Below are 52,583 nucleotides of genomic sequence, written 5' to 3'. Positions count from 1 at the left end.
CAATAATAATAAAATATAAGTCTTGTGTATTTCCGCTGCTTGTAACCTAATTGTTTCTCAAATTTGTGTAAGTATAATTGTAGCATTTGAGTTTTGAGTGAGTTATTAAAATTGTGAACAGAGTCTTATATCCTATTTTTAGAGATTCATCTCACTCATATGATGATAAATTTTTTATATAATCATCATACTCTGTCATATAACGGTTACTATGTTTATAAAATTCTGTGGAATTTTAATTGTGAAAAGGAGATCTTGTGTTATAAAATTCTTAAATGAAAAATTTACATTCTCCTTAATTGTAAATGCAGAATATGTGGTTAACTACGAAACCCAATTTTTGATAATATCTGCCATTGATAAAATATGTATTTATGGGGTTTCATATTATCTTTGAGTTACCACTTGTGTTAATAATTCTGCTATGCTCATGTGCAAAATATGTGGTTGAGTTCATGAAACTCTATTGGCTAAAATTATATAACCACTTATGTTGATAATCTTGCACTGGTAAGTAAGTATCCCACTATTGAATATTACATTATTATAATATTTTGTATCAGTGATCACTAATGAGAATCCCTCTTACTCTTGTTTATATATATGTGGGATCAGTGGGAGTGTGTACACAACACTATATATTATGAGCTCAAATGAGAAATCTCACTCTTGTTTATATATATGTGAGATCAAGAGATATGTGTACACAATATTATTCTCGTCATTGCCATATACTCTTGTGCACACTATAAAATATGGCATAGCTTAAGAGACTTTAAACTTTAGTCTCATTCTATTATATTGAGATATATGTTAAAATTCTATCGATCTCAATGAGCATCATAATTGGATGCTTAAGTCAATTTTGTTGGAATATGCACAATAACTTCTTGGCATGCAAATATACATTGTGCTTCTGTTTTACCAACATTCTACATTTTATGAGGTCATAAATAGTAAGTACAATGTATAATATCAATACTCCTATCGAGTATGATATTGTGTTCTTGTGGTACTTATAATTTGAGATAATCATAAATGTTCTTTTGTTATTGACATTCTAGTGGCCACATTAATCCACATCCTTTTTTTTTTAAAAACTAAGTGTCTATGTTAATCCAATTTGGGGATTCTTGAATTTTCTATTTTGTTTTTATGGATTTTCATAGTCACATTTTTTATAAAACTTGGATTAATTGAATGTCGTAGAACATTTATTGATTTTGACTATATGTAATTACACTCTCTTAATAGGCTATCCCTATAAGTAATTACTATTCGTGTACCTATGTGGATATATGACTTCTGTAATATTGAAAACTCATTGGCAGAACCACTAACCACAGACTTATATATATGAGTATTGTAACTCGTAATGATTTGATTAAGTCTATGTTATTTTGGGTTAGTGGGAGTTTGTTACAGCATTTTTTAAAATGCTTGGGCTATTCTTTAGTGACATATCCTTTTTTAATTCAAACGTGTCACTATAGATTCATCATTTGTTAGAAAAGTGAGTCTTTGATCTGTATGATTTGTTTTCCCTATCGGATTCAATTTCTGCAGCATTAAAGCCTTCTCTTTTGAATGATTAGTGCTTTGACCATACATGTAATTTTAAATTTTAAATTCTTTATGACAAGTGAATTTTTTTATTCTTTCAGTAATTGAGTATTGTCATCCAAGTGGGAGATTGTTGGATTAATTATTTAATTAATCAATTATGGATTGACAATAATCAATTATTATAAGTCGGTGTCATAATATAAATTATGGTCTATTGTGTTAAGCACTAATTATATGATGAATTTGAGTGATTGGGCTTTTGTAACTAAATGGACCGTGATGGGTTGGACCATTTAGATAAGCCCAATGAGAGGTCCCTGCCCTCAGCCGTTTAGCTATTTAAACGTCATCCCATTAGACGGTTAATTATTCTGAATATTGGTGAAAAAAAACCTAGAGCTAGACGGAATGAGGGTAGTTACCCCTCTCATAGTTGTCGGCGTTATCTACGGTTATCCTTCATAAACCTAATTCAAAGGTACACAATCTCTTGTTCTTTCTTTGTTATTGATGATATGCTATAATTTGTATCTAATGATCTATGGCTAAAAATATAAAATTTTCATCACCAACTAGAAAAAATGTCGAGCATCGGAGTGTTAGGTATTGTCCCATCCAAAGATGGAGTTACCTTCCCATCCAAGGAACCTGCAATTGTAGAAGGCACCTTCCAGAAAGAGAAGGAAAATCAAGAAGCTGTAAGCTATAAGGAAAATCAAACTGGGATGTAGATGTATAAAGCTATAATACCTAAATCATCTAATGAATTTTACAACCAGATTACTAGCTAGCAAAAGGATGAATGTCGACAATGGATCTATATCTTAAGCAAATGGAAGATCCAAATCCATAATTAAGAGAAGGGAACTATACAAATTGTATATGTACTTATGACAAAAGCATTTTACAATTAATCAATTCTCTCTCCCAACATGCACTTATGCACATTAACCAAACCAATACCATTCTGAGTCCTGACGATAGCTTGAGGTGAAGCCCAGATTTGAGTCCTATGTGATAAATGGCATTTGTACAATCTGAATCCTGTTATTTTTAATTGATTGAGTAGCTTCAATCTACATTTCTGATCATTCATTTTTCTTGGGTTCTCCCCACCAAATCTTACGACTGTTGCGAATATGATAAAAAATAGTCTAGTGACAGAATTAAAGACAGTGTAGGAGAACAATGCTGGAAGTGGAAGAGCTTGTTATTTTTGCTCGTGTTTCTATTAGTAAGTACTAAGTAATAACAAGATGCTTTTAGAAATTCTAATAATGGAAGCTGCATTATGCAGCATTTCTTGGACTTAGATCATAGGACTTTGAGTGAAATGCTAGAAATTGATTAAGTTTTATCTTCGGACATGTAGCATATATACATTGCTTTTCTTCTTTACGGTAGATTTTCTGCATATTGTTTCATTAATATTACTCATTTGTTCTTGAGAAAATGAGAATATACATGAAAGTGTAAGTCTGTAATGGTAGTGGTGAAAGACAAATCACACACTGTTCGATCTTCTGATGGATCGTATTCCCTTATGCAGCTTCATGGAGTGGACGATAACGTAAGCAAGAGCAAGAAAATTTTGTCTAACATGTCTAAAAGGATGAACAGGAACAAGTGTATTATTAGTACCATTGGTTCTTGTTATCATCTTGACTCTGACTTCAAACTTTCAAAATAGACACCTCCTAAATCGCCAAGATGCAAGGCTTTATAAGAATTTATCTTTTTTTATTTTCTATTCCTTATTATTAACAAAAGGATGATATGTTTATGTTGTGCAGTGCTGGAAGCAAATTTGCAAATGTTTGCTTCTTTAAATATGTGTCTTGTGCTGGCTTTGTCATGTAAGTATTTCATTTATTTTATGTAATGATCATGAAGTTTATATGATACTAAAATGTAATGTGGTTATGTTGTAAAATTAGTCTAATCCATTGGATTATTTTGTTGTTCCTGATATGATGCATGTAAATCATCTGCCGACAATCATGTCTATAGTAACTTAACCTATCCTTTGGGAATACTGTAATTGGAAAACACCGCTCGAGTTTCGGTAGTTGACGCTTTCAAAAGACTGGTGTCGCGCTTTTTTAACTCCTAATTTGCAACTTCCTTGGGCTCCGTGTATGGTACCTTTCTGTTTTGAAATTTCCAAAAATCAGAACTAGTTTTAGTTGAGTTTAAATTCTGAGTTGAATTTCAACTTTTATTTTAGAGTTAAGTCACTTCCGTTTATAATGATCCTGCAAATTAACATTCTTTGTCAACACAGTATCAAATCCAAATCCAATTATCGATTACAACCATAATACCATTTATCATAAAGATTAAATCGGAGGTTGGTTGGCAACCACTAGCATTCCATCAAGGCCCCTTTTTTTTTTTTGGCTTTCGCACCGGTTTCCGACCCACCAAAGGTGGGCGACTAATCCGGCTCGTGCGTAGAGGCATGCGCACTGGTCTTTTTTGGCTTTCGCACCGGTTTCCGACCCACCAAAGGTGGGCGACTAATCCGGCTCGTGCGTAGAGGCATGCACACTGGTCAAGTGTTGTTCCCCCTGAGAATCGAACCTAGTATTCCCCGGGCAAGTCCTTGGAAGGAGCTCCTTGCCACTGGAGCCCAAGCCAACTTGGTTTCCATCAAGCCCTTTTTACTTAATATGAAATGAGAAAAAGAGTATAAATCTTATTAAAGTGTGCAGGAGGAGTACAATTGGTATTTATATACAAGGCTATTGCACCTTGTTTGTGAGTTTGGAGGGGAGGGAAAGGGAAGGCTTCGAGGGGTGGTTAATACGAGGGAAAATGAAAAAATCTTTCAAAAAATTAAGAGTTGTTTTTATAGAGAATGATAAATTAATGCATATGTCAATTTACTCTTGTAAACATTTTTCAACATTCTGATGGAAGCCTGTAAAGAGACTTTTCTTCTACGAAGAGAAGATGTACCCGTAGTGAGGATGATTTGAGAATCCTCTAAAATTTGGTGTTCTCTTCTCCCTTTATCTTTATTTCTTACAAATTTATTTGATATATGTCAATTGATTAAATAGGTTAATTGTTTTACATGCTTATTGATTGAAAATTGAAAAGTTAATTGAATGTTTAATCACTATACATAGATGACATTATCCTTTTGATTAAGCATATTAAATAATTTTGTATCTTGTGACATAATTTTAATTTCATGAGTTTATATTTAGTTTGATATTGTTATTGGTTTCGTGGATTACACTGTGTATCAATAGTTGATTGATTTATAACAATTCAAGCGTGAATTTATCGTTCAAAGTTGAATATTGCTTATCTTGTTATCATTCGTAGCTAGTGTTAAAACCAGGCTTGCCTAACCTTCCTCTTGGCCTTATCTAAAATAAATAAAAAACACGTTTTAATTTTTTTCAAATGGGAATGCTATTTACCACCCCCCCCCCCCCCAGCTTATCATTGCATTCACCAATCGTCCAACAATAAAAGTTTTTTGATAAATATAAATATTAAATTATCATATAATCTTACACTAGACGAGCGAAAGTGGGCCAATCATTCTTAAATACTTTCACTTCATTTTTATTATTTATTTCTTATATACATCATTCCAATCAAAACGCTTCACATCCTTGCAATCGAAGATGAACTATTAGATTCCATCAATTTTTCTCAACCCTATAGTAATTTAAATTAAACCATTTGCAATTTCTTAACATCAAAATCCTAGTAGTGCGACGATGGTAATATATTAGGTATGAGATAATATCTTCATTTATATCTCAAATCGGTGTTTTAAATCGCCAATTGCATGTTTTTATATTGGTTTATGAACCTTTGGAATCCAAAATCTCATTGTATCACACAATTACGCCATTTGCAATTTCTTTACCCCAAAACCCTAGGAGCTCGGTGATGATAAGAAATTAGGTATGAGATCGTTTTATCATCTATATTTCAGGTCTGTTTTAAATCGCCAATTTCATGTTTTTTCTATTGTTTTATGAAATTGAGTTTGTTGTTAAGTGCTAGAGTGTGAAAGCTAATAAATATTCCAAGGGGAGGAAAATCAACCTTTGGGATCTCGATGCAGCACACAATGACAATGAGTCCATTTGCAATTTCCTAACACCAAAACTCTAGGAGCACGACAATGGTAAGAATTAGGTATATATGAAACACTTTCTTCATAGAGATTTTTCTTGTAATTTATATATTGATGATTAAATTTTTAAAAAAATACAGTCAAATATGTTGTCTAGATTTTAAAAAATTGATGCACCTCAATGATCATGAATATGAAATTGTACATGCTTACCTATGATGTATTGATATATAAGTTATCAGTAAATTAATCTCACTACAATGATTTTCCAAATATTTTGTTTTTTGTACATTAAGATGTTACAATTTATGTCATAGTTGTCAAAGCAGAAACGCGGCGCGGCCACCCCAAAAATTGACGCAGCGCGGTATGCGGGCGCGACGCGGGCGCTATTACATGACGCGGACACTAATATATTTAATATTAAAATACCATACTATAAAAAAAAATACTTAAATACCTTAAATATTACTCAAAATTTATGAAGTATTCATAATTTGAAATAAAAGCCACAAGTCTTAGACATAATTGAATAAAAATCCTTACAGCGGTATATAATATAATACTAATACTAATAATTAATAATAATAAGGTTTTTTTTGAAACAACAACAACAACAACAATATTAATAATAATAATCTAAGTAAAAAGAACCGTGATAAAAAAAATAAAAAGACTGCAAAGAATGGATAAAATAAAATATTTTATTTTATTATTAATTTTATTATTTTTTATGGGAATTTTATTGATATTTTATTATTAATTTTATTATTTTTTATGGGAATTTTATTGTGTTTATGTGTGTGGATTTGTTAAATCACATTATAAGTTATTAATTTTTTAAAAGAATTATTAGTTAACAAAAACGAAAGCAAGTTGTAAAAGGAGTAGAAAAAAAGTGTGCAACAAACAAAACAAAAAACAAAACGTAAAAAGAAAAAACAAAAACCTCACAAAAAAATAAAAACACAAAACGACAAAAAAAATGAAAAAGAAAAAGGAAACATCATCCCATGTGCCTTTCACGTGTTGTATTTTAGGGATTTAGAACACAGTTGTTTAAGAAAACGGGTTATAGATCCGACCCGGAAACTGCATCTCTGCACAGCATGAACAGGCAAGAGCAGCAGCCGACGCGTAGATTTCACAGTTTTCACGGTCAGATTACGATTCCGACCAAAACACAGTCGTTTTGGCTTTCTCACTCTATCTTTTTGTGCTCCGACCCAAATAGCGGGCGATTTGACCCGCTATTGACCCGCGACGCCTCACAAAAACGCGGCCGCGAAACCCGCATTCCACAAATGCGCAACCCGGTGGCGTTGTGACGCGGCTGCTCGTTTTTGGCCGCTCCGCGCCGCTCCACGCTGGGAGCGGCCGCGTTTGACAACAAAGATTTATGTTTAGTTTGGACAGAAAAGATTCGTGTTGAAAATTGAGAAAGATTGACATATTATAAGGTTATTCCAAAGATTAACTATATGGCAATGAAGACGACATAATGGAATATCTTATGATATACAAATCTTTTTTGAAGATAATAAGTGTAATGATCTTTTAAATAATCATATTTACATTAATTTACTAAAACTTTATATATATAAATATATATATATATATATATATATATATATATATATATATATATATATATATATATATGGGGGCTGTTAACTTGCACCCACCTAAAAACACTAAGGTGCAAGTTAACAAGCTGCACCTACTAGTTATTTACCAAAACACCCATGTTTTTCTATTATAAACAAATATTATTTATGTTATTTACAAAAATGTCCTTTTAATTAAAATAAAGTTTAATAGAGACAAAAGGGTGTTTTAGTAAAGTACAAGTAGGTGCAGCTTGTTAACTTGCACCTTAGTGTTTTTAGGTGGGTGCAAGTTAACAGCCCCCACTGTTAACTTGCACCCACCTAAAAACATTAAGGTGCAAGTTAACAAGCTGCACCTACTAGTTATTTACCAAAACACCCATGTTTTTCTATTATAAACAAATATTATTTATGCTATTTACAAAAATGTCATTTTAATTAAAATAAAGTTTAATAGAGACAAAAAGGTGTTTTAGTAAAGTACAAGTAGGTGCAGCTTGTTAACTTGCACCTTAGTGTTTTTAGGTGGGTGCAAGTTAACAGCCCCCTATATATATATATATATATATATATATATATATATATATATATATATATATATATATATATATATATATATATAGGGGATGTATCAAGTGAGAGGAGTTTTAATATGAGAGGTGAGAGGGTTAAATCACAGCCCTTAGATTGATCTTTACCATGATATCTCATTTTTACAAATGCAGCGGAATTTTAATTATGATTTTTACAAATCATAATTTTTGATACCTACCTATAAAATTAAGCTAAAAAATTATTATAGAAAATCCAACGCGGAAGAAAAAAGGGTGTTTAATTGAGATGACCAAAACTATATATAAATGGGTTTCAACATGATAAAAAAAATCATGGATTCCCGATCTGGAATTGAAGAGAAAAAATACATGGCAGCTCATGATAACGAATTGAAGAAACAGGGGGTAAAGATGAACAGTCGATGAAGATTGAAGGGATAGAGGAAACGTTCTTTCAAAAGAAAAAAAGAAAGAGAAGAGCACGCGTATGCTTGTGTGTGCCGATCCTATTTTAGTGGAATTTGATCTGGACCGTGTATTTTGATCCAATGGTTGCTATTATATCCTCTCATCTCTCATTTTAGTTACTCCTCTCATTTGATATGCCCTCTATATATATATATATATATATATATATATATATATATATAACTGTCAAATATGTTTACATATTTTGATATCTACAAAATTATAATTAATAAGATATTGTTGGGTCACGGGCGGAGCCCAGGAGATCACCAACATTGGGTTCATAACAGCCATATAAGTGAGTTGGAAACCACATTTTAACCAAAAACCTTAAGGTATTAGGTTTATGGGTCCTCTCACTTATAAAGTACTCAACCATCAATTTTCTAAACAATGTAGGACGTCTAGCTGGAAATTTTTACACAACGATCTCCCACCTCAAGTGTAGTCCACCACTTCATCATGCCTATCCCTCAAGAAAAAATCATTTCATCCACAAACCCTTTCACTTGTACCGTTGTTAACACGTTCCATTTCAATGGGACTCGGCACCTGGACACCCTTAGTTGGGAAGACTTTCGACACAGAGTTTATCAAACCCTTCATCAATCCATGACTCTGATACCGCTGTTAGGTCATGACGGGAGCTTGGGGGATCACCCACATTAGGCTTAGAGGAACATCACAAGTGAGTTTATACACCATACTTTAACCCAAAACCTCAGGTATTTTGGGTTTATTTGTCCTCTTTTGTATATAGTGATCATTCTTCACTTTTCTAAGCAATGTTGAACTTCTAATTCACACTTGCTACACAACAGATATAAGCATGTAAGCAATAAAGTATTTTAAATAACAATACTTAATAAAGTACTAGGAATTCCATATAGGTGTAATATGGTAAGTGTTTGATTAGTGTATATTTTTAAGTAATCGTGCATCTGAGATTATGAACAATTTTCAATGCTTGAGAAGATTTCAGAAAAGTTTGATATGGTGAATTACTTGAATCAATTTATCTACATAATGCTAATATGTGAGTGTGAGCGCACGAGCGTGTGCTTATGTGTGTGTCTGTGTGAGTGAGGCAAAAGATGGTAATAACAAACCACAAACTTATTATGTTTTATTGTAACAAGTACTGGGCTATGTTCAATCCCCATAAACAATATTATTTTCCATGATGATACGTAAAATTTATAATGTTGGATAAGGAACTAACTATCATTTTGGGAGGCAAATAAAAAATTCTGATAAAGATGTAAAATGTAACATTTTTATCTAAAAAATACTAAACTATTTTATTAGATTGTTACTCACTTGATAATACTAGTCAATATTCTTTCTAGCATAGGTTCAAACATATTATAGTAATCAGTAACACAAAAAATATCATAAGTTTATCATTTGAAAAAAAGTTTGTTATCATCAAATTATAATGTAATAGTTCTTTTGCCTTACTATTTTTCTCCCTTTTTTATGATTGAATATTTTCATGAATAAAATAAAATTGTAAAAGAAGGAGTAATAAATAATAGTAATAAAATATTAAGTTACCGAGAATATGAATCATCTCTTTTCTATATCAATAATCTATTCATTCATAATCGATGAGACAACAACCAACATTTAAGAACAGAGAGAGTATTAGTTTTCTTCTTTCCCTATCTTCATATCTCTTTTATCTTTGTAGAATACAGTTTTTTCTATTTTTAATTTGATATTTGAATTGTTGGTTAATTCATAAAATATTTTAGGCTTAAATATGGAAATGGTCCCTGCAAATATCTGGCGTTTTGGTTTTAGTCCCTGTAAAAATATTTTTTTGGTTTTAGTCCCTGCAAATATAGAATATTTGGTGTTGGTCCTTGGTATTTTGTTTTAATCCTTGTAAAATCATTTCATATTGAAATTGTCCCTATAATATTCATTTTAGTCCTCATTTTGAGGGACTAAAATCAAATATTCTACATATTACAAGGACCAAATCCAATATGAATCAATTTTACATGGACTAAAACAAAATACCAAGGACCAAAACCAGATTTTTTATATTTGCAGGGACTAAAACCAAAAAAATATTTTTACAGAGACTAAAACCAAAATGTCAGATATTTGCAGGGACTATTTTCATATTTAAGCCATTATTTTATTTCATTAAAAAATTCATCTATGGTTATTTGTTAAAATTTTCAGATTAATGTTACTTTAAAATAATGATAAATTTTTATGGTAGTAAATTTTAAAAGGATTTTTAAAATATATTTTAATTGATCTTAGTGTAAATATATTTTAATTTTTATGGTAGTAATTTACACCGTTCTACTGAAAAATGTAGGCAAGTATACACGGTTAAAACAAGTAGTATAATAGTTGACCAAAAAAAAAAGTAGTATAATAAAATCGTTAACACGATAATTGTCGATGTCACCTTCAATATTATTAAAAAATCTACTACCATAACATTAATATTATTTTAAAGAAAAAAATCAGAATTTTTAAGAAGTATCCATAGTTGGATTTCACATTAAAAGAATTTCTTTTATGATTTAACAAACCTGTGAAAATCAAATCATAAATAGAAAAACCTGTTTTCTAGAAAGATCAAACAGATTTGTGAATTGTTGAAAAAGATAACTAATACAATGAACAATGACTAGATGCTTACTCAGCAAAAACTGTTTTCCAATTAGAAGTGACTATGATAGAAAAAAAATCATAGCATTTCCATAGACGGAAAAACTCCATCTTTAATGTTTACCTTTTCAGGCGTGTTTCTGACATACCCAATCGCCTAATGGATTAATTTTGAGTTTATCTTATTGGGTTAGAATGAGTATAAAAAGGACCCCTTACTCCCCTAATTGGATGCACAATTTCAAAGTTAGAACCAATTACTTTTGAAATTTTTTGGTTTTCTAGTATCGTGTGTGTTTCTTCATTCAGGTATAATTTTAAAGCCTAGTCTCTATTATTGTTATTAGTTGTTTTTAATTTTGAGTTTGAACGATTGTAATTTACTTTGTTTTTGTTTTTTTTACTGAGCGTGTAATGGATAAGTTTGTTTAAGGGGATAAAGTTAATTTTTTTTTGTTCTTTATGTTTGAATTGAGATTTTATTTTCGATTATTTTTTAGGGATGATTTTACTATTTGAAGAGATATTAAAACTCGGCAGATGGTTTTGAATGATTTTTTTTTTCGGGGTGTTGTAGATGATTGTTGGATTAATTGGATGCCAACAGTGTTGGGATGTCAGTAATTCTTAATGATGCATTTAAACTTTAAATTTCTGCTTAAAAAAATCACAAAGGCGTGTGGTTTTTTATAATTATTTATTTAAATTTGAGAAAAATATTGATACAATTTTTTTGGTTGGGATTGGTGAATGGTGCATGCAAGACCTTGTTTGTTTTAAATTTTGATTAAGTCAAGTACGATTTTCTTTTTCTAAAGAGTTATTATCTTTTATATTGTAAAATTCATTTACCATGAGTAGAGATGTCCCTGAGAAGAACATGTACAATTTCTCGAGTGTTGGATATGCATCATTTTTTTCCTGTTACTATTGTCAATTTAGCATAATTTCTTTATCGCGTTTCATTTTTTTGTTTTAATCATGTTTTAGGCATGGTTTTTATGCTTTTATTCGTTAACTTCAACAATTAGTAAATATCAGTTTTGTTGGTATGTATAATCCTTTCATGGATGCTAGATGGTGAAAATGATGATGGATTTCTTGAGAACCCATACTAGTTTTTCTTAAGAAACTTTGTCTACACAACTTTTTTTTATGAGTGAGTGGCAAATGCATTAAGCTTTTTGAGGACCATAGAAATATTTGTAGAAATAGATTTGTTTTGTTTGAAACTAGTGCCAACAAAGGCCACTTCAATATACTTTACGAGTCTGAGTTTACTTGGATTGTCTTATGTAGAATTGTAAAGCATGAATGTCCACATTTGGCATTCTAATAAATTTGTAGTAATGCAACAATATGATGTTGAGGCAACCTTTAAACTCAGCTTTGATAATGACAAAAAAAAAAAAAACAACTCTGCTTTAATATTATATTCCATTGTGATATGTTTGTACTGTTGGAATAATACCTTTGCAATTGTTAAAATTTACTTGTTTTGCCGTCAAGGGAATGCTCTTATTGACTTACAATTTATCTTTATTATTCTATGAACATTATATTATTATTGTGAGCATATGATGATTTCTACTATTTCAATATTCTTAAATATTTTAAACATCCAGGGACTGCCAAATATTTTCGTTGCTCAAGGTCTAGTAGTAAAAATGGAAGAGAAACCCTCAATGGCATTGGGCGGAGTTTCACTCAATCAAAAGCGAAAGAGGGATGCCCAATGTGTTGCACGTCGGATTGGAGTTTCGGCACCAACAAGTGTGGTTGATAAACAAATGACGTTGGCTAGAGATGTATGTAAACCAGATGATTCTTGTCCTGATATTTCCAAGTCATTGGTTAGTAATTATTTGAACTATAAGAAAAGTGGAATACCAAAATGTGTGATGTTCTATAAAAATGGTAGATGGATTGACTATCCAGAGGATGTTGTTGGCTTGGTTAAGAAAGATTTCAAAACTAAGAAGACATTTGTAGAGATAGAGTTAGATGGCCAGGAGGTTGTGCTAGACTTTTTGCATATGTATCATGTGGATCTAAAAACATGTTTGCAACAACCCATTGCATGGGTTGATGAGGAAGGGAATTACTTTTTCCCTAAAGTTTTAGTTGGTTCTACAGAAGAACCCCATAATATAAGGGAGCGGGAGGGTGAAGAAAGTCATCATACGAAAGATCCGAGAGAAGATGGATCCAGGTTGAGGAAGTATAGTCGAGAGTCTAATGCTGCAACTAAGAATGTAAAAGCTGACGGTCATGCTATCACTACCAAAATGGGAGTTGGATTTGTTTCTATAGCTAATAAGCAAGATTTAGATTATTATACTGAATCTTTATATGGAAAATTGGATGTGGATTCTGTACAGAAGATGTTTCTTAAAGGAATGGGTTCTTTTGGCATTAGCGAGTCTAATATTGTTGAGATTTATCGCAACTCGGGAAGATTAATGCAAACACGGCTGCAGTTATTCCAGAAGCAAGCTAATATCACAAATGCAGTTCGAGGGGATGCTAATGTTCGATATGCGTGGCTTGCTTGTTCTAAAAAGGAATTGTCAACAATGATGGAATATGGACTTAGTCATTATGAGCTATCTCCATCCAGATGCGTATATGGCTTTGGTGTTCATCTTGCAGCTGTTACCTACCCTTCTCTCTGGTTGGTTATTATATGATCAACATCAAACCTCTTTCATTTTTATTATTGTTGTTGTTGTTGTTGTTGTTATTATTATATCAAAGATTATTCTGTTGGATTTCTCAGAGGATTTAGTTTTCCCATGTTCACAGTTCACTTTATTGTGATGTCGACGAAAAGGGAATTAAGCATATGCTCCTATGTCGTGTCATAATTGGGAACATGGAGCTTCTTCATCCTGGCACTAATCAACTTCGTCCAAGTGGTTGCGAATACGATAATGGGGTGGATGATGTTCAATGCCCAAAGTGCTATGTGGTGTGGAACATGAATATGAACACACACATATATCCAGAATTTGTTGTTAGCTTCAAGCACCCTTTGGTTTTTGAAGGTAATGTAATGTAATGTAATGTTCCTTTAATATTTCTTTCAACAACGGAAAATTCTTCTTGATCACGACACATGATTTTTTTTTGTTTTGTAACAGGAAATTTTTGTTCAAATGAGTGTAAGAAAAAAGGCTGTCGACATTCTACAGTGGGCACTGTAAGCTTTTTTCTCGAGTTTTGCTTCTTATGTTTTTCTAGTTTTCTATGTAAAAGGCAATGTTATCACCAAATTTTTTAACTGTTTTTAAAATCTAACAATGATTTCTTTAGTTTACAGCTTTCCATTCTAATATTTCTTTTATCTTATGATTTTAACCCATTCATGTGCAACAATATTTTGTGGCATTCATCTTTTGAGATTCATCTCTGGTTTTAATCCTATACTTATTTTGTTTTATTACTTTTATCCAAACAATTTTGGTTTGTCGGATGCCTTAGGTAAAAGCTACTAGTGTTCCTGCTAACATCAGAAGAACTCCAAGTTCCGCCAGGCTGCCTTTACCCATGCCTTTTTCCGTGCTTTTATCTTCCATGAGAAACATTGTTCCTTCTCATACTATGTTTCTTATTGACGCCCAATACGCGTTGTTGATGGTATGTAAATGATGTCCAATTTATGCTTGTCTTAAATAGTAAAATATCACTAATGTATCACGTCGTGCTTGTGCAGACAAGGAAGATTACTAGTGCTGATTTTGTGTCAAAGTTGAGGTCGGTTGTTGGAAACAATGTACTGAAATCTGCAATATATAATGTTGTATCCAAGGTACTGAATTTATTTAATTTTCTATAAGTTTAGTTGGTTTGAAGTACTATATATATTTTGATCTTGTCTCGTCTCTACCCATTAAAATTACTTGAAGTTGTAGTTACTAATGTTATGCTTAACTTCTGTATTGTGTAATCATATGATCTATCTCTTGCAATTTGATTATGCCTCCTAATGTTTAGTTGGCTTCTTGCAGAGACCACCAGGTGGTGGATCGAATGGCTCAAACGTTAAGCAAGAATGAGACTTTAAAATGAGGTGGCAGAGATCTTTCACTTTGAGTTATTTATTGTCAACATAAAGTTGTGACATTGTTTTCTTCTAGGAGATTTTTTTTTTAATTTCATTTTATCATCTAATTTTCAGTTTTGAACTGGAACTGTAGCACATGTTTGATTCTGGAACTTGTAGTGGTTGATGCTGAAATGTCTACTAATCATATGTACTCAAACCTATTTATGAGATTTTGGTGTCGTGAGACAAAACTAAAATTTGGGCCCTATCTAATAAGCAATTTAAAAAAACTGAATTCCCAAAGTGTAAAAGTCATTTACTTGAAGATAATATTTTTCAGGCTTAAACGCACTTTTGGACCCGTAAGTTTGCCATAGTTGCTATTTTGGCCTTCTATGAAAAAAAACCACTTTCCAACCCCCTAAGTTTTTCTCTTTTGCAATATTCAAGCCCCCTTGATTTTGCTGAGTCAACGCCCATGTGGCTCCTCACTTAAGTGAGTTGGATGTCACGTGTGTAATTTTTTAATTAAAATAAATATAAAAAAGTACATGTGTATTTCTTTAATTAAAAAATAAATTAAAATAAAATGGAGAAGGAATGAACACGTGACTCTCTCCCTCCCTCCCTCTCTCTCTCTCTCTCTCTCTCTCTCTCTCTCTCTCTCCCCCTCTCTCTCTTTCACACACACACACACAATCTTACTTCTACTCCAACTCTCAAACTTATTAATGGGTGAAGAAAGAAAATCCCAACAAGGGCTTTTTGTTTTCGTCACTCCATCCACCTTCTCTCTTTTCCACCCACCCTTTCTTCAAACTGCATTGTTTCTCTCTCTTGCTCTAGATCAACAACGACCATAACACAATTCGCCTTTTTTTTCAGTCTTTTTCTGTTTCAAATTTCATAACTGAATGATCCATAACCAATTATTTATTTGGTGCTGGTTCTGTAATAATAATATTAATCTTCCAATCACATTTTTTTTTTTGGGATGTAAATCATCACAGAAGGATCTAGAAGAAATAGAGGAGGAGATAGTTGTGTTATGTTTATGGATTGTGTTGTGTTTCTGGATTTTTTAGTTGAAGAATGATGAATATCTTGTTGAAGGGGATGATATCATGGTGTGTGTGTGTGTTTATTTTAATAGGGAATCAAAATCGCAGCTATGGAAAAGTTAGGGGTCCAAAGTGCATTTAAACCTACTTTTTATTAAGTTAAATAATCTAATAAAAACATCATACAAAACAGTTCCTACAAGAATTTCTACATGCAAAAGTCAGTAACAATTATTTCTACATCAATATGTTCTATCATATCTTTCTCAATACATAAAATGGCTAGAGCATTTAACTTTTCTTGTGACATTGATAATCTCAAGTAGTTTTTAAACAATTTTAACTTTGAAAAAATTCATTTTGCAGATGCAGCAATTATTTACATAGTTATGAGAATTCAATAAGAAATTGAAACATTTGAATAAAACTTGTGGCTTTGACAAACTCAAGAAATAATTTAATATTGTCAAAGGAAAAACAAGAATATGAAAAATGTCTAGAGAGCCCGTCTATAGGAAATTTGATATTCAAATTTCCAATAGCCCTTTTTAATTAAAATGTATCTCATTTTAGCATCAAGAATGCCCCCAAATTCTAGGATCATAGATATCTAAAGGAGAGAAGAAGTGGTCATTGATGCCTACATCAACATTTGAGACATCAAGAACATTATCATGGTCATTTATGGGATTATCATCATTCAAATTTTTATCAAATTGCACAAATAATATTGATCTAAACTTTAATGGTGATTCGCCGTTATTGAAGAATCCATATTGGTGAATGTTAGAGAAAGATGAGACACGGTTAAAGCTTAGCCGTTCTTTAAAAAGGATTTTTATTTTATTTTAATTTTTATAATTTTTGTAGGAATTTTTTTTTAGAATTATTCTCATTGAAAATAATGAACAAAACAATAATAAACATAATAATATCATTTGAAGATAATAAAAAAAATAAAAAAAAAATAAAGGGTTCATGGACCAATACCAATGTAAAGAGACCAGCATAACTTTATTTATATTTACAATAAACTTACTTTCTAGTTCATCTTTGCAACACTAATCTTCTTTGTTTACATTTTTTGTGTTCAAACGCTCACTACCACACAATATTGCAGGGTATTTTTAGCAGATAAATTTTTATTCATGTTTGCAACTTAATTTTAACAAAATAATCATACTATATATAATTGACAAGATTGGTCTGGTTCTGAGGTTGTAATATCCCGCTCATCAACTAAAGGAAAATTTATCTGTTAAATGTAGCAGAGGACTCAGGTTTATGGAAAGTGATTATGATGAAGAAAGTTAAGTACGACGGAAGATATTTATAAGTAATATCAGTTAAGCATGAGTTATGTATCAGTATCAGGTAAACACGAGTCAAGATGAAGGGCATTTAAGTATTTGCGCGTAAGGGGGGTATATAAGTGTTTTTGGAGCCAAAATAATCATTTTCCACTTCTCTTTCTCTCTCTAGGTTTTGAGAAAAAGTGTTCTCTCCTCCCTCTCTCTATGGATCGGCCCCTCTCCCTCAATCTTTCTCCATCAAGCCTTCCAAAGTCATGGTATTAATGATCAAGCATGGATCAAAGAAGCTTCTTGGGCAAGAAAGCATCAAAAGGAAGAGGTTTTAGCATGATGTGAGGAATTTGGAGATTAGGGTTTGAGCTTGGAATTTGAAGGAAGAGCAAGGATTATGTTAGGTGAGTTCTTAGATAGAACCCTCCCTTGGGATTATGTGTTATTTTGCAAGAAAAACATGAATTATGTTAAGATTAGGAAATATGAGAATTTTATCCCCTTGCCTTGATCTTGCTTTATACATGTTAATATTGCTATGAAAGATGTTTTATAATGTATATATATGTTGCTGGATGTTTTGGTGCATTGCAGGAACCATTAAGATGAGTTTTGGGTCAAAAATAGCAAAATTTGTACCACAGACCTGAAGAACCACGCTATTAGCGAAATATACGCTAATAGCGAAATTCTTTAGCAAGGGCTACGCCCCAGCTGCGCTAATAGCGTGGCTCTCTAGATGGGCCAGTATGCTTTGGCCTGTTGGTCCATTCTAGGGTCCGTGGTGCGTTCCGATGCTTTTCTTTCAACGTTTTATAACTTTGTAACCCCAAAACAACATCTAATCAATGCACATAACATCAAGCAACATCGAAACAAGAATCATGGTAATCTTAACATGTACATCAAGGAAGGCACAAAAGAGGTTAAGCCGATTTATTCGGGTAGTAAGCAATAAGAAAGGGAATAAACTAGAGTCTCGACATAGTAGTCGAGAACTAGCAAGTTTAGCAAGAATTTATAGGATGTTAGGACGCGAAGTTTATTATCTTCGCACATGAGCAAGAATAAGTATGTACAAGCATGAACAAGTATGAACATTTACCGCTAATCGGATCGATTAAGGTTCCGAGGTAAACATGTATGTATGATTAGGTTTAACCTATACGAACGACAAGACTATGCTTAATAAGTGTAGGTGACATGTCTCTTGCTATCCACATCAGGGGGATACAAGGGGTTCTCATGATGAGAATGATTCAAGCCATAAGGGACCCGCATGTCACTGAGTAAACAAGATGTAGGTGCTCGTGTCTCTTGTTATCCACGCCAAGGGGATACGGGAGGTTCTCGACCTAAGGGGAACGGTTCAAGCCGCAAGGGACCCGCACGACACCGAGGGAGTCCGATGTACGTACATCGGTCATGTATGGGATTGTACTCGGGGTTACTCCACCCGGGACTATCCGTAAAATGAATCAAGATAATAATTGTTTGTTCAACGCTAACCAATATGAATGAACTTAGATATGTTTATGTATGATATGATTACGAATATGATTATGATTATGATTATGATTATGATTATGTTCACGAGTGAAAGCACGTATGATTAAGTTAAGTACAAGTTATGTATAGAACATGTAAAGTATGTTATGCCGATGACGATCTTAGGTTTCCCCTAATCGTCCGGTTTAGAATCGTGCCATGATATGTTATGTTTAGGCCTCGATACGTAGAGCGTATCTTTGGCAATGCGGTCCTAGATTCCCCCTTGACCGTCATGACACGTATAGGAAGTTAAGCCTATAACAGTTGAGATAAGATTAAGACGGCTCTAGTATGCACTACCGTCTAAGTATGCAAGTCCCCACACATGTATAATCAACCGTCAGGTTGTAATGTAGACACGTGGTGACCGTAGGTTTCCCTTGAGGTTGCCTATAGCCTAGGATTAGGTGGAACTCACTGAGACATTATGTCTCATCCCAATCCTTATTTGTTTCAGATAAGCAGGACGCTATGCAAGTTTGAAGTCGGATGGATATTTCAGCAAGTGTGCGTTCGTGTCGCTGCAGGTTGCTTTGGATTTTGAGGATGTAGTTATACTGTATGGATGAGATGTTTATGTGATTTATGTACGAACACAATTTGTTGTATAATTATTCATTCGTATGTAGTTTATGTTGTAAATTTTAATGTATCCAGTACTAATATTAACGCACGTGCTAGACTTTCTAGATACGTCTGGTATGGGTGTTACAATTGGTATCAGAGCAGGTCGGTTCAGACCGTGCCTTGGGTCATTAAATTACAACTAAGGTAGTGGGACCATTGGGTTCCGGGTAAATGTTCTATTTGTTGGTGTTAGTTGAGCCTGATCAACTCAATTTAACAATCGACGATTAGAATGGATGCCTGAGAGCTGAATAGGATCCAGGAGGAACGAAGTATGTGATGAAGAAGTTTGATCGTGCCAAAAGGTGGCCGGTGAACTAATCTAGAAGTGTGAATCATCCGGGAATGTAAGGTATGTTAAGAAGGAACATTCCGACAATGTCGGGTAAGATGATAGTGATACTCTATGTACCCGTAAGTGAATAAGTTGGAAATATATTTACGCATGACCGGAAGTTTTAGTAAGAGATGTTGGAATGGATTTATGATATTCTGGAATGGCAGTACAAGGTTATATGATAGTGAGAAGTCGACTTACGTTGACTGAATTAGCATGCTCTCAGGAATAGCAATATGTGAATGAAGTTATGGACATGTACGTTCGGAAAGTTGCGTAAGTGGCAACGTAATGAGTTAAGCCGTTCTTAGCAGATGAAGTTAAGGTTTGTGTGGAAATTTTTATGTTAAGAGGCATGATGAACAAGACATTAGTTTCTAATGTGCCTTGAGTTGGACCGAATGATGTTAATGCTTGCCATGCAAAGGTTATAGAATTGTTTTACGATGATTGGAAGGAATGATGTGCACTAGAGTACTTGAGGAAGTAAGATTTTTATGTAAAATACGATTTTTAGAAAACTGAGTTGAAGAAAATACGCCAATAGCGAAAATTACGCTAATAGCGAAATTACTCCAGAGAATTTCGCTAATAGTGAACCTGGGGCGAAAATTTAAAATTTTCATTTCGTCTCTAGGGTTAGTAGTAGCTATTGGGGGTTGTTTTCACAATCTTTTATATAACAAACATGTTCTATAACATCAAGTATCGAATGCACATCACATCCTATGATTTCTAAGGAAGAAAATGCATGGACAAGTATTAACGGAATCAATTCGATTTAAGGTAACATTAGAAGTTGATGTGACCAAGAGATAAGAAGGAGCGTAGACCAAAAGTGTAGAAGTTCCAGCATTGAAAGGGAAAGTCACCGATGTTTATGCATGAGGTATGAATTAAGGAGTTAAAATGGTGCGAAGTTATAAGAAATCACAAAGTTCTCGGTTTATGTGGAATTATGGCGTATCTCTCGAACCTATGTTTTGCTTAACGGACATGCTAGGGCTCGATATGATGTTGGATCATGAAGTTTAAATAATTTTAGAAAGATTTACGCGTATGGGTGATTGAAGTTGAAATTTTGAAAATTCACGAGATTTTTCTAGGAACCGGTTTGCTACGACACTCGTAGAGCGAGTTAGACTCATTAGAATCTAGAATTGATGACACGTATGTGTTATCAACTCGTTCTATGATTTTATAGTAACGGCCGGGGTCTAAACTCAATATATTTATAAAGTAGAAAATTATCAACGTCAATGACCTGTGCGCTAGTTTGCGAAGTTTTCTTTAAAAGAAAAATCAACGAGCAAGCATTGGTATGATTAAGCAAAATGTAGTATGCGAAGATACGAAGGTACCAGGCTAGAGGTTTAAGAAAGATATGTTCAAGTGTTAGAGGAGTTGTTAAAGGAATTCGAGTTTCCTCGGAAACAAGTTCAAGTGTGATATGTATGGTAAATGCAACCAGCAAGAACGTAAGGTTTACCCCCAAGTCAAGTATGTATGAGTAAGGTTGTGATGGTGTTTGCAACATGGAAGATCTTGAGAATAGTTCAAGAAGTAAGTATTCAAATGGTAAGCATGAATTGAAGTCTCAATTGCTCGAACGGGTTAGAGTAATAGTTTAAGCCAACCGGTGGGAAACAGAGTAGCGCCATGGAAGTTAATCGTTAAACACGAAACATGGGAGTTTAGTATGTATGAAGTTTCATGAAGAATGTTCGGTTGGTAAGGCAAGTTTAGTAGAAGCATCATAAGACAAGTGAGGAGTTCTTGATGCGATAAGTAAGTATGGATGTTATATATAGATAGCATTGGCTAAGGTAAAAGTTTCAAGTATGTGCCATCACCTCAGTAAGATGATAATGGGAAGTATGTAAGGTTCAGAAGGTTACATTTCGTGACTCAAGTATAGAATCAAAGCATCAAGAATGATGACCGGGTTCCGAAAAAGGTATTAACGCTCAAGCGATAACCGAATGATTTAATGTGGAGAACCAAGATTTAGTGTTCCGAAGAAGAGGAATAAGTTTATGTTAAGAAGTCCAAGGATTTCCTATGAATATGTAAGCGGTATGGCAAGTATGTATAACAGTTGAAGAATGTAAGAATCTACCTTCGGGGTTAAGTATGTTATTATGAAAGGAGATGCAACACTTGAGTTGTGCGATGAGAATCATACTTTCGTATGCAATACTTGTTGAGTGAAAACGATGCTTGTTAAAATGTGTTAAGTCATGATTTTAAAACTTTTAAAAGTTAAGATTGGTATATGGAACTTGGGAACGATATTTTCATTTAAACTCATGGAATTATACATTTTCAAAACTGATGAAATATGTCGTAAGTGAACTCACTTAAGACGTACAAAACTTTAGGACCAACTTGTCGTGGACAAGTTTTGGGCGAGATGTTAAATCTTTTTCCAAAAATATCGAAACTCGTCCGGTGGTTCTGGGATGCTTTATACAATCAGTTTTGGAAATGATAAAATCTTTTAATCATGAAACTATACGTTCCAAGAACCCGAATACCAAAGTTTAAGAAAAATTTCTTTAAGGAAGATTTTAGAACAAGTATCGTTATCATTTAACAAGAGATAGTACTTTAAAGTATGTACACGTTATGGAAGCAACAATGTTAGTATGAAGCCAATATCCTACAGGATACACGGAAATGTTTTAAGAATGTTTGATGTATGTGCAAGTAGACTTGCTAGAAAGTTTCAAGAGCATGTGAACCATGATGTTGGTTAATAGATTATCAGATAAAGTGGTTAGTTGATTTCACTTTTCATGTCAAGCTATATGAGTAATACAAGTAAGAAGCATGTGTCTCAAGGTACAGTAAGATTATGTATTCATGATAAGATGTATGTATGAAATATGTTTCATATTGCAAGTAAGCACTGCAGGGCAATCCTGGTATCCGATAGGATTCCAGTTAAAAGGCAAATCCTGAGTGTTCATGTTTATGATAAGGTAACGTTATGAAATGGTTTATGTTAAGCGGGTAAGATCCGAGACCGAGATAATCAGTTTATGTGTAGTAAGGTAAGTTCTAAGTCATGATATGCTAAGATAACTCTAAGTTGAGTGATATTAAAGACTATGTACAGTTGCATGTGGGTTAAGAAATGAAATGAGGACATGATACGACGAACTCTAGGAATGAGTGTGTATAGAATATGTATGGCTCAGACCATGGATGATAAGTTTTTGTCATGAGGAATGGTAATCGATCTTTAAATTTCGAGGACGAAATTTTTTTTAAGGGGGGTAGAATGTAATATCCCGCTCATCAACTAAAGGAAAATTTATCTGTTAAATGTAGCAGAGGACTCAGGTTTATGGAAAGTTAAGTACGACGGAAGATATTTATAAGTAATATCAGTTAAGCATGAGTTATGTATCAGTATCAGGTAAACACGAGTCAAGATGAAGGGCATTTAAGTATTTGCGCGTAAGGGGGGTATATAAGTGTTTTTGGAGCCAAAATAATCATTTTCCACTTCTCTTTCTCTCTCTAGGTTTTGAGAGAAAGTGTTCTCTCCTCCCTCTCTCTATGGATCGGCCCCTCTCCCTCAATCTTTCTCCATCAAGCCTTCCAAAGTCATGGTATTAATGATCAAGCATGGATCAAAGAAGCTTCTTGGGCAAGAAAGCATCAAAAGGAAGAGGTTTTAGCATGATGTGAGGAATTTGGAGATTAGGGTTTGAGCTTGGAATTTGAAGGAAGAGCAAGGATTATGTTAGGTGAGTTCTTAGATAGAACCCTCCCTTGGGATTATGTGTTATTTTGCAAGAAAAACATGAATTATGTTAAGATTAGGAAATATGAGAATTTTATCCCCTTGCCTTGATCTTGCTTTATACATGTTAATATTGCTATGAAAGATGTTTTATAATGTATATATATGTTGCTGGATGTTTTGGTGCATTGCAGGAACCATTAAGATGAGTTTTGGGTCAAAAATAGCAAAATTTGTACCACAGACCCGAAGAACCACGCTATTAGCGAAATATACGCTAATAGCGAAATTCTTCAGCAAGGGCTACGCCCCAGCTGCGCTAATAGCGTGGCTCTCTAGATGGGCCAGCATGCTTTGGCCTGTTGGTCCATTCTAGGGTCCGTGGTGCGTTCCGATGCTTTTCTTTCAACGTTTTATAACTTTGTAACCCCAAAACAACATCTAATCAATGCACATAACATCAAGCAACATCGAAACAAGAATCATGGTAATCTTAACATGTACATCAAGGAAGGCACAAGAGAGGTTAAGCCGATTTATTCGGGTAGTAAGCAATAAGAAAGGGAATAAACTAGAGTCTCGACATAGTAGTCGAGAACTAGCAAGTTTAGCAAGAATTTATAGGATGTTAGGACGCGAAGTTTATTATCTTCGCACATGAGCAAGAATAAGTATGTACAAGCATGAACAAGTATGAACATTTACCGCTAATCGGATCGATTAAGCTTCCGAGGTAAACATGTATGTATGATTAGGTTTAACCTATACGAACGACAAGACTATGATTAATAAGTGTAGGTGACATGTCTCTTGCTATCCACATCAGGGGGATACAAGGGGTTCTCATGATGAGAATGATTCAAGCCATAAGGGACCCGCATGTCACTTAGTAAACAAGATGTAGGTGCTCGTGTCTCTTGTTATCCACGCCAGGGGGATACGGGAGGTTCTCGACCTAAGGGGAACGGTTCAAGCCGCAAGGGACCCGCACGACACCGAGGGAGTCCGATGTACGTACATCGGTCATGTATGGGATTGTACTCGGGGTTACTCCACCCGGGACTATCCGTAAAATGAATCAAGATAATAATTGTTTGTTCAACGCTAACCAATATGAATGAACTTAGATACGTTTATGTATGATATGATTACGAATATGATTATGATTATGATTATGTTCACGAGTGAAAGCACGTATGATTAAGTTAAGTACAAGTTATGTATAGAACAAGTAAAGTATGTTATGCCGATGACGATCTTAGGTTTCCGCTAATCGTCCGGTTTAGAATCGTGCCATGATATGTTATGTTTAGGCCTCGATACGTAGAGCGTATCTTTGGCAATGCGGTCCTAGATTCCCCCTTGACCGTCATGACACGTATAGGAAGTTAAGCCTATAACAGTTGAGATAAGATTAAGACGGCTCTAGTATGCACTACCGTCTAAGTATGCAAGTCGCCACACACGTATAATCAACCGTCAGGTTGTAATGTAGACACGTGGTGACCATAGGTTTCCCTTGAGGTTGCCTATAGCCTAGGATTAGGTGGAACTCACTGAGACATTATGTCTCATCCCAATCCTTATTTGTTTCAGATAAGCAGGACGCTATGCAAGTTTAAAGTCGGATGGATATTTCAGCAAGTGTGCGTTCGTGTCGCTGCAGGATGCTTTGGATTTTGAGGATGTAGTTATACTGTATGGATGAGCTGTTTATGTGATTTATGTACGAACGCAATTTGTTGTATAATTATTCATTCGTATGTAGTTTATGTTGTAAATTTTAATGTATCCAGTACTAATATTAACGCACGTGCTAGACTTTCTAGATACGTCTGGTGTGGGTGTTACAGAGGTCGATGAAGGATACATGATGAACTACTCTGCTTCTTCATCCACCAATTCTCTACACCAATTTGCTCGATTTAATGGACAGCAACCTGGTCTAAAACACCTGTATGTAGTTACAACATAATTACTTAAAACACTACACAAGAATTTGAGATACCCCCAACTACAGCCTTTACTCCTAACCAAAATGAATCTTCAATGAAATTATGATTTATTTAAGCACCTAATTAAGCACTTATGATATCAGTGTTTATGTATAAGTTGTTTCTATAACAAAAGGATACAATATAGTCAAATAGTTTTCGTATAAGCCGTTTTCACAAGTTATCATTTTAGTTAATGGAAATAAACTGAACATTACTTATGGAGATGTTACAAGCTATTTTCAAAATTCGCTCAAATAGTCTGAAAAGTGCATGTATCAGGCATTATATATGCTCAAATAAACCAATCGAAAGAGGCCCTTAATACTCTGGACTTGAAAACAAAAAGTAGCAATTTGCTTAGGGGTGAAGCAACTAGTCAATTAAAGTTTATAACATAATCAAGATAACAGTTGAAAATTGTGCATTCAAAAACAAACTATTCAAATTTTTATCTTCTGGCAAAAAAATTATGCTTAGGGGAGCATTCATAATGGTGTACATCATAAAACATAACAAAATGGAATCTGACATGAAATACATGTATTCATATAAACAAGCACTCCTCTCATTCTCTACTTTCCCCAGTTATCCCAGTCAACTTGTCTTACACACGGATCAATGTAAGTGTATGCAAAGACAACCCTTCCATAAGGTCGCCACGGTCTTCCAAGATATGCATATGAATGTCCTCCATTACTTGTTATAACACATCGGCAATGGCACTGGAAACCACTCAATCGTAAAATACTTAACTAACCAAAAGGTTCATAACAAAAGGAAAGAATCCCTAAACAATAGCTGCAATAACCCAGAAAAAAACAAATCAAATGCCAAATACAATCTTACCTATATTCCTAAATATTAGCTACTTTTGGAAAAGAAACAAATTGTCCCTAAATATAAGCCTTGTTTCAAAGTACTAGTAGATCCATTTATTACTTTTTTTAAAATGTACCCCATATTAATATTACTGATTTGTCTTGAGAGATTAAAAGTCGAAGTTGGACTCATCTATACACAAACTAAAATGTACAAACTAAAAACAATACTTAATATTTCTGAAAATGACAAAAGCAGCTTATAAAAAAAGGGACAGATAGAGAACCGTCTACCACCCATAACATTGAGGGGAGAACGTTGCTTGGTATAACAAAGTAGCAATTCCTACATGTTCTCCATCTGAAAGGAGAGTTATTTTAGTGAGAGAACGGAGAGAGTGGAGAAGTTCGTAAACAATACTAAAAAAAATAAATCTTAAATAAAACAACTTGCGTGATATAATGTAAATTTAGTAAAAAAATTATCCGGTAGGTAAATCCATAGAATGTAAACAAAACATGGGGATTGAACTTAATGGATATCAGACACAACACCAACACTGACATGTAGACACCGTTAATAATTAAGAAAATAAAAGTAATTGAATATAACCACTTGTGTTAGTGTCATGTTGGTGTCGTACACCAACTAGTCTCCAGTCCCAAATCTTACCACTGTTGGGAATATGATAAAAATAGGTATCAGCGGATCAAAGTGACGGATTAATATTTTTCAATTGAGTGGTTAAACAAATTTAGTGACAGAATTACAGAGTGTAAGAGAACAATGCTGGAAGTGGAAGGGCTTGGTATTTCGATCCTTCAAGATTCAAGATTTGCATTCTCAGCGACAATCTCTGCTGCATGCACATGACACGGTAATGTTTTTATCTTCTTCCTTTCACTTATGATTTGCTGGTGTTTCTATTATTAAGTACTAAGTAATAACAAGATGCTTTTAGAAATTCAAATTTCTAATAATGGAAGCTGCATTATGCAGCATTTCTTGGACTTAGATCATAGGACTTTGAGTGAAATGCTAGAAATTGATTAAGTTTTATCTTCGGACATGTAGCATACATACATACATTCCTTTGGGAATATTGTAATTGGAAAACACCGCTCGAGTTTCAGTAGTTGACACTTTCAAAAGACGCTGGTGTCGCGCTTTTTTAACTCATAATTTGTAACTTCCTTGGGCTCCGGGTATGGTGCTTTTCTGTTTTGAAATTTCCAAAAATCAGAACTAGTTTTAGTTGAGTTTAAATTCTGAGTTGAATTTCAACTTTTATTTTAGAGTTAAAGTGACTTCCGTTTATAATGATCACGCAAATTAACATTCTTTGTCAACACAATATCAAATCCAAACCCAATTATCGATTACAACCATAATACCATTTATCATAAAGATTAAATCGGTTGTATTGAGTCATGCACTATTTACAGACTACAAATAATCTTCCCTTTACTTTATTAGAGTTCAATTAGTTATAAATATCGTCATATGAGAAAGATGACTCTAATGTCTTTTGATTCAGTGAAAAATAATCAGATAAAACAAGCAAGCATTACAGACTAGGAAACTAATAAAAACGCAGAAGGAAATGGTACTGGATTCGGAAAACTAGTAGCGGTACACCATAGTGAGAAATTGGAATGTATGATAGTGGAGTTGTCCACATATGGAATTTTAAGGCCTTGCTCGCAGGAACGACATAGCTCGCAGTAACTCCTGCTTCGAGTGCTAGAACTAGAACACAGGTTATGGAGAAAGCAAAACGGTAGGAAAGATTTCAGCATAAGCGGAGAGGCAAAACGGTAGGGAAGATTTCAGCATAAGCGGAGAGGCTTCATGAACATAGGTTGGTTGGCAACCACTAGCATTCCATCAAGCCCTTTTTACTTAATATGAAATGAGAAAAAGGGTATAAATCTTATTAAAGTGTGCAGGAGTACAATTGGTATTTATATACAAGGCTATTGCACCTTGTTTGTGAGTTTGGAGGGGAGGGAAAGGGAAGGCTTCGAGAGGTGGTTAATACGAGGGAAAATGAAAAAATCTTTCAAAAAATTAAGAGTTGTTTTTATAGAGAATGATAAATTAATGCATATGTCAATTTACTCTTGTAAACATTTTTCAACATTCTTATGGAAGCCTGTAAAAGACTTTTCTTCTACGAAGAGAAGATGTACCCGTAGTGAGGACGATTTGAGAATCCTCTAAAATTTGGTGTTCTCTTCTCCCTTTATCTTTATTTCTTACAAATTTATTTGATATATGTCAATTGATTAAATAGGTTAATTGTTTTACATGCTTATTGATTGAAAATTGAAAAGTTAATTGATAGTTTAATCACTATACATAGATGACATTATCCTTTTGATTAAGCATATTAAATAATTTTGCATCTTGTGACATAATTTTAATTTCATGAGTTTATATTTAGTTTGATATTGTTATTGGTTTTGTGGATTACATTGTGTATCAATAATTGATTGATTTATAACAATTCAAGTGTGAATTTATCGTTCAAAGTTGAATATTGCTTATCTTGTTATCATTCGTAGCTAGTGTTAAAACCATGCTTGCCTAACCTTCCTCTTGGCCTTATCTAAAATAAATAAAAAAACACGCTTTAATTTTTTTCAAATGGGAATGCTATTTACCCCCCCCCCCCCCCCCCAGCTTATCATTGCATTCACCAACCGTCCAACATAAAAGTCTTTTGATAAAAATAAATATTAAATTATCATATAATCTTACACTAGACGAGCGAAAGTGGGCCAATCATTCTTAAATACTTTCACTTCATTTTTATTATTTATTTCTTATGTACATCATTCCAATCAAAACGATTCACATCCTTGCAATCGAAGATGAACTATTAGATTTCATCGATTTTTCTCAACCCTATAGTAATTTAAATTAAACCATTTGCAATTTCTTAACATCAAAATCCTAGTAGTGCGACAACAGGTAATATATTAGGTATGAGATAATATCTTTATTTATATCTCAAATCGGTGTTTTAAATCGCCAATTGCATGTTTTTATATTGCTTTATGAACCTTTGGAATCCAAAATCTCGTTGTATCACACAATTACGCCATTTGCAATTTCTTTACCCCAAAACCCTAGGAGCTCGGTGATGATAAGAAATTAGGTATGAGATCGTTTCATCATCTATATTTCAGGTCTGTTTAAATCGCCAATTTCATGTTTTTTCTATTGTTTTACGAAATTGAGTTTGTTGTTGAGTGCTAGAGTGTGAAAGCTAATAAATATTCTCAGGGGAGGAAAATCAACATTTGGGATCTCGATGCAGCACACAATGACAATGAGTCCATTTGCAATTTCTTAACACCAAAACTCTAGGAGCACGACAATGGTAAGAATTATGTATATATGAGACACTTTCTTCATAGAGATTTTTCTTGTAATTTACATATTGATGATTAAATTTAAAAAAAATACAGTCAAATATGTTGTCTAGATTTTAAAAAAATTGATGCACCTCAATGATCATGAATATGAAATTGTACATGCTTACCTATGATGTATTGATATATAAGTTATCAGTAAATTAATCTCACTACGATGATTTTCCAAATATTTTTTGTTTTTTGTACATTAAGATGTTACAATTTATGTTTTTTTTATCATGCATAATTTGTGAATCATGTTATAATGTACGATAATGTAACCTTTGATGCTTTGTTTAGTTTGGACAGAAAAGGTTCGTGTTGAAAATTGAGAAAGATTGACATATTATAAGGTTATTGCAATGATTAACTATATGCCAATTAAGACGACATAATGGAATATCTTATGATATACAAATCTTTTTTGAAGATGATAAGGGTAATAATCTTTTAAATAATCATATTTACATTAATTTACTAAAACTTTATATATATATATATATATATATATATATATATATATATATAACTGTCAAATATGTTTACATATTTTGATATCAACAAAATTATAATTAATAAGATATTGTTGGGTCACGGGGGGAGCCCAGGAGATCACCAACATTTGGTTCATAACTGCCACATAAGTGAGTTGGAAACCACACTTTAACCAAAAACCTTAAGGTATTAGGTTTATGGGTCCTCTCAGTTATAAAGTACTCAACCTTCAATATTCTAAACAATGTAGGACTTCTAGCTGGAAATTTTTACACAACGATCTCCCACCTCAAGTGTAGTCCACCACTTCATCATGCCTATCCCTCAAGAAAAAATCATTTCATCCTCAAACCCTTTCACTTGTACTGTTGTTGACACGTTCCATATCAATGGGACTCGGCATCTAGACACCCTTAGTTGGGAAGACTTTCGACACAGAGTTTATCAAACCATTCGTCAATCCATGACTCTGATACCGCTGTGAGGTCATGACGGGAGCCTGGGGAATCACCCACATTAGGCTTAGAGGAACCGCACAAGTGAGTTTATACACCATACTTTAACCCAAAACCTCAAGGTATTGGGTTTATTTGTCCTCTTTTGTATATAGTGATCATTCTTCACTTTTCTAAGCAATGTTGAACTTCTAATTCACACTTGCTACACAACAGATATAAGCATGTAAACAATAAAGTATTTTAAATAACGATACTTAATAAAGTACTAGGAATGCCATATAGGTGTAATATGGTAAGTGTTTGATTAGTGTATATTTTTAAGTAATCTTGCATCTGATATTTTGAACGATTTTCAACGCTCGAGAAGATTTCAGAAAAGTTTGATATGGTGAAGTACTTGAATCGATTAATCTACATAATGTTAATATGTGTGTGAGCGCGCGAGCGTGTGCTTATGTGTGTGTCTGTGTGAGTGAGGCAAAAGATGGTAATAACAAACCACAAACTTATTATGTTTTATTGTAACAAGTACTGGGCTATGTTCAATCCTCATAAACAATATTATTTTCCATGATGATACGTAAAATTTATAATGTTGGATAAGGTACTAACTATCAGTTTGGGAGGCAAATAAAAAAATCTGATAAAGAAGTAAAATGTAACATTTTTATCTAAAAAATACTAAACTATTTTATTATATTGTTACTCACTTGATAATAATAGTCAATATTCTTTCTAGCATATGTTCAAACACATTATAGTAATCAATAACACAAAAAATATCATAAGTTTATCATTTAAAAAAAAGCTTGTTATCATCAAATTATAATGTAATAGTTCTTTTGCCTTACTATTTTTCTCCCTTTTTTATGATTGAATATTTTCATGAATAAAATAAACTTGCAAAAGAAGGAGTAATAAATAATAGTAATAAAATATTAAGTTACTTAGAATATGAATCATCTTTTTGCTATATCAATAATCTATTCATTCATAATCGATGAGACAACAACCTGCTTTTAAGAATAGAGAGAGTATTAGTTTTCTTCTTCCCCAATCTTCATATCTCTTTTATCTTTGTAGAATACAGTTTTTTCTATTTTTAATTTGATATTTGAATGGTTCGTTAATTCATAAATTATTTTATTTCATTAAAAAATTCATCTATGGTTATTTGTTAAAATTTTCAGATTATTGTTACTTTAAAATAATGATAAATTTTTATGGTAGTAAATTTTAAAAGGATTTTTAAAATATATTTTAATTGATCTTAGTGTAAAAGTAATTTACACCGTTCTACTGAAAAATGTAGGCAAGTATACACAATTAAAACAAGTAGTATAATACTTGACCAAAAAAAAAGTAGTATAATAAAACCGTTAACACGATATTTGTCGATGTCACCTTCAATATAATTAAAAAATCTACTACCATAACATTAATATTATTTTAAAGAAAGAAATCTGAATTTTTAAGAAGTATCCATAGTATGATTTCACATTAATAGAATTTCTTTTATGATTTAACAAACCTATGAAAATCAAATTCTAAATAGAAAAAATTCTTTTCTAGAAAGATCAAATAGATTTGTGAATTGTTGAAAAAGATAACTAATACATTGAACAATGACTAGATGCTTACACAGCAAAAACTGTTTTCCAATTAGAAGTGACTATGATAGAAAAAAATCATAGCATTTCTATAGACAGAAAAATTCCATCTTTAATGTTTACCATTTCAGGCGTGTTTCTAACATACCCAATCGCCTAATGGATTAATTTAGAGTTTATCTTATTGGGTTAGAATCAATATAAAAAGGACCCCTTACTCTCTAATTGGATGCACAATTTCAAAGTTAGAACCAATTACTTTTGAATTTTTTTGGTTTTCTAGTATTGTGTGTGTTTCTTCATTCAGGTATAATTTCAAAGCCTAGTCTTTGTTATTGTTATTAGTTGTTTTTAATTTTGAGTTTGAACGATTGTAATTTACTTTGTTTCTGTTTTTTTTTACTGAGCGTGTAATGGATAAGTTGGTTTAAAGGGATCAAGTTAGTTTTTTTTTGTTCTTTATGTTTGAATTGAGATTTTATTTTCGATCATTTTTTAGGGATGATTTTACTATTTGAAGAGATGTTAAAACTCGCAGATGGTTTTGAATGATTTTTTTCGGGGTGTTGTAGATGATTGTTGGATTACTTGGATGCCAACAGTGTTGGGATGTCAGTAATTCTTAATGATGCATTTAAACTTTAAATTTATGCTTAAAAAAATCACAAAGGTGTGTGGTTTTGTATAATTATTTATTTAAATTTGAGAAAAATATTGATACAATTTCTTTGGTTGGGAATGGTGAATGGTGCATGCAAGACCTTGTTTGTTTTAAATTTTGATTAAGTCAAGTACGATTTTCTTTTTCTAAAGAGTTATTATCTTTTATATTGTAAAATTCATTTACCATGACTAGAGATGCCCCTGAGAAGAACATGTACAATTTCTTGAGTGTTGGATAGGCATCATTTTTTTTCCTGTTACTATTGTCAATTTAGCGTAATTTCTTTATCGCATTTTATTTTTTTGTTTTAATCATGTTTTAGGCATGGTTTTTATGCTTTTATTCTTTAACTTCAATAATTAGTAAATATCAGTTTTGTTGGTATGTCTAATCCTTTCATGGATGCTAGATGGTGAAAATGATGATGGATTTCTTGAGAACTCATACTAGTTTTTCTTAAGAAACTTTTTCTACACAACTTTTTTTTATGAGTGAGTGGGAAATGCATTAAGCTTTTTGGGGACCATAGAAATATTTGTAGAAATAGATTTGTTTTGTTTGAAACTAGATGCCAACAAAGGCCACTTCAATATACTTTATGAGTATGAGTTTACTTGGATTGTCTTATGTAGAATTGTAGAGCATGAATGTCCACATTTGGCATTCTAGTAAATTTGTAGTAATGCAACAATATGATGTTGAGGCAACCTTTAAACTCAGCTTTAATAATGACAAAAAGAAAACTCTGCTTTAGTATTATATTCCATTATGATATGTTTGTACTGTTCGAATAATACATTTGCAATTGTTAAAATTTACTTGTTTTGCCGTCAAGGGAATGCTCTTACTGACTAACAATTTATCTTTATTATTCTACGAACATTATATTATTATGGTGAGCATATGATGATTTCTACTATTTCAATATTTTTAAATATTTTAAACATCCAGGGACTGCCAAATATTTTCGTTGCTCAAGGTCTAGTAGCAAAAATGGAAGAGAAACCCTCAAAAGCATTGGGTGGAGTTTCACTCAATCAAAAGCGAAAGAGGGATGCCCAATGTGTTGCACGTCGGACTGGAGTTTCGGCACCAACAAGTGTGGTTGATAAACAAATGACATTGGCTAGAGATGTATGCAAACCAGATGATTCTTGTCCTGATATTTCCAAGTCATTGGTTAGTTATTATTTGAACTATAAGAAAAGTGGGATACCAAAACATTTGATGTTCTATAAAAATGGTAGATGGATTGACTATCCAGAGGATGTTGTTGACTTGGTTAAGAAAGATTTCAAAACTAAGAAGGCATTTGTAGAGGTAGAGTTAGATGGCCAGGAGGTTGTGCTAGACTTTTTGCATATGTATCATGTGGATCTAAAAACGTGTTTGCAACAACCCATTGCTTGGGTTGATGAGGAAGGGAATTGCTTTTTCCCTAAAGTTTTAGTTGGTTCTACTGAAGAACCTCATAATATAAGGGAGCGGGAGGGTGAAGAAAGTCATGATACGAAAGATCCAAGAGAAGATGGATCCAGGTTGAGGAAGTATAGTCGAGAGTGTAATGCTGCAACTAAGAATGTAAAAGCTGACGGTCATGCTATCACTACCAAAATGGGAGTTGGATTTCTTTCTATAGCTAATAAGCAAGATTTAGATTATTATACTGAATCTTTATATGGAAAATTGGATGTGGATTCTGTCCAGAAGATGTTTCTTAAAGGAATGGGTTCTTTTGGCATCAACGAGTCTAATATTGTTGAGATTTATCGCAACTCGGGAAGGTTAATGCAAACACGACTGCAGTTATTCCAGAAGCAAGCTAATATCACAAATGGAGTTCGAGGGGATGCTAATGTTCGATATGCGTGGCTTGCTTGTTCTAAAAAGGAATTGTCAACAATGATGGAATTTGGACTTAGTCATTATGAGCTATCTCCGTCCAGATGCGTATATGGCTTTGGTGTTCATCTTGCAGCTGTTACCTACCCTTCCCTCTGGTTAGTTATTATATGATCAACATTGAACCTCATACATTTTTATTGTTATTATTGTTGTGGTTGTTGTTGTTGTTGTTGTTGTTATTGTTGTTATTGTTGTTGTTGTTGTTGTTGTTGTTGTTGTTGTTGTTGTTATTATTATATCAAGGATTATTCTGTTGGATTTCTCAGAGGATTTAGTTTTCCCATGTTCACAGTTCACTTTATTGTGATGTCGACGAAAAGGGAATTAAGCATATGCTTCTATGTCGTGTCATAATGGGGAACATGGAGCTTCTTCATCCTGGCACTAATCAACTTCGTCCAAGTGGTTGCGAATACGATAATGGGGTGGATGATGTTCAATGCCCAAAGTGCTATGTGGTGTGGAACATGAATATGAACACACACATTTATCCAGAATTCATTGTTAGCTTTAAGCACCCTTTGGTTTTTGAAGGTAATGTAATGTAATGTAATATAATGTAATGTTCCTTTAGTATTTCTTTCAATAATGGAAAAGTCTTCTTGATCATGACACATGATGTTTTTTTTTTTTGTTTTGTAACAGGAAATTTTTGTTCAAATGAGTGTAAGAGAAAAGGTTGTCAACATTCTACAGTGGGCACTGTAAGCTTTTTCTTGAGTTTTGCTTCTTATGTTTTTCTAGTTTTCTATGTAAAAGGCAATGTTATCACCAAATTTTTTTAAATGTTTTTAAAATCTAACAATGATTTCTTTAGTTTACAGCTTTCCATTCTAATATTTCTTTTATCTTATGATTTTAACCCATTCATGTGCAACATTTTGTGGCATTCATCTTTTGAGATTCATCTTCTGGTTTTAATCCTATACTTATTTTGTTTTATTACTTTTATCCAAACAATTTTGGTTTGTGGGATGCCTTAGGTAAAAGCTACTAGTGTTCCTGCTAACATCAGAAGAACTCCAAATTCCGCCAGGCTGTCTTTACCCATGCCTTTTTCCGTGCTTTTATCTTCCATGAGAAACATTGTTCCTTCTCATACCATGTTTCTTATTGATGCCCAATACGCGTTGTTGATGGTATGTAAATGATGTCCAATTTATGCCTATGTCTTAAATAGTAAAATATCACTAATGTATCACGTCGTGCTTGTGCAGACAAGGAAGATTACTTGTGCTGATTTTGTGTCGAAGTTGAGATCGGTTGTTGGAAACAATGTACTGAAATCTGCAATGTATAATGTTGTATCCAAGGTTCTGAATTTATTTAATTTTCTATAAGTTTATTTGGTTTGAAGTACTATATATCTTTTGATCTTGTCTCGTATCTACCCATTAAAATTACTTGAAGTTGTAGTCACTAATGTTATGCTTAACTTTTGTATTGTGTAATCATATGATCTATCTCTTGCAATTTGATTATGCATCCTAATGTTTAGTTGGCTTCTTGCAGAGACCACCAGGTGGTGGATCGAATGGCTCAAACGTTAAGCAAGAATGAGACTTTAAAATGAGGAGGCAGAGATCTTTCACTTCGATTTATCTATTGTCAACATAAAGTTGTGACATTGTTTTCTTCTAGGAGATTTTTTTTAATTTCATTTTATATATCATCTAATTTTTAGTTTTGAACTGGAACTGTAGCACATTGTTTTATCTTGGTTTTTCGGATGTCAAACATTGATTAAGTTTGAACCTTTTTAACCTTTGATATCTCATTTTTTCTTGGGAAGGGAAAAATAAGAAAAACCCTTGAGAATCGAGGTCCGGGAGTTGTTTTCGCTACGGGAAGGTGTTAGGCACCCATAACGACTATAGTATCCTATAGGAACCATCTTTACTTTCTACGCGCGCGCTTTATTTTTAGATGCTATTTGAAAAGTGATATTTACACCTAAAGTTTACTAAGCCAAGAATTGGAGGGAGAAGAAGATGTTTGAATTTTTATTTTATTTGAATTGAAGGAATATTGGTTCCTTGCCTACGTACCCTTTTAAGGGATCAAATCCACCGTAGTTCTCTTCCGAAAAATGTTTTTTTTGTTTTTGTTGGTTGATTTTAAGTTTGAAAATGGAATTTTGAAGAATGAGAGAGAGAGGCCTCAAGGGCATAAGATTGGAAAAGAGTGAGGTGGAATTAGTTATTTTGCAAAAGAAGTCTAAGTATGATTAAAATTCATTAAGATTTTTATTTAAGAAAATAAAGGGAAAATCAATGGGATTTTGATCCCAAAGTTTATTTAGAAAATGATTTGAGTGATGTTGTTCATATTTTTTTTTGAAAAAAAGAGAATTTTTGTCTAAGTTTCAAGGCTCCTAAACATACATCTAGGCATACATTCCCTAAACATACATCTAAAGTATCCATGTGATGTGTGTGCATGTGTCGGTGCTTGTGTCGGTGTACATTGTTAGAGTCCATTGTCCTTTACATATGCCCTAGTTTACATTCTATGGTCTTGCAAGAAATGAAAAGCATAAGGTAAAGTACAAGAATTCCTAGGTTTTACATTCTAACTTTTGCATGAATTTTAAAGTGTAAGAAAATAAAGACCAAGAATATAAGATGGAGGATGAGATGCTTATGGAATGCATGAAACATGGAGTAAAGTGGTTAGTAGCATAAGGCATAATAGAATGGAAATTATAAGCAAAAGAATCACTAAAAACTTGACAAAAAGTGATAAGATCCTTAACCTAAAAGTAGTAAAGATATGCCTAAAGTTTATCATAACATCAAAACAAGTATATGACCTATAATTCTCACACCATGACAATTTTCTAAAGGCTTTATTACAATCAATAATGTGAGGATTATAAGAACACATTCAAGTCAAGAATTATGATATGTTTAGACATATTTGGCACTTTATCTTCACAAACAAACATTAAGTTGCCTTGTAAAGCAAGTAATTAACCACACATATTCACATACAGCAAGAAGCATATTCAAACAGTGACAAATCAATCCCCAATCCCCACATCCCAACTCACAAGCATACACTAAAAATTGGAGTCAAGATTATGCATATTTTCACAAGTTCTTAACCTAAAATTCAAGAAACAAAGCAACACACAACATATTATTTTTTTGTCCATTTTTATATGTCAAAATATCCTAAGTAACAAGTTTTAAATGTCAAAAATTAATCACACAAAAATTCACACAAGTTTTAGAAATTTTTAACACAATTTTAGCAAAAAAAACTAACATTAATTGAATTAACAAAGCACAAAAATATTTCCACACAATCTAATCAAGATTCAATATGCAAGCAGCATCAAAATTCAATCAAAATAACAAGAAAGACACTCACAATTTTTTTGGAATTTTTTCATGCAATTTTAAGCCAACAGTGGTGAAAACATCAATTAATAGTGTTAACATAGCAAGAAAATAGGTAAAACGAAACCCAGTACAGAAAACAGGCCCAAGCCCACACACATATGGATCCTGGATCACAAGGGAGCTTGTGGAACGTAGGATTGCTCCAGGAAAGCTAACCCTAGATCTAACGGTGGAGATTCAAGGCCCAGGGGTGAACCAGACTGGTTCAAATGAACCGGTTCGGTTCACCCTCCTATAAAGCATGAGGACCGGTTCAAACCATTCATTTTCACTTCTCTTTCTCTCTCTTTCTCTCAGGTTATTTCGTTCTTTCTTCTCTCTTACCTGGAAACCCTAATGGCGTTGGAAAACATGATGAAATGACGAAGAACACGCCGTTGCCTTCAAGAACGACGGAATCATCGTCTTCTCCGATGAGACAGAAGGATTCCATCCGTTCTTGCTCTTATCTTTTTCGAAACTGATGCTTAACGTGTATTCTTCGTCATTTCTTGTTACTTGTTCTAGATCTACTCACATCGCACCAAAACGAACGCAAACGTAGATGAAAATGCAGATGAAGGTAAGATTGGGGGAAGAGTTTACCTGAGATTCAATCGGAGGCAAAAATGAATGAAAATCCACAGAAAACTTCGCGTAAGCTTCGAATCTTCCTGGTAAGTGTTCGTTGTTGTTGAAAACCGAAAATAAATCGGTTACAACCTTCTTCTTCTTCTTCTCTAGCGTGAAACGAGCTTCGTGATCGTGTTTGAGCTTGTTACAGTTTGTAACGAGCTCACACTTGAATTGCGAGGATCTTGCTGGCTTTTGGGGGTTTTTGCAGTTCTATGATGTGAATTTCGAAACGAATTTCTGAGAACTGATTCTAATTCGTATTGAATCTGTGAAATTGATGAAGAATTTGTTGATTTTCGTTTGTTTTGGTGAATCTAGAAACAGCTAGGGTTTGGTGATGATGATTCGGTTATGGATGTTCTTGATGAACTTCAACGTGTTCATCATTTTTCTGTGTTCTTGATCTGTTTTTGGTGGAGAGAGAAATTGTGAACGTGTTTGTGATGAGTTGTCACAGAATGAATGGGTCTTGTGATGACTTGGCCTTTTATAGGCTGACACTTGTGCACTCTTGAACCAATGGCTTGCTGCCACGTGGACCTGGACTGTAACTAACTCTTTGGTCTGATCTGCAATTGATTAAAACTTGAGGACCAAATTGCAATTATGGAAAAAGGACTAAAAAACAAAAATTTGAGACTTAAAGGACTAGAATGCAATTATTAAAAAATTTAGGACTAAAATGAAAATTAAAAATAATATTGAATTAAAATTGGTAAATGGAAAATAACGTAAAGTGAAACGATTCAAAAAACAAAATGGACTAAAACGAACCCACTACATAAATGAGATACTTCAAAGTAACCTCTCTCTGCCAAAATTTCGTGTGAAATGACCAAAATGCCCCTAGGGACTAAAATGGCTCAAAATGACTCAGATGCAAGTTTTGAAATGGGTTTTAACATGGAATCGAAACAAAGGCTCATACAACAAATTAAAAAGACTCAGAGACAATTTTTCAGAGATTAAACAGAGTTTTGACACTGGAAATGACTAAAATGCCCTTGAGGACTAAACTGACTCAAAATGTCTCAGATGCAATTTTTTTAAAAGGGATTTTGACATGAATTAAATCAAGGACTTATACAAACAACTTGAAATGACTCAAGGACAATTTTCAGGGATTAAAATGAAGTTGGACACATGAAATGACTAAAATACCCCTTTGTTATGAATTTTGCAAATAATATTGAAATAAAGTGCAGAGAAACATGCAATTGATCAGAGACAACTTCAAAATGACTTAGAAAATCCTTTGGATGGTTTTAAAATGTAAGAAAACATAGACAAATTCACAATTGAAAAGATTTTTTTTTAAAGCTAAATTGGGGGATAAAGCAGAGTAAAATATCAGTGTAAAACAATAGCAAATTGGCAATCTTTCAAGAGTAATAGACATATATCAAAGATGAAAAAATATTCTGAGCAAGTATTTTTAGGTCCAAAATTAGGGTATAACACACATGTTTGATTCTAGAACTTGTAGTGGTTTATGTTGAAATGTCTACTGATCATATGTACTCAAACCTGTTTATGAGATTTTGGTGTCGTAAGAGAAAACTAAAATTTGGGCCGTAACTAATAAGCATTTTAAAAAAATTGAATTCCCAAAGTGTAAAAGTCATTTACTTGAAGATAATACTTTTTAGGCTTAAACGCACTTGTGGCCCCCTAACTTTGCAAAAGTTGCGATTTTGGCCTTCTATTAAAAAAAACCACTTTCCAACCCCCTAAGTTTTTCTCTTTTGAAATATTCAAGCCCCCTTGATTTTGACTGGGTCAACGCCCATGTGGCGCCTCACTTAAGTGAGTTGGATGTCACGTGTGTAATTTTTTAATTAAAATAAATATAAAAAAGCACATGTGTATTTCTTTAATTTAAAAATAAAATAAAATAAAATGGAGAAGGAATGAACACGTGACTCTCCCCCCCCCCCCCCCCCCCCTCTCTCTCTCTCTCTCTCTCTCTCTCTCTCTCACACACACAATCTTACTTCTACTCCAACTCTCAAACTTATTAATGGGTGAAGAAAGAAATTCCCAACAAGGGCTTTTTGTTTTCGTCACCTTCTCTCTTTTCCGCCCACCCTTTCTTCAAACTGCGTTGTTTCTCTCTCTTGCTCTAGATCAACAACGAGCATAACACAATTCTCCTTTTTTTTCCAGTCTTTTTCTGTTTCAAATTTCATAACTGAATGATCCATAACCAATTATTTATTTGGTGCTGGTTCTATAATAATAATATTAATCTTCCAATCACATTTTTTTTTGGGATGTAAATCATCACAGAAGGATCTAGAAGAAATAGAGGAGGAGATAGCTTTGTTATATTTATGTATTGTGTTGTGTTTCTAGATTTTTTAGTTGAAGAATGATGAATATCTTGTTGAAGGAGATGATATCATGGTGTGAGTGTGTGTGTGTTTTAATAGGGAATCAAAATCGCAGCTATGGAAAAATTAGGGGTCCAAAGTGCATTTAAACCTACTTTTTATTAAGTTAAATAATAAAAACATCGTACTTCATACAAAAAACAATACCTACGAGAATATCCAACTCCTCATACAAAACAGTTTCTACAAGAATTTCTATATGCAAAAGTCACTAACAATTATTTCTACATCAATATGTTCTATCATATATTTCTCAATACATAAAATGGCTAGAGCATTGAACTTTTCTTGTGCAATTGATGATCTAAAGTAGTTTTTGAACAACTTTAACTTCGAAAAAATTCATTTTGCAGATGCGGCAATTATTGACATAGTTATGAGAATTTAATAAGAAATTGAAACATTTGAATAAAACTTGTGGCTTTGACAAACTCAAGAAATAATTTAACATTGTCAAAGGAAAAACAAGAATATGAAAAATGTCTAAAGAGCCCGTCTATAGGAAATTTGATATTCAATTTTCCAATAGCCATTTTTAATTAAAATGTATCTCATTTTAGCATCAACAATATCCCAATTTCTAGGATTATACATATCAAGGAGAGATGAAGTGGTCGTCGGTACCTAAATCAACATTTGAGACATCAAGAACATTATCATTGTCATTTACAGGTTTGTCATCATTCAAATTTTTATTAAATTGTTCAAGATTATCTTCTTTTAGTTATGAAAATTCAATAAGAAATTGAAACATTTGAATAAAATTTGCGGCTTTGACAAACTCAAGAATTTAACGTTTTCTATAGAAAAATAAGAATATGAAAAATGCCTAGAGAGTGTATGAAATGTGATTCTCCAATAGGCCCTTTTTAATTAAAATGTGTCTCATTTTAGCATCAAGAATGCCCCCAAATTCTAGGATCATAGATATCTAAAGGAGAGAAGAAGTGGTCATCGATGCTTAAATCAACATTTGAGACATCAAGAACATTATCATGGTCATTTATGGAATTATCATCATTCAAAATTTTTATCAAATTGCACAAATAATATTGATTTAAACTTTAATGGTGATTCGCCGTTATTGAAGAATCCATATTGGTGAATGTTAGAGAAAGATGAGATACGGTTAAAGCTTAGCCGTTCTTTAAAAAGAATTTTTATTTTATTTTAATTTTTATAATTTTTGTAGGAATTTTTTTTTAGAATTATCAATGAAAATAATGAACAAAACAATAATAAACATAATAATATCATTTGAAGATAATAAAAAAAAAAAAATAAAGGGTTCAGGGACCAATACCAATGTAAAGAGACCAACATAACTTTATTTATATTTACAATAAAGGGTTAATTAAGTTTTTAGTCCCTATAAATATTCAGAATTTTGTTTTTCGTCCCTACAAAATAAAATCGCACTTTTTAGTCCCTATAAACTTTTTCATCAGCATTTTTAGTTCCTATAAAAAATTTCCATTAGCATTTTAGTCCCTGTAAAAAATTTCCATCAACATTTTTTGTCCCTAAAATGCTTAAGGAAAAAATGTCACAGGGACAAAAAAGTGTGATTTTATTTTGTAGGGACTAAAAACAAAACTGTGAATATTTATAGGGACTAAAAACTTAATTAACCCTACAATAAACTTACTTTCTAGTTCATATTTGCAACACTAATCTTTTTTGTTGACATTTTTTGTGTTCAAACGCTCACTACCACACAATATTGCAGGGTATTTTTAGCAGTTATATTTTTATTCATGTTTGCAACTTAATTTTAACAAAATAATCATACTACATATAATTGACATTGCACAATTATCAAATCACTTTCACGTGCCGTCTATTTTCCTTCTCAGTAATGACTCAGATGAAGAAAATACTATCAGGAAATCTCATACAGAAAAAGGTGCCATCCAGCATTTCCTCAAGTGAATCACGATTCATCTATTCTCCTGTAAGAGTATTTCTAAGCAGAATATGTAATCCTCAAGCCCATTTTTTGAGCAAGCCAAGATCGGTCTGGTTCTGGGGTCGATGAAGGATACATGATGAACTGCTCTGCTTCTTCATCCACCAATTCTCTACACCAATTTGCTCGATTTAATGGACAGCAACCAGGTCTAAAACACCTGTATGTAGTTACAACATAATTACTTAAAACACTGCACAAGAATTTGAGATACCACCAACTACAACCTTTACTCCTAACCGGAATGAATCTTCAATGAAATTATGATTTATTTAAGCACCTAATTAAGCACTTATGATATCATATCAGTAATCTATTTGTAAAATTCATTTGTAAAATTCATTAGGATCGATCCAAAATAGCACATGAGAAAATCCTATGATACCTAATGAATTTTACAAATAGACAATATGCTATTTTGGATCGATCCAAAATAGCACATGAGAAAATCCACTTGGCATAACATAATTGGTTGAGGTAAATGACACTTGGTTAGTGATCCTAAAATCAAGGAACCTTCAGTTGTGTATAAATAGTGAAAAAGAGGATCAATAGGGGTATGAAAGAAAAATGATGAAAGTCTTTCCTCTCTCCCTTTGGTACTCTCTAGTAGAGTAATTTCTTCTATCTCTTGGGTTCTCCCAACCAAATCTCACGACTGTTGCGAATATGATAAAAATAGGTATCGGCGATCAAAGAGACAGATTAATTTTTTCTATTGAGTGGTTAAACAAGTCTAGTGACAGAATTAAAGACAGTGTAAGAGAACAATGCAGGAAGTGGAAGAGCTTGGTATTTCGATCCTTCAAGAATCAAGATTTGTATTCTCGGCGACAATCTCTGCTGCAAGCACATGACACACTAATGTTTTTCTCTTTCTTTCTTAAATCATGATTTGCTTGTGTTTCTATTAGTAACAAGAAGATTTTAGAACTTTTACTATCTAATAGTTGGAAGCTTCAGTGTGCAGCATTTCTTGGACTTTGAGTAAAATGCTATAATACTGGAAATGATTCCTTATTAATATTAACTCATTTTGTTCCTGAAAATTTACATGAAAGTATAACTGTGTAATGGTAGTGATGAAAAACAAATCACACACTGTTCAATCTTCTGATGGATCGTATTCCCTTATGCAGCTTCATGGAGTGGACGATAACGTAAGCAAGAGCAAGAAAATTTAGTGTAACATGTCTAAAAGGATGAACATGAACAGGTATTATTAGCATCATTGTTCCAGTCCTGGTTCTTGCCATCGTCTTGATTTTGTAAGCGCTTCGCCTATGTTTGGTAACAAGAAACTAAAGAAGAGAGAAAAATGAAGTGAAAAAGGAAAGTCTCGTTATTGAATGAATGAAATGATACAAGGTGTACACATTTATTTATAGACTAATGAGAGTCTATTGTAGCTATCATACTCTAATCATATGCTAGTACTACTCATATAACTAACATAACAGAAAGCACAACTGGCATATTCAAGTTACTTGCTTCTCAAGTAACTTCTTCTTCTTCATTAGTGACATTACTTGCATCGCAAGTAATCTCCTTTTTCTCTTTATGTTGTAACAGCCTCCCACAAGCTGGAGCTTGGTATATGTCTACCATGCCAAGTTTGGACAATAGAGTAAATAAAGGTTTAGGATGCAATGGCTTAGTGAAGAAATCTGCTGCTTGTTCTGCACTTGAGACTGGAAGAGGCTTAATGGTTCCATCTTGTACCTTTTCTCTTACAAAATGACAATCTATCTCCAAGTGTTTGGTCCTTTCATGAAACACTGGATTTGCTGCAATATGTAAGGCACTTCTGTTCTCACAATACAGTACAGGAAGTTTGGTATTGTGGATCTTTAAATCTTTGAGAAGATAAATCAGCCACTGCATTTCACAAGCTGCAGCTGAGAGTGCTCTATATTCAGCTTCACTTGAATACCTGGACACTGTGCTTTGCTTTTTGGTGCGCCATGATATTAGAGAAGAACCAAGGAAAAAGCATAAGCATGTTATAGATCTTCTTGTGACAACACAACCTGCCCAATCTGCATCTGTGAACCCTAAAAGTAGTATATGTGATGACTTAGGGAAAAATAAACCTTTGCCTGGTGAATTCTTCAAGTATCTAATCACCCTACATGCTGCATTATAGTGAGTTTTGGTTGGTGCAGACAGAAATTGACTAAGTTGTTGAACTACAAAACAGATATCTGGTCTTGTGTTTGTCAGGTATATCAATCTGCCTACAAGTCTTCTATATGAGTAAATGTTTTCATAGGGTTGCCCCCCATCATGGTGCAGCTTGACAGAAGGATCCATAGGTGTGGAAACAGGTTTGGAGCCTAATAAACCAGAGTCATTGAGCAAATCTAAGCAGTATTTCCTCTGAGAAACAGAAATACCAGTGCTTGAATAAGCAACTTCAAGGCCAAGAAAATATTTCAGTTGACCCAAATCCTTGATTTTGAAGGATGCATCAAGTAAATGCTTGACTCTTGTGATTTCTGGCAAAGAATTTCCAGTTAGGATAATGTCATCAACATATATTAACAAGGTAGTGAATGTATCATCGGAAGCATTCACAAAGAGAGTGTGATCTGCAGAAGCCTGAGTATATCCTTGCTGGGTAAGAAACAGGGTTAACTTTTCATACCAGGACCTGCTGGCCTGCTTCAAGCCATAAAGGGATTTGTTTAACTTGCAAACTTGATTAGATTTAGAAGTATGAACACCTTGTGGAATCTGCATATACACATCTTCATGTAAATCACCATGCAGAAAGGCATTATTCACATCAAGTTGGTGTAGGAACCAATCATTGATTGAAGCCAAAGCAAGAAGCAGTCTAACAGTGGTGATTTTTGCTACTGGTGAAAAGGTTTCAAAATAATCAAGACCCTCAATCTGACTGTACCCTTTAGCAACCAGTCTAGCTTTGTACCTCTCAATGGTGACATCAGAATGATATTTGATTTTGAACACCCATTTGCTCCCTATAGGTTTGACTTTGGGAGGAGAATCAACTAATGTACAAGTACCATTCTTTACTAAAGCCAGTATCTCAGTATTCATAGCCTCAACCCAATGCTCAGATTGCATAGCCTCTTCATATGATTTGGGCTCAGTGTGGGAAGTGACAGATAGAGTAAAATGTGCTTGTGAAGAAGAAAGAAAATGAGAAGAAGTAAAATCAGACAAAGGATATAAACTACCTGAAGAAGAGGAAGTTGGTTGATCCTTGAAGGAGTTACAAACATAATCTTGAAGCTTAGCAGGAACAGTTTTGACTCTTGCAGACCTTCTAAGAGCAGGCTCAACATCATCTATAGGATCAAGTAAATTAGGTATAGAAGGGTTTTGAATAGGAGAGGGAGAATCATTATGATTGATAGCAGGAATAGGGAGAGAATCAGAGAAAGAATCCTGATGAGAATACTCTACATGTGGAACAAAAGCAGACAAACTATCAGAAGCAGAAGTAGAAACAGAAGGATGAGAAAGTGGATTTGTAGAAACATTTTTATAAGGCAAAACATGTTCATAAAAAACAACATTTCTGGAAATGAAAATTTGCTTAGACTGTAAGTCAAAGAGAACAAAACCTTTGACACCAGTCTTATATCCAAGGAAAACACTCTTTCTTGCTCAGAAGCAAGCTTAGTTCTGTGAGAACAAAGAGTAGAAGCAAAACATAATGAACCAAAAACTTTAAAACTATCAAAATCAAGGTTTTGATCAAAAAGAAGTTGATAAGGAGATTTATCCTTTAAAATTGATGAAGAAACTCTATTTATGATATCGGTGGCATGCACAAGAGCATAAGACCAAAAATTTTTAGGAAGTTTTGATTGAAAAAGGAGAGCTCTCCCAACATTCAAAATATGCTGGTGTTTTCTCTCAACCCTCCCATTTTGTTGGGGAGTTTCAACACAAGATTTTTGATGTAAAATTCCTTTTGAAGCATAAAATTGTTGTAAATCAAACTCAGGACCATTGTCACTTCTGACAGTTTTAACCTTGCAATCAAATTGATTTTCTGCAAAAAGTATAAAATTTTGAACTTGTAATTGAACTTCTGATTTTGATTTCAATAAAATGATCCATACATATCTACTATAATCATCCACAACAGTCAAGAAATAACTATGACCATGAATAGATTTAATTGATAAAGGACCCAAAATATCAAAATGCAAAATATCCATTTTATTGATAGCTCTTTTGGTACTGATACAAAAGGGAAGCTTCTTTTGTCTAGCAAAATGACAGGTTTCACACACTAAATTAGGATCAAGCAGGAAAGGAAACTGTTTATTCATAATAGCTAATCTAGAATGAGATAAATGCCCTAGCCTATAGTGCCAAAGGGCTGTAGAAGGAATGATATTTGGATCAGCAACAGAAACAGACAAGACTTTTGGAATGCTAGCTTCAAGCTTTAGTTTGTACAATCCTTCACATAGATCAGCCAAACCAATCTTCTTTTGAGAGGTCATATCCTGCAATTCACAATACTTGTCAAAGAAATGCAAAGTACAATTTGAACTGGAACATAGTTTGGACACTGAAATCAAATTAAAAGAAAAATCTTTGAGATAGAGAACTCTGTGTAAAACTAAGTGAGGTGTAAGACTGATGGTGCCTGCTATATTAGTGACAACAATAGTATTATTTGGAAGCTTAACATTAGTAGGCTCAATATTATAATATGTAGTAAACCAGTTCAAAGAAGAACAAATGTGATCACTTGATCCTGAATCTAATATCCAGGAGTTGGATTTAACACAGGCCAGGCAATGTGAAACAGGTAGGGAACAATAAGCATTACCTGAAGTAGATGCTTCAACTGGTGTATGACCAATTGAAGTTGAAGTGCTGACCTGGTTTACCAGAGACTGAGGAGATGCAATCTTATAGGATTGAATTAAAGCAAGAATAATGTCATATTGTTCTTTAGTAAATGTAGGCAATGAACTAGAAGCAGTCATCTCAGTAGATCCTTTACAACTTTCATCGGGATCTTCAGTTTGCACAGAATTTGCATTAGAGTTGAATTTACCATTACCATAGTTAGGAGGATAGCCATGTTTCTTGTAACAAGTCTCAATAGTGTGACCTGATTTTCCATAGAAACTGCACTGTCTACCACTCTTCCCTCCCTGAGAGGTAAATCCTTTACCTCTACCATAAGGTTTCTTGGATTCAACAGCATTAACCAAGACTTTACTATCATCAACAGCATCAATACCTTCATGACTCTCTTCTTGAGCCACTAAAGAATAAACCTTGTTGAGAGGAGGTAATGGATCCATAAGCAGAATTTGAGTACGAACAATGGAAAAACCTTCATTAAGACCACTCAAAAACTGAATCACTTGATCCTCATGCCTAAATTCTTTAACATTTCGCATGGAAGCACGCACACATCTCAGAGGACAAATACATGAAGGTGTAGGTCTATGACTATCATACTCTTCCCAAAGAGATTTCAATTCAGTGTAATAGTCATTAACAGAACCAGTACCTTGCTTGAGATTGTTGATCTCAGATTTGAGCTTCCAAACACGAATGCGATCAGCTTTGCTAAACCTCTCTTTCAACTCATTCCAAACATCAGAAACATTATCAATATACACAATACTCTGTGCAATATTATCAGAAACAGAGTTCATGATCCAGGAGTGAATTAGATTGTTGCATTGTTCCCATGCAGAAAAATTCAAATCATCATCTGTAGGAGGAGGAATCGTTCCATCTACAAACTGATATTTGTTCTTGCCACCAAGACCTCTTCGCATAGCACACGCCCAAGCTTGATAATTGGATGTGTTCAATTGAGGCTTGATAGCAACAGAATGAGGTCCATCACTGGGATGAACATAGTAAGGTGAAGAATAATCTTGTGTTGGATCTTGATGACGAACCATGATTGATTGAAAGAGAATCAAAAAACTGGACGATTCAGGAATCAACACAAGAATGAAAAAAAAAACGAAGATTAAAGGAATCTTCAACGAGAAGAAAAAAGAAAATGAAGAAAGAAGCTTGAAGAAGCTTCAGAAGCACGCATCCATGGCGGAAACGGTGCGTAACTAAATTGTAACCACCTTCCCCAAAGAGAAGGCTCCTGATACCATAACAAGAAACTAAAGAAGAGAGAAAAATGAAGTGAAAGAGGAAAGTCTCATTATTGAATGAATGAAATGATACAAGGTGTACACATTTATTTATAGACTAATGAGAGTCTATTGTAGCTATCATACTCTAATCATATGCTAGTACTACTCATCTAACTAACATAACAGAAAGCACAGCTGGCATATTCAAGTTACTTGCTTCTCAAGTAACTTCTTCTTCTTCATTAGTGACATTACTTGCATCGCAAGTAATCTCCTTTTTCTCTTTATTTTGTAACATTTGGTGGAGGCAAAGTTGATTCCTAAGTTGTTGAATTGATTTTTGCTGCAGAATTGATTATGTGTACGTTTGGTTTCACCTTAAAACCAATTTGCGTCGAAATTATATTGTCTCAATGCACTTTTGCCACGCAATTTGGGAAGCTACAATTTGGTGCTTTAACCATATCGTGTTGCTGTAATTCCCCGATCTGTTTAAAGCTAAAATTTGGAGCTTTTACCTCAATAATTGATTTTTATTTTTAGTTCACAAATTTAGTGTTTAATTCACTTTTCATGGATGCATCTAAATCTAAATCGATTTACATTCAACTCACTTGTAGAAAGAATAAATTTTTGTTATCATCCAATCATGTTTTGCTGCTACATTCTTAGTTGTTTTAATTGTTGTCAAACTCTTGTAACATTATGTCTAGACATGGGTGCAAGTGGAAACTAGTTTTAAATGTTTTGAAATTGATCGGAAGTAAATCATGTGTTTATTTTCTATATAAGGTTCACAATTGTTTATGTTTACAAGAATTCAGTTAATGTTAAGTGTAAAACCATTAATGAGTATTCCCTTGAAATTTCCCTTTCACATATTGGTGCACTGCTCCTTTCTTTGGAAAGTATGTTGATCGGTTGATGTATAGCTCCTGTTTGGAAATTTCCGTCAGAAAATCTCTGACAATGGTGTGTGTGTGCCTCCTATTGTTCTAGTTTTCTGTGGTCGTGAAAACATGAGTATATCTGTCTTCTTTTCATATTTTTTTCAAAGGATTAAGTTGTTAGATTCATACTGTTAGTAATAATTAGTTGTTAGATTCATATTTTTTCAAAGGAATTAAGTTTCTAACACTTGAAACCTCTAGTGTTTCTGATGAGTCATAGATAGTCTTATTTATTGCCTTATTTAGTTTAGTTTTATTTTAGATTTGATTTTATTTTATTGCATTTTATTTTAGTTTAGAATATTTTACTTCAAATTATGTTTTATTTTATTTTAGGAATAAATATATGGTGGAAGGTGCCTTGGAGCAAAAGAAAGAGGACTGAAACAAATACAGCGCAAGAATACGAAGATACGGGACAAAAATATGTCCCCCCAAAGTCAGAAGCTTGGCACGGCCCGTGCCAACATGTGGCACGGCCGTGCCCGTCTCCAGGACCTGTTTTGCTGCTTTTCTTCAAGCCCAAGTTACCCTGTTGCAGCTTTACCGTTTTATCCTTTTAGTTGCTTAGTTTCTAAGTCAGATGTAAAGCTATAAATAGAGTAGCTCTCCACCATAAACAAGCATGCTTTACTTTGTTTATTTCAATTGCTATTTTAATAAAAGTCTTTATTTTCCCTTTTACTTTCTTTGCAATTTACTTTACTGTTATTTTCTCTCTTCTTCCCCCATGTCTACGATGAACATGAGTGAGTAGACTTCTTCGTCTTGGGATTATTGGGGAGTCTAATGACTCAATCCTAAACAAAACATGTCTAAACCCTAATTTCTATGTAACCCTAATTTCTAATCTAGATTCACCGTCTTAACGTGGATTAACAATTATCAAACTGTGGAAGCGAAAGCGGAGGGTTTGATAATCGTTAATCCATCATCCCAAACATCAATTCATAAAGCGAGAGCAGAGTCTTGATGTTGGAACAAGTGAATCTAGACAATAGTTGCAAAACAGTGAAATAGTCTTTGCAACTATTGAGACAAAGAGTAGTTTCAATCCTCTATGCATCTTCTAGTAATCATGTCAGTGAAATAGGCTTGGTTGCTAGAAGTAAACTCTCACCGGACTTTCATCGGAAAGGTGAGGGGCTAAGGGAAACCGGTCTTTAGAAATTAGTGTGTAAATCATGAAATTAGATGTTTAGGTTTTGTCTAGTGAAGGATTAGTCATTATGATGAACCAATGATCCTAAGGCCCTTTATTATTATTGTTTTTACCTTCAGCAATCAAACTCTCTTTCATTAACTTTCTCTCCTCTAATCATTCACTAAAAGTTAATTAAATTGAACAACTCCCTAGCGGAACGATAACTCTACTTACTACTATTACTTCGATAGGCCGTGCACTTGCGGTTTGGCCCTATCAAGTTTTTGGCGCCGTTGCCGGGGAGTTAACTAATTTAATTGGCTTTTTCTTAGTGATTAGAATTCTCTCTTCTTTCTCTTTTCTTTTTAACTTTTTATTTTTCCTTCATCATTAACTTCTTGGAAAGCATAAAAATAATACCAAACATGGCTGAAAGACGTGCTCTTAGAGAATACGTGACTCCTTCAATGGAAGAGCCATATGCTATTATTGTGTATCCAACGGTTGAAGATGAAGATTTTGAATTCAAGCCTGCCCAACTTAAAATGGTGCAGCAAAACTATTTTTCGGGATCCCCCGACGAGGATCCCAATCTCCATATCTCAACCTTTTGGCGGCTCACCGTAACATATAAGAAAAACCAAGAAACCTTGAGACTACATCTCTTCCCTTTTTCTCTAAAAGATAAGGCTCTCAATTGGTTCCATTCCCTAAGAGTTGGTTCCATCACTTCATGGGACCAATTGAAGCGTGAATTTCTCATCCGTTTCCTTCCCCCATCAAAAATCGGCCAACTAAGGGCAAGGCTTTTTCAATTTACTCAAAAGGAAGGGGAATCTCTTCATGATTCATGGGGACGTTTTAAGGATATGCTTAAACTTTGCCCCCTCCATGGACTAGAGGAATGGTTGATCATTCACACTTTTTACAATGGTTTATCTCATGCTACTAAAATCTTTGTTGATACAGCTGCAGGTGGTGCTCTAATGAACAAAGACTT

The 52,583-nt window shown here is 33.5% G+C and overlaps 1 non-coding gene and 2 pseudogenes across 3 annotated transcripts; 2 read left to right on the top strand and 1 right to left on the bottom strand.

The window, feature by feature from the left end:
- Window positions 1–12,607: 12,607 nt before the first annotated feature.
- Window positions 12,608–15,150, top strand: LOC146904193 (inactive poly [ADP-ribose] polymerase RCD1-like; annotated as a pseudogene). Its single transcript, XR_015019009.1, has 5 exons — window positions 12,608–13,614; window positions 13,746–13,987; window positions 14,084–14,142; window positions 14,424–14,751; window positions 14,951–15,150. The product of XR_015019009.1 is annotated as an inactive poly [ADP-ribose] polymerase RCD1-like (transcript).
- Window positions 15,151–34,057: 18,907 nt separating this feature from the next.
- LOC146904192 (inactive poly [ADP-ribose] polymerase RCD1-like) lies at window positions 34,058–36,628 on the top strand (annotated as a pseudogene). The gene is made up of 5 exons (XR_015018593.1): window positions 34,058–35,087; window positions 35,285–35,526; window positions 35,638–35,696; window positions 35,976–36,305; window positions 36,505–36,628. The product of XR_015018593.1 is annotated as an inactive poly [ADP-ribose] polymerase RCD1-like (transcript).
- A 15,746-nt stretch (window positions 36,629–52,374) lies between these two features.
- LOC146904191 (small nucleolar RNA R71) lies at window positions 52,375–52,481 on the bottom strand. The gene has a single exon (XR_015020950.1). It is a non-coding gene; the product is annotated as a small nucleolar RNA R71 (small nucleolar RNA).
- Between the last annotated feature and the right edge of the window lie 102 nt (window positions 52,482–52,583).

Source organism: Medicago sativa, chromosome 7, assembly GCF_051527215.1.
Source record: "Medicago sativa cultivar Bolivia chromosome 7, Bolivia_mono, whole genome shotgun sequence".
Classification (NCBI taxonomy): domain Eukaryota; kingdom Viridiplantae; phylum Streptophyta; class Magnoliopsida; order Fabales; family Fabaceae; genus Medicago; species Medicago sativa.
Note: the sequence above shows the minus strand (reverse complement) of the source record. Positions and strands in the feature narration are given on the sequence as shown.